Genomic DNA, 71,234 nt, shown 5'->3' on the forward strand with positions numbered 1-71,234 from the left:
CTCCAAGGTGAGAGCCTGCCTTCTCCAGACTGGTAAATGCCGTGGAACATAGGGCTATGACATCCTCGTCTGGGTCTTTCTCCCCTGCCCAGGGCCTGGATTGCCCTTGGTCCTGGCATCTTTTCTGTGCTCTCAACATAATTTTGAAGACTATGTTACTCACAGCTTATATATTCCCAATTCCCAGAGCAGGAGTTGATCTGAACACCTAGCATGCTGTTACTGCACACACAGCTGGGGCTCATATTTTATTGGGTGGTATGTATGTGCGTGTATGTGTGTGTCCGTGTGTGTCCGTGTGTGTGTCCGTGTGTGTGTGTGTGTGTGTGTGTGTGTATGTGTGTGTGTGTTTGTGTGTGGTATATGCATACATGTTCATGTGGAGGCCAGAAGTTGAGCTTGGAAAACACTCTATTGACCCCCATGGAGGGCTCACCCTCCCTGGGGAAATGAGGGGATAGTGGGGGGTTTGGGGGGGAGGGCACAGGAGGAGGGGAGGGAAAGGGAGAGGGACCTGGAACTGACTTGTGAAGCAACCTTGTTTCTAATCTAAATTTAAACTTATAAATAAATAAAAAAAGAAAGCACTCTATTGTTCTCCATCTTACTTTTTGAGACAAGGTCTCGCACTGAACCTAGAGCTCACAGAGTCAGGTAGGCTGACTGGCTGGCAAGCACGGGGGGACCTATCTTTCTCCACTTCTCCCACCAGGACTGAGGTCACAACCTTGTGTAGCCATATCTAACTTTTGTGTGGGTGTTGGAGTTCCAAACTCAGGTCCTTATGCGTGTGCAGTGGGTACCCTACTGACTGAGCCATTCCCCAGCCTCTGGGGCCCTTATTTAAGTCACGAGTATCACTGACTCCATGTGCCACATGTTAAGTAACTGGTTAAGTAACCTGTCCTTGCACATGTGATCCATGACTTCCCTAGTACAGGAAGGTAGTCACCAGGCAGAGACTTGACCACAGTTCTGAAGGATGTCACTGATCCAGAAGAAAGAGGGTCAAACAGCCCAGAGCTAACCCCCTAGCTTCACTGCTCAGAGAGGCAACCGATGATACCTCCAGGTACTGAATATCCTGAGGGGGCCTCCAGTGGCTGCTCCTCTGCCTACTCCCAGGGGTGGAAACTGAGGCAGGAAGGCTTAAAGGAATGCAGGCCTGACCCAGATGCATGGAGCCCTGCTCACAGGTCCTCATTTTTTCAACTGTTCTCCATGCTCCCTCCTAGGCTCTGTGACCTTGGTCTCCTGGCAGCCTGTTCCTAGTTGTAAGACGAGAGGCTAGGTTAGCAGATCAGGACCGCCCTGCCAGCCTGGGATCCTGTGTGGTATCTGGGGGTGTGACAGTGACAGGTCCCGGAAGGAGATTGCCAGGGAGGTGTGTCCTGACTGGGGGGAGAGGAGGCAACCATGTGACCTTCCAGACTGTCTTGTGCTCTGTGCTTTGGAAATACACTCAGGACTAGTCCAGGCCTAGAACTAACCCCAAGCCCATGGCTCTGGGGACTTGATTCCTTTCAGTGAATCCAGCAAGTTCAGAGCAGGCCAGTTGAAGGTCACCACCCAAGCCCATCTCTCTGGGACCTCCTCTCTGTGTTTCTACCTTCCTGAACAGATGGCTGTCCCAGTTCCTCTCTGAGCCCTGCCACTGTCCCATGCTGTGGCTTTGGTCTGTAAATGAACAGAGACACGTCCTGCTGGGAGCAGGAAGAAATGCCAGGGGCAGCTTGCTCTGGCAAATTCTCAAAATAGCAGGCCCAAAGCCTTGTAGGCTTCACTTTTCAGTCCAGGGTGGGGATGCTCAGTCCTCAAGGGAAGAGAAGCGAAGGCAAGAGTTGTACCTCTTTGCCTGGTCACCCTTGCCTCCTTGGGAGGGAGCCCAACAAGTTGGCTATGACAGAGGGAGAGGGAAAAAACAGAAAGAGAACAGACCTGGCAGGACCCAAGGTCACCGAGAACTCTCTGAACTGGGTGGGCGGGCCCCATGGAATATGCTCGGGTCTGGGGAGGTCCAGGCTCCAGCAGAAAGGCCCCTCCACTGAAGGAAGGCTCTCTCTCTCTCAAAACCCATGTGATCTGAGTCTGAGTGCTAATCCACACTTGCTCATCAGGGTGACTTTGGTCTCACCTCTTTGGGACTTGGTTTTCTGTTTCTTTGTTTTGGTTTGGTTTTCTTGTTGTTAGTGTTTTTTGAGACAGGGTTTCTCCGTGTAGTCCTGGAACTCACTCTATAGACCAAGCTGGCCTCAAACTCACAAAGCCTGCCTCTGCCTCCTGAGCGCTGGGATTAAAGGCAGGTGCCTCCACCGGTTTTGGGGAGGGGGCCCTTAGAGGAGCTTCAGGAGGGCAGAGGTGATGAAGGGCGAGCATGGAGACTTTCCCTCCACCTTGTGACCCCGTCCGCTCATGTCCCACCTGACTGATTCTATAGGCTGTCTCTGTGTACAGGCCTACGCCATGGCAGCCAGCAGTCCTGGGCAGGGCCCTGTGACCCAACACCAGGGATCGGCACAGTCACATCTCACCTCTCTCCAGACACTGACTGAGTTGGGCTAACCCCTGCTCATCTTTCCCTCTATAGGGCATCTCTGTCGTCCATGTCTGCTTTTCCCTTAAAGTCTCGCTTCAGGCACCAGCTCCTCCAGGAAGGCCTCCCTGATTGTGCCTCCCTGTGTCCTGGTATGTGCCGCCTCCACCCCTGGGGCTCCCACTGTCGCCGTTGTACTTTACTGCGCTGTCCACGTCCTAGCTGTCTTTCTCACTAGACTAGAAACTCCTTGGGAATTAAAATCTCTTCTGAGATTAATGGTAAAACAATAAAATGGAATGCAAAGATCATTTTAACCATTGTGACAACGGAATCGGGCAAAAATTACCCACGGGTGCTAGAATAAGTGGGTGAAATTTTAACCCAGTATTTATGGCCTCCAAGTATCTCCTTGTGAGGCCACAAGGACACGTAGGTAGTAATGAAGTGTGGCAAGGCAGCAAGTACGGAAGGAAAACAGGAACTTTTGAGAGCGTTCAGCTGACTCCACGCTTCTGCTGGGATTTCTGGCTTGGGATGCATGGCTCTCCTGCTAGGGAGTGGGTAGCTTGGGTCTATATCGTGACAGACATCCTAGCAAATCAGGGAGTTGTGTCCCTCGAGCTCACCAGTGGCATGAATAACCACACACATGAGTAGAGGAGCCATTCCAGATGGAAAAAAAAAGTATGCGTGTACATGTATGTGTGAGCATGCATTCATACTTTCACAGACACGGACAGGTTTGCTGGCGTGCCCCTGTGTGACTGCCTCTGTGTGAGCTTGAGCTTGGAGGCCTGCACACACTTAAGCTTCTTGTTTGCTCTCTCCAGTAATTAGGAGTACAGGAGACAGCTGAGAACAGTGACTGTCCTGAACTTAGTCCCATGACCCACATTCTCCTCACAGCCAGGAAGGCCTTGAAATCTTGAACTCCACAAAACCAAGGTTGGTAGGTACGGGCAGCCTTCGTCTTTGGACAATTGCTGACAACAGTTTGACGTTGACCTTCTCCTTTGCCTGTTTCTCCCACTCCACAGCAAGTAGCATCTTTTGATTGAAGGTCATTCAGCTGAGATGCCCTGTACTTGCTCCCTCTCCTGGCTGGTGCCCCTGTAACGGTGGGGGCGCAGCCCGGCCTGGACCTTCTATTTAAGGCTCCACAGAAATTTGAAGGGCTGTCCGTTTCTCCAGCATTGCTTCATTAGAGGAACAAAGGTAGAATTGTAATAGTTTATGGGAAAGGGTTACAAAGAATTTATTTCTTCTTTTCCTGATTTGAGCCTGAGAATTCAGACAGCTTCTGGAAGTGAGGCAGGCAGTATGGATGGCCGTTTGTGCAGAGCACCCCGAAGGTGTCTAGTTTACACTGTGTTGTTCACATTTGGCCCATGTGTGTGCTTGGAACAATCTTTTTTTTCTGAAATAGGTTTCTCTGTGTAGCCCTGGCTGTCCTGGAACTTGCTCTGTAGACCAGGCTGGCCTCGAACTCAGAGATCTGCCTGCCTCTGCCTCCCGAGTGCTGGGATTAAAGGTGTGCACCACTGCCCCTGGGTTGCTTAGAACAAACTTAACCTCTCCCTCCCCCACATCAGGACCTCCAGCCCTCCTACTCCAGGCTCCACACTGGTGTTCCTGGTTTCTGCTGTCTCCCCAGTCTCCCTGTGTTCTTCCCAGGGCCTTCCAGATGAGAACAGAGATAGAGAGAGCCCTGTGTTCAGGATTGATAAGAACAAACGTCTTCAGTCTCCATGCTGAACCTATGGCATGGTACAATAATCTCTGCTCTGAAGACAAAACTGAGGCCCACAAACCAATGAGCCAGGATGGGGACCAAACTCTTCCTTTGACCTGGGTGATATGGGGCAGAGGAGTAGACAGGGCACAGGTAAACAGAGGGACAGAGATGTCCAGACTGGACCAGGTTCTTGGCCTTGAGCTCTGACATGAGCTATAGGATCTTTGCCCTGGAAGAAGGACAGATATCTGTTGTAAATAAACTAACAGAGGCCCAACCACAGGAAAGTCAGGGAGGCAGAAGCCAAGCTGGTGCTCACAGAGGCCCCAAGATCCCAAAGGACCCTCTGTGGCATGTTATCTGGACCCTTGTGGTCATACTGCCTTTGGGGGAGGAAGCCTGAACTTATTGCTAAGTGAGAACCATGACTACCTGTAGACCAAGCAATTAGACACCTCGGCCAACTCCCCAGTGATCCTATAAGGCCAGCTACACTAGAAAGAACAAAGATGGGGGGGTACCCACAGCCACTTATCCCCTGAGTCATGGCCACTTTAGAGAGGTGACAGTGTTGCCAGGCTTGCCAGAAGCCCCAGGTCACCTCTCTCTGATTCCAGGGGCTAATGTATCCTGGGACTGGCTCATTCAAGCATGGGAGGAAATCATATCCTGTTCATCTCTGTCCTGAGCTCGGCCTAGAAGTTGAAGACCTGACTTCCATCTTGGATGTCTATCCATGATATGACCTTTGCCTGGTCTTTGGACTCTTGGAGCCATGTCACACTAAGTGTTTCTGTTGCTGTGATGAAACACCATGACCACAAAGCAAGTTGGGGAGGAAAGGGTTGATCTGGCTTACACTACCTTCTTATAGAACCCAAGACCAGCAGCCCAGGGATGGTATCACTCACCATGGGCTGGGCCCTACCCCATTGATCACTAGATGAGAAAATGCCTTACAGCTGGATCTCATGGAGGCGCTTCCACACCTGAGGCTCCTTCCTCTGATGACTTTATAGCTTGTTTCAAGTTGACACAGAAAACCACCCAGTACAACTGACCCTTTATCAACTTGACACACAGATGTAACACTATTCAGCCACAATCCTTCCTTTCTTACTCATCCATGATCTTAAATCACTTTAAAAATCCCAGTCTTTACAAATTCAAACACATTATAAAATTTCAGTTCCTTTAAAATAGTCAACTTCTTTAAAAATCCAAGTCTTTTAAAATTCTAGTCTCTCAACTATGAGCCTCAGCACTGTCACTGTCAAATCAAAGAAAACCAGAATTCTAGCCATCATTATCTGGGATCCACTCTCGATCCTCTGGCCTCCTCCAAGGGCCTGGTCACTTCTCTGCCCTCTGCAGCACACACAGCTCATCTTCTAGGCTCCGGCTGGCTCCACCCCACTGCTGCTGCTGTCCTTGGCCTCATCCCATGGTCCTGGCGTCTCTAAAATGTTGGTGTCTTCTTCTGCAACTGAACTTTCACCAGTAGCCTCTCATAGGCTCTCCTCATGGCGCCAAGTCTCAATTTCTTTGCATGATCCCTTCAGGCCTGGGCCTTCAACTGCCACTGAGACCACACCTTCACCAAGGGCCTCTCACAGTGCCAAGCCTCAGCTGCTCTCCAGGACCCCTTCATGCCCTCAAAACCAGAACCGCCTGGGTGACTCTTGAACATCACCAAGACCAGCTTCCAGCCTGAGGAGCAACCTTGGCTGCCTCTGGAACACAGCTTCTCTGTGCTGTCAGGAAACACTTTCCAGAAGATTTCACCTCAGTGATGCTGGTCTCTTTTTTGTTGTTTTTGGTTTTTTGAGACAGGGTTTCTCTGTATTGTTTTGGAGGCTGTCCTGGAACTCGCTTTGTAGACCAGGCTGGTCTCGAACTCACAGAAATCCACCTGCCTTTGCCTCCTGAGTACTGGGATTAAAGGTGAGCGCCACCAACGCCAGGCTTGCTGGTCTCTTCTTAATCACTGCTAATTCCTTAGCTCTAGTCAACCAGCATCAAATTATCCCACAAACATGAAGGTTTCACTTGAGTAGTTCTGGTACCTTGTTTTTTTGTTTTGTTTTGTTTTTCGAGACAAGATTTCTCTGTATTGTTTTGGAGGCTGTCCTGGAACTCGCTCTGTAGACCAGGCTGGCTTTGAACTCACAGAGATCCGCCTGCCTCTGCCTCCCGAGTGCTGGGATTAAACGTGTGCGCCACCAACGCCTGACTGTTCTGGTACCTTGTTAATCACAGCTGATTCTTCAGCCACAGCTGACCAGAACTCAGGATCTTAAAATAACAAATGTCCCTGATAGAGTCTTTAATCTTCCCTCCAAAACTTCACAAGTCAGGCCTCCGTCTTCTACACTGCTCTCAACATCCTAATCTTCCAAGCTCCCACAGAACACCCCACTGAGCTCTCAAACTCAATGACTTTCCTATCCCAAAGTTCCAAAGTCCCTCCACAATCCTCCTAAAAACATGGTAAGGTCTGTCACAGCAATACCACACTACACGTCTTGGGGTTCCATGACCAAAAAGCAAGTTGGGGAGAAAAGGGTTTATTTGGTTTACACTTCCATTTTGCATGTCATTATTGAAAGAAGTCAGGACAGGAACTTAAATGGGGCAGGAACCTGGAGGCAGGAGCTGATGCAGAGGCCATGGAGCTGCTTAATGGCTTGCTTCCCCTGGCTTGCTCAGCCTGCTTTATTGTAGAACCCAGGACCACCAGCCCAGGGGTGGCACCACCCACCATGGGCTGGGCCCTACCCCACTGATCACTAAATGAGAAAATGCCTTACATCTGTATCTCAAGGAGGCATTTCCTCAGTTGAGGCTCCATCCTCTCTGATGACTCTAGCTTGTGTCAAGCTGAAACAGAAACCACTGCTGTGAAGAGACACCATGACCACAGCAACTCTTACAAAGGAATATATTTAATGGAGTGGCTTATAGTTTCAGAAGTTTGTTCCATTATCATCATGTCATGATTTGGCAGCATGCAGGCAGACTGGTGCTGGAGAAGGAGCTGAGAGTCCTACATCTTGATCCACAGACAACAGGGAGTGAACTGAGACACTGAACTAAGCTTGAACATAGGATACCTTAAAGCCCACCCCCACAGTGACACACTTCCTCTAACAAGGCCACAACTCCTAATAGTGCCACTCCCTTTGGGGTCCATTTTCTTTCAAGCCACCACACTCCACTCCTTAGCCCCTCAAGGTTTGTAGCCATATCATAGTGAAAAAAATTCATTCAGTCCAACTTCCAAAGTCCCAATAATCACAAACTTATTTAAAAGTCTAAAGTTCAAAGTCTCCTCTGAGATTCATGGCAATCTCTTAACTGCAGTCTCCTGTAAAATCAAAATCAAGCTGGAAAACCAGCATAGGACTAATCCAGACCCCCTGAATTTGGGTGTCAGTTAGGAGACCTGGGCAATCTAAGGGGCTTCCAGTAGTGGATCAGTATTTATCCCTAGTACATGAATGGACTTTGGGAGCCCACTCCACATAGAGGGATGTTCTCTCAGCTTAGATACATGGGGGGGTGGGTCTAGGCCCTGCTCCAGAAGATATGACAGATTTTTATGATCCCCCATGGAAGGCCTCACCCTCCCTGGGGAGCAGAAAGGGGATGGGATAGGGGTTCAGTAGGAGGCAGGGGAGGAAGAGGGAACTGGGATTGATATGTAAAACAAGCTTGTTTCTAATTTAAATTAAAAAAGGGAAAAATAAAAAAGCAGATCACATACTTCCATCATACAATAGCACAGTATATACATTCCCTACCAAAAGGTAGGGAAGGGAGCATAGTGAGGAAATACTGGATCAAAGCAAGACCTAAAAACAGCTGGGCAAACTCCAAACTCTGAATCTTCGTGTCTGATGTCAAAATGCTCTTCAGATCTTCCAACTCCCTTGTGCTTTGTTGACTGCAACACACTTCCTTCTCTTGGGCTGGTTCCACTTTCTGTTAGCAGCTCTCCTCAGCAGGCATCCCATGGCTCTGTCATCTTCAATATCTTGGGTTCTCCAAGGCAATCCAGGCTTCAACTCCACAGCTTCACACAGTGGCCTCTCTAGGCCTCTATTAAGGGACATCCCTGACATGTGCCTTGGTTTTTTTGAGACAGGGTTTCTCTGTATAATAGCCCTGATTGTCCTGAAACTCACTTTGTAGACCAGACTGGCCTCAAACTCACAGAGATGTGGCTGTCTATAGATGGAGGTTCTGTTCCACCTGGTTCCACAGCCATTTAGCTCCAAATAAACACACTGGGGCTTATATTAATTATAAACCGTTTGTTGGCTTAGGCTTCTTACTGGCTACCTCTCTCTTAATTATTAACCCATAACTACTAATCTATGTATTCCTACAGGGCCTTATCTTACCAGAGAATGCCCGGTCCTCCTATCTTCCCAGCAGCTGCATGGCATCCCTCTGGCAGCTCACTCTCCTTGTCCTCTCCCCAGAATTCTCCTTGTCTGGTAGCCCTGCCTACACTTTCTGCCTGGCTACTGACCAATCAGTGTTTTATCCATCAACCAACAAAAGAAACATATATACAGAAGGAAATCGTCCATCACCTGTCTCTGCCTCCCAAGTGCTGGGATTAAAGGGAAGGAGTGAACCACCCATGCCCAGCTAGAGACTTTTTTTAGTTGCTCCTTGGCTCTAAAGCCAAAATCATGTGGTCAAAGCTGCCAAGTTCTGCTACCTAACTGGGGCTGGAACATGGCTCCCTTGTTCAATTACATCTTCACCAGCTTTCTGTTTTCCATGGTTTCCTTCACTGCCTAAGCTTGTCTGTTCTGGAACTTGCTCTGTAGATCAAGTTGGCCTCAAACTCAGAGATCCACCAGCCTCTGCCTTCCCAGTGCTGGAATTAAAGGTGTGCACCATCACCTGGCTCTAAGCTTTTCTTTGATTCCTTTTCACAAGTTAGAAACTTAGCTGGGTGGGATCTTGCTGTCAGGTCACCACCCCATTAATTCCATTTCTTAATCCATTTATCTCTTTGGACACAGGACTCAGCTCCTGGTGCTCCTTTTCTCCTCAGTTTGCACATTTTATATTTTTATTTGCTCAGCTTGATCCTTTTTATTATAAATCTTCATTAGAGTTAACACTAACAACCACACAACAGAATCTATATATTTTCCTCTGCCAATGGAATTAATCCAAAACTCTTCAATTTAGCCACAGGTAGACTGTTTGGACGAGGGCAAAAGCAGTCACATTCTTTCCCAAAATATCACAAGACCAGTCTCTAGGCATCTTATTAAAATTCTTCTCCTTTTAAACCTTTTGAGCCAGCTCCCCACAGTTCATCAACTCACACTCAGCACCACCATCTTTCCATGCTCCTACTAGGATGGCCCATTAAGCAGCACTTAAGTATTCAACTGCATTTCTAATCCACAGTTCCAAGGTCCGCATTCCTTCAAATAAAAGTATGGTCAGGCCTATCACATCAACACCCCACTCCTGGTACCAGCTTCTGCCTTAGTTATGGTTTCTATTGCTGTGAAGAGACACCATGACCAAGGCAACTCTTATAAAGGAAAACATTTATTTGGGGGTGGCTTACAGTTTCAAGGGTCTAGTCCATTATCGTCTTGGTGAGACATAGCAGTGTGCAGGCAGACACGGTGCTGGAAGAGGAGCTAAGAGTTCTACATCTTGATCTTCAGGCAACAGGAAGTGGACTATGGCACTGGTTGTAACTTGAGCACAGAAGCCCTCAAAGCCCACTCCCAGAGTAACATGTTTCCTCAACAAGGCCACACCTCCTAATAGTGCAACTCCCTTTGGGGGCCATTTTCTTTCAACCCATCACAAGGCCCTTCCACCTACTGGCTCCTAGGACACCCATGCTTATCACCCCCATTCCCTGTCATTGCTTACTCCCAGTATCCCCAGACCACCAAAGGGAAGAGCTACCCTGTGCTGCAAGGCAGAGGGCCACCATCCAACCCCAGGGTGATTGTATCCATGGCTGAGCCAGGACAGTACTGTGTAGCCCACAGTGGCTTTCCACTTCTAGGACTTTCATATACCAAAAGTATCCTCCCAGATGCAGCAAACCCGACATCTGGTGTCATGGCAGGACACACAGACGCTGCCCAGGTATGTTAGGAAGAAAGATGGAGGACAGAGGATGGAGAGAAAGGATTTCACCCTAGCAGGGCGGGTAAGGGTGGGGGAAATGGCAAGATGCCCAGACTTCCAACAAGATGAGAGACAAGTGGAGGGAGGGGTCAGTTAGAGGGAGGTGCAGGGAGTGGCCAGAGCACCCTGAGGAAGGATGACAGGGCTAGGTCAGGGAGGCAGGAGATGCTCTGGGGTATGTAGTCAGATTTTTCTTTGGGCCATCAGCTCACAGATAATGACACAGAGACTTACGATATCTCTATCTTAGCTTAGGCTTGTCCCACTAGCTCTTATAGCTTAAATTAACCCATCTCTATTGACCTATGTGCTGTCTCGTGGCTCGTTACCTCACCTCTCCATGCTACCCATGCTGCTTCCTCCATGTCTGCTGGTGACTCCCCCTTCTTCTTCCCAGAATTCTCTCTCTCTCTCTCTATCCAGAAGCCCCGCTTAGACCTCCTGCATAGCCACTGGCCATTCAGTTTTTTGTTACCACACCGATCACAGCAATACATTTTCACACGGTGTACAAGTATCCCACAACAGGGGTACTGGACAATGCCAGTGGCCAGATGTGGCCAAGGTCTGGAGGAGACAGGGGCGTGGTAACTCAGCAGAGCCCCTCACAGAAGCCGTGCATCCATGGAAATGAATGACCATTTTTTCTTACAGTGGACCCTGTTGGGGAGAGTCCTGAGGGGAAGAAAAGGCTAGGAGATGAGCCAGGCTGCTGCGCTGGGGCGGGTGGGATGGGCCTTATCCTCGCAGCTGCAGGCGTGGCTGTGTCTGTTGGGCTGGGGTGGGTGGGATGGGCCTTATCCTCGCAGCTGCAGGCGTGGTTGTGTAAGTGTAAGGAGCCCTAGCCTCCATCCCGACGCTGGCCTCAGTGCAGAGATGGGGAATCCCCATCTGGCACAGTCCAGGGTTGCTCGGAGCGGGGCGGGGGGCGGTGGCTCCATCATTCTGGGCATCATTATTCTTTTCTGTCTAATAAACGTTGTCCACCTGGCCGAGAGAAGTGGGAACGGGGTGGGAAGTTCTGCAATGCTCAGGGTGGCAGAGGCTGAGGAAGCCGGGACAGACCACTGAAGAGAGAGCAGAGACAGGGTATAGACAGAGCGGCTCTGGACAGCCCAGGACCCCGTCTCCCCTCCCTGGTAGAGCAGCCTCCACCCCTCAACCCATCCCACGTGTCCTTGTTACCACTCATACAGTAGCTCCTGTCCTCACTCAGGCCTTTGCTTCTTCTGTGCCCTCAACACAAAACAGGCCTCTCTTTCTCCTCCACGAACTCCTATTCATCCCTTAGAGCCCAGACTGAGATGCACCTCCATGTCAACTCTATGCTAAGTGGGGGTTGGGGCACAGCAGTAGGAGGGGGCCATGAAGAAGAGTTCCAGACAGTCCCTACTTTAGGCACACACACCCCACTCCCCACAGCATGAGTCTCTCCTTAGCTCTTGGCACCTATGTCCTTGTGGGTCAGACCTCTTTCTGAGACTGCATGCCACATGTCTTGTGACAACACTGGGTCAACTCAGAAGGTGGGGGAGGGGAGAGCTGGAGCAGATAGGGGCTCTTGGTACCAGGCCCGGGCCTCCCTGAGAAGGTGGTACCCATCACCTTTCTCCTGGGGTGGTGGCGAGGGCATATGGCTGCACCCTCACCCTGTGGGTGACAGACATGTCTCCTGCCTGTGGCAGGCTGCCCTCTGTCCCAGTAACCCACAAGCATCCTAAGTGCCAGAGCTTTGTGGACATCTGGGTATGAGAGCTGGGGCACAGAGGCGGGATGGAGCCCAGGAAAAGCTCCCTGGGGACGATAAGTTGCCCAGGGCAGGTGGTGAGGAAGCCAAGGTTTATGTAACGCGAGACCACGAGGCCTTTTGACAGGCACCTTCTAAGCTGTAGACCTTGGGGGAGGTCTTGCCCACCCCAGCGCCTCAGGGTTCTCCCCCTTAAGCTGGAAGAGAGTAAACACCAGGACGTGGAAACAGATGCAAGACCCAAGAGCTCCCCAACAGGCAGGTGCTAGTGCTCCCAGAGGCTGGGGGTGGAGGCCAGGGAAATCCGACCAGAGAAGAGCCTGATGTGAGCGGCGGCTGTACACTCGTGCTCTTGTGGGGCAAGCAGGCCCCTGTGGTGGGAGCGGTTGGAGGGAGAGGGTCACACTGGGCTCGGGAGCGAGCACTTTAACGGGAGAGCTTGAACTGAGCTAGGAAGGGGTGGGGACACACCAAAGTGTTGCTCTCTCCAGCCTTAGCTGCCTCCCTGGGCATCAGAGCCTGTCTTCTTCAGAGCATCACCCCCAGCTCGGGTACCCTGGCTGAAATTTGCCCCAGCCACCAGGGTCTGGGACCTGGTCCTGTACCCACCATGTTCCTTCAGTGCTGGGCCGGCAGCTCCTTTGTCCACACCTATGGGGAGAACCCACCTGCTGACCACCAACCCCTCAGTGAGACACGGGCCAGCCAGGTTGCATAAGCTGTGGGACATCCTGTCTGTGTTACACGGCTGTCCCTGAATTGCCTCCCCTCCCCCACCACAGCATCCCTGTGGGTCCAGCTCTTTGGAGCCTGCCTTGGGGCCTAGGGACTCTCTTGGAGATCAGTACCCCTGAGGCTCTCATGATGACATATCCAGGGTTACTCGGTGGTGATTAGTCATGTTGACAGCCACAACTCCCAAGATCAGAGATCGTCAAAAGGACACCTCTATGTGACCCTGGAAGTGACGCTGGCTTCTCTGCCTTGATGGCCTCATCTGGGAAAAGCAGATGAGAGCCAGCCTCTCCCTCTGTCCTGGGGTCACCTCCCGCCCACCACTGCCGTGGTTCTCAGCCTTCCCAATGCTGCGACCCTTGAATACGGCTCCTCATGCTGTGGTGACCCCCAGCCATAAAATAATTTTCGTTGCTGCTGCATAACTGTAACTTGGCTGCAGTTCTGAGTCATCGTGTGTTTTCCGATGGTCACAGACGACCCCTGTGACCAGTGATCAGCAGAGTTGCCCATTTTCTTACTGTTTCACCTCCTGCTGAGTGTGACCTTGGGCCACATGACCTGTAGACAGCCTAACCCAGGCAGCACCCTTCGCTTTGCAGGACACCCTATCTGCCAGGGGCCGGCATAGTGGGAGAGCAGGGGCATAGCGGGAGAGCTGGGGAGGAGATGGTGCCGGCTGGAGGGATTAGGCAGGCTTTGTGTGTGTGGCAGGGGAGGAGGGGGAGGGCAATGGCCAGTTTTATTGAACCAGGGAGGAGTGAGGATATCTATTTACAGATGGGGAAACTGAAATTCAAAGAGGCAGAGCGCTACAGCAAACCCCGTGGATGTGGGGTGGGAGTCCTGTGAACCTCCAGAAGACATTTGGAGTCAGGGGTCTATGTGGGTTGGAGACTGAGGGTTTTCCTTCAGGCACTGAGGCTTTTCAGTTCAAGCCTCCATCTCCATACTCTTTTCAGGGGCTGCCACACCTGGAGACAGTACAAGAACCATTAGGTCTCTCTAAAGGGGAGTGAGGTGGCCAAGAACAGCACACAAACAGCCTGCCTTTTACTATGGGCATATTTGCCAGTGCAGGGCGCCACCAGGTGGACAGTCTAGAAACTGCCTAGATGGGAGCCACAGATCCTATTTATCCGCCAGGAGGAAACCTCAATTGAAAAAAATGCCTCCTCCTTCAGACTGGTCTGTAGACAAATCTGTAGGGCATTTTCTTGGTTAATGATTAGCATGGGAGGGTCCAGCACACTAGGAATAATGCCACCTCTGGACAGGTGTTGTGGGTTGTACAAGAAAACAGGCTGAGCAAGCCATAGGGAACAAGCCAGTAAGGAGCGCTCCTCCATGGCCCCTGCATCAGTTCCGGCCTCCAGGCTCCTGCCTTGGCCTCCCTATGTGATGAACTGTTACCGGAAGCATAAGATGAGAGAATCCGTTTTTTCTCATCCACAGACGGCTTTTGGTCATATTGTTGATCACAGCAATAGAAGGCAACGCCGTGACACTTTGTTGTGCACGTGGGGAGACTGAAGCCGTTAGAGGGGCTGGGAGCTTCCAAACTCCTTAAATTCATGATGTCCTTCCAGATCATGCTTGGCTGGGCAACCAGGCTAAAGGGGCTTGAGAATAGAGGGGCCACTGGCCCAGTCACACAAGGACTGCAGATCCCCATCTCTGGCCCGCTCAGTCTTGCCTTGTTGCACAAATAACAACAACAACAACTCAGAGTCAGCTATCAGGGGTTAAAGCGGAAAGATCAAGAGGCAAAGTGGCCAACCACTAGAGAGTTCTACCTCTACCAATGCTCAGGCCAAAGGGGAGATGCTGTCCTCAGACTGCATCCTCAGACTGCTCTGCTCCTCAGACTGCTGCCTCAGACTGCCCTGAGCCCGTCTCCTCCCGCCTGATACTCCTCTCTCCGCCCAGTCATATCACTCCTGCCTTCACCTCCATAGTGCTGGGATGGATTAAAGGCGTGTGATCCCAAATGCTGAGATCACCTTTGTGTGAGCTCTGTTTCTCTTTTAAACAGATTCAATCTCGTGTAGCCCAGGGAGACCTTGAACTCACAGAGATCTGTCTGCCTCTGTGTCCTGAGTGATGGGATTAAAGGTGTGTGCCACCACTGCCTGGCCTCTGTGGCTAACTAGTGTGGCTAGCTCTGCACTCTGATCTTCCGGCAAGCTTTGTTAGATCATAAACAAAATATCACCAATTTGTCTCCCAGTTCTGACCAAACAGTAGCTTAGAAACCCACTATTCTCAGCACCCTTCGCAAAGCCAGCCAGAAGAACCAGGGGCAGATGGGCACACCTGGGCCTCACACTCAGAGCCAGACTCTGCACTCCCGAAGCCCTGTGCACAGGAAAACAGGGCAGCATTGATGGTCAAGAGCCTTGCCTGGAACTGGAAGTGCCTAGGACCACACCTTACTTTCCATCTCTCCAGTTCCTGCCTTGTTCGAGCCTTGGGGCCTAACTTGGGACACTTTGTGCCCCCTGGCTCTGAGCCCACCCCAATGCCCTGTTGGCCCAGGTGTGCATGTATCCAGCTGCCCTTCCCTCTGCTGCTCCTGAGCTAGCCTTCCTGAGGCTGGATTTCTACAGGATAGGTACCTCCAAGGGCCAGGCAGCCTGAGACGCTCCCTGGATGGCCAAGTAGGGTGGGGTGGTGAGGGCTGCAGCCCCACTGATCGTGTATAGTTTCTCACTGGTGGGCCACTCTGCCACGCTTTGTGTGGATCCACTTTGATCTGAGGCCCAATGACGGCCACCTCCCAAGACTGGAAACTTCTGTGGACTAAAGCCCTGACGTGGCTCCTGCTCTGTGGGACAGCCACTAACATGGGCGAACCAATCATGTTGGCCTGCTTCCTCCTTTACGGACCTTGTCAGAGCCTTCAGTGGGTCACTACTGCATGACTCCAAGTGAGGCTACGGGGGCAGGGGTGTAGACCTTAGGAAGGGCTTCCCACTTCCCTACACCACCAAGAATCCTCACAATACAAGAGCGTATCACAGCCATTACAAGACACAGATGTCACCCTCTCGACCAGTCCCAGGTTCCCACCAACCTGCAGCAGCCTCTCTCGGATTCTCTGCTGACTCTGGGTTCATTTGGCTCCTGGCACATTCACCTTAATATATTCACTTTAACACACACACACACACACACACACACACACACACACACACACACACACACGCACGAGGTTTCTAGTTTGGCTTCTAGAAATAAAACGTTGAACAGCTAACGTGTGGAGGATAAAGCTTGTTTTTATCCTTACAGGGTAGAGTCCATCATTGGGAGAAGCCAGGGCTGGAGCCCAAGGCAGTAATCTGGAAGCAGGAAGCGAAGCAGAGACCGTGGGGGACACTAGCTTGCTTTCCAAGGCTTGTTCAGACTGTTTTCCTACACAACCCAGGCCCACTGCCCACAAGTGGCACTACCCTCAGTAGGCGGGGCCTTCTCCCATCAATCATTTATCAAGGAGATGCCTCCACAGTTTGCCCACAGGCATCCTCTCGGTTGAGGTTCCCTCTTCCCAGATGACTGTTTTGTATTAAGTTGGCAAAAACTATCACTTATTGACTTAATAATATACTGTGAATGCCAAACAGTGGGACAGGCATGAAAGACCACAGTCCCTGGGGCTTTCGGGGACTACTGGAAGCGGCCACATACTAGGGGCACAGGACAAACTGGAATGGGCATAGGAGGACAGAGAAAGAGGAGGCGTTGCCGTAGCTGGGTGTGGCTGGACGATAGGCTAGCCTGTGTGTCCACTTAAAACCCTAGCAAGACTTCGCTGAGACTTCAGTGGGTCAGGACAAGTTCGGCATGAACACAGACAACAGCATGAACAATGTCTATGCCTTGGAATGCTTCCCGACTCCTGAGCAGCTAGCAGGATGACTACAACTGCTTCACCAGTCACATCTGGGCCTCACCCTGGGCAGCTGGCCCCTCAAAGCCCACCTCCCAGGGGGCTGCTCTGAGCAGAACCGTCCTTCCTCAGACCCCTCCCATGCCTGCCCTTCTGATACCCTCACGGGGCCACATGGGTTCCTAAGCTAGAGGACTTTGCCAGTACCATTCGGAGAGTGTGCTCAGGGGCTGTTGGTCTGGAGGACTATGTCATTTGTGGGAACCACCAGCAGGGGATCCCCTGCTGAGCAGAATGTGTTTGCCTCTCTTTGGCTGGGTCGGTACCTATGAGGCAACTGTACAGGGATGGCTGAGCACCAGAAGAAACAGGTTGTCTTTCCTAAGGAGAAACAGCAGGGAGAGGGGGAGAGACCCACCCTGTGTGAAATTCTGATGCCACTGTTTCTGCCACACCCGGGGCACACGGTGGATATCCACAGCTCTGGGGTGCAATGCCTGTGGGCCTGAGAGGCTGCTGGCAGGCTTCCTGTGGCTGAGGCACATGGGCCTCAAGGCAGGGCACCTGTCAGGGTTGGCTACAGCTTACCTTGGCTCCCCTAGAAGACTATCAAGTACCCACTTACTTGCCAGGGCAGCGGACACTGATTAGGCCTTCAGGGCTACTGGGCTCTACCGGGAACACTTTGGTCCCAGCATTGGTCTTGCTCATTTCTGTAGCTGGTCGATCCCTGGTCCCTGTTTAGCACCCCATATGCTCAGAGTGCATCCAGACACAGCACAGGGGCTCTGTCAACTCCACTTGACCCTTCAAAGGTTCCTCCACATTCACTGGACACCTCCCTCGGGGCCTCCTCCGCTACCACCCTGTCCTCCATCCAGGGCTGTTTGCTGTCTTTTCTCTTCCTGGGGCCTCTGTGGCTGCTCCTGTCTTCAAACCCACATGACCTCATTCCTTCCTCCTGTGAGGGCCCTTCCCAGGCTTCAGGGCCCCACACACTCCCCAATACTCCCCGCACCCAACCTCCAACGTCTTCACACCCCACAACCCTGCTCAGCGGCAAGGCAGCCGACTGCGGTTTAGCAGACACAGAAAGAGTGTCTCCTGAGAAGGCCCAGGTCTTGCTGGGACCCCGAACCCAGGCCAAGCTGACCCAGACAAGGAGCAGAACCAAGAGAGAGAGGATGCCCGGGGTAGATGTGGTGGGTGAGGCCAAGTGGGGGCAGGAGAAGAAGAGAAGGGAGAAGGAGAGAAGGGAGAAGGAGAGGGGAGGAGAGGGGAGGGGAGGGGAGGGGAGGGGAGGGGAAGGCAGGACACACTTCACTTTGGCTTCCAGGGACGGGAGAAGGCAGTGTCTCACCCTCACGCTCCAGCCTGCTGAATCCCCTTGGCCCCTAAAGAGCACTCTGCCCCTTCAGCCTCCCCCATGGTACCCTGGGGCCAGCCCAGGATCCACTTCTTAGACTGGCCAGCAGGTGGCATCAGGTACCTGACCAGGGACCAGGACCTTCCTGTGGACTTTCCCCCTAGCAAGATCATCTAGGACATCCTGGAATCGTGACTCCACCCTCTCAAGTGGGGCCGTTTTGTTCCCACAGTAGGATGTGGAAGTGGGGGAGTACGAACAGGGTCTCCCGAGGTGCAGGACTCTAGAACTTCCATTCTGCAGAGGGCTGGGTAGCTCCTACTCTGACACCCCCCCGCACATGCATCCCTGTCTCTAGTGACAGACGCAGGACAGGGCAGATGCCATCTCTCAGGGAGCTACCCTGGCTACAGGGCTCTTCAGGGCTCTCAGGTGCCCCTGGGGCTACCTCCACAGGTGGCCACTGTGTGTCCTTGTCTGTATCTGGAGTACTAGAGCCCTGCAGGGCCCAGGCCGCCTCCCACTGCAGTGTAGGGGTCAGTAGGTGGGTGTGACTTGCCCGCACGTCAGTCTGCTTACACAGTATTTGATCTTTGGGAGTGGCAGGCTAGGTTCAGGAGGCCCAGTAGCCAAGGATGGACGTAGATGGGTATTAAGGTTGCCGGTCTGCCCAGGTGTAACTATGCAGGTGTGTGGGTCCCCAGAGCTGAGGCAGGTCAGGCAGGACTCAGGATGGAAGCTGGGACAAATGGCATTTACCATGGGAGAAGGCCAGGACACCATGGCCAAGGTATCAACCCAGCCATCCCAACACCCACCCGGGCATCTGGTCAGGTAAGAAAGAACAGACTAGCTGAGGACTTACCTCTACAGCTGCCCGAACGAAGGATTAGGACCCCTGGTAGAAAGGTACATGACCATTGGCCTAAGGATGGAAAGTTACATTCAGGGCCACCCCAATACTGTCCCGAGAGAGGCAGGCATGAAGGGACAGGATTTCCTTGGATCTGGTCAGGGCCGTGGGCTGAAGTCAGCCTGGAGTCACAGGGTCTGTTGCTCCACTGGTGTCGAGGCCAAGTGCCCCGTGCAGGGCTTGGGTGGCAGGGGGGCAAGTGCAATATGAGAGAGGGGCAATAGTCACTACCCCGAGCAGCTCTTACTGGCAATGCTTCGTTCACACAAACATGCCAACGGTGCGTGTGGTCGGCGCTCTCATGCCCTCAGTCACTAGTCGTCTATTTCCGAATGACCAAGGACCAGTTGCAAATTCATGTCAGAACAGCCTTTATTTTTATCCAGGCCCCACATTGCAGCTCCCACCCAATCTGTGGCACAGGCTCTCCACGTGGCTCGCTGAGCAGGGGCCTCCAAGTAGATGCGCCGCTGGGCCCCTCAGGGAAGGCAGTAGGTTGTATAGTTATCTTCTAAGGGGCAACATCACTGCCCTGAAACCACACAACCTACTACCTCACCCTGCGGTGTCCACATTCTGGAGGAGGCCCAGCCGCTCCCCACCCACCCTGGCCACAGGCCACCAGAGCCAGAGGGCACAGCTGGCACAGGGCAGGTGGGGAAGCAGAGACAGTGGCTCAGCAAGAAAGGCCCGTACCCACCAGATGGATCAGGGAGGTCTCCAGGGTCTGAACCCATCACCCCAGGGACAGTGGCCTACACTGGCCAGCTGCAGGCTGTGCCCATGGGGTACCCAGGCATGCTAAGGACCTTCCTCTCACATCTTTCCTGTAAAAGATGCCCTGACTCTATGGAGATGGACATGCTGCCATTCATCAGAAGCCTGACTTTGAGTTGGAAAGTCTGGATATATGCCAGGCCTGGAGTATGTCACCGCTCTGGAACAGAGCTGAAGGTCCAGTCCGAACCCTTTCCTTAGGGAGGCCTGTGAGCCCAGGCCGAATATGATGGGGTCCCCTTCGGTGTAGTAAAGGGAAAGGAGGTGCCCTGGAAATGCCACATGTCTGCTTTTACACCCACACCCCAGAGAGGTCAAGGGACTGTCCAAGGTCCCTGTCCAAAGTTCTTGTTGCATGGCAGCTACTGCTCCCTGTACTTCCCTCGGCCTCCCCAGACAGGGCTGGCGTTGTGTCCTCTGCAGATATTGCGGCCACTTCAGGAAAGACAGTAGATTGTATAGTTACCGCAGAGCGGGGCAGAGCCCAAAACCATACAACCTACTACCTCACCCCAAAGGCCGTCAGTCAGTCTTGGTGTAGAGCTGGAGGTTATGGCTTCTTGAGATGCCTCCTAGAGGAAGAAGGACAGCTGGGAACAAGGTGAGGGGCCCAACATGGCCAGCTTGGTGCTAAGGGTATCAGCCAGCAGTGGGCTGGGGCTCCCCCAAAGTGGGCCAGACACTTAGACAAAATCACCGAGCAGAGACAATGAGGGAAGTGGGGGGGGGGGAGTAGAGAGGAAAAGGTGACAAGTCACTAGGCAGGAATGGCCACAATGAGGGAAGGGAGTCACTTGTCAAAGGCCAGCCAGGTCCAGGGAGCTCCCAGTGTCCGCCTGGCTGAGACCCAGGCTCTGTGCAGTCAACTCTAGCATAAGTAGAGTTGGAGGCACCAGGACTCCTGCTAGGCAGTGGCCTTGGGCAAGCATCCTCCTCCTCTTACACAGGAAAAGCCCCTCCTTGAGGGTTTAGTCCCTGCCTCCCCTCAGAGTGGCCCGAGCTGACCTCGCTGGGGGAGGCTCAAAATCATTTTTTTTTCCTTGTGGGAGGCAGCCTAGCTCCCCATGGTGGCCAGCTGGGCGGAAGTGCAGACCCTGGCTGGACACTGATGTCCAGTCTGTCCTTGGCGACGAGCCCTTCCTGAAGCCAGCAAGGGCTCCGTGCTTGGCTCTAAGCTTGGGGCTCCCAGAGCCTTGGACAGAACCCAGCAGGGAGGATGCCCTAGTAAGGACAGACGGCCTGGTGTGGATGATGATACTCACTGTGCGGGACAGGTAAGGCCCACTCTGGGAATCGGTCAGGCTATAAGCACTGTTCACAGCCGCTAGCTGGGGAATATTGGGCAAACGTATTGTAAGCCCATCTTATAAGCAAGGCCTACGGCCTCCCAGCTGAGCAGTAGCACTGTGTGGAGTACTCTGCCCACCTTGTAAGAAGCTTCTGTAGCTCTCTGCTCCCTGGTACCAACACAGGCTTGGAGACTCCACCGCAGGCCTCTCTCCAGTTCTCCTGGGCAGCCATCAGGCTGGGCGCATCTAACCCTCCAGTTGTGAGGCCGATCACTGTGAAGAAACTGAGGCCCAGAAGGCTCAGAGTCTCTAGTCCCACGTGACTTTGCTATCAGAAGGGAAGGGGTTGTGTCTTTCAGGCCTCAGAAAGGTTTGCCCAGCAATGCAGAGGGAGGTTCTGTGCCCAGGCCCAGGAAGCCAGGCAGCTTTTGCTCTGGGCATGAACCCCAGCACCTGATGCCACACCTGCCTACCTGCCTGCCTGCCTCCCTCCCTGCCTCCCAGTATGCTGGTACTGTCTAGCCCCCGAAGGACTTCTATGAGAGCCACTGGGGTGCTATTCCCTGCCTCAAGCCTGGACCCTTTCATGAACAGAAAGGACAAATATCCCCAAGGATGGTCCAAGCAGGGCCAGCAAGGCAGGAAGACGCATTGGAAGAAAGTGGCTCAGGGTCCCCTGATGTTCCCATCTATGATGAGTGGACCAGGTGGGAAGATGGAGGTATCACTGACTGGCCATGGTTAACCGTGTCAGTTCCCAGGATGCACCTGGGTGTGGAAGAATGACTAGTGGCTACTTTGGCTGTCTCCATCTGCACCCCTCAGAAGCTCCTTGAACAAGGAGAGAGGGCACACTTCGACACAGGCCTCTCAATGCTTTGGGTTCTGTGCCTGGCTGACAGGATACAGTATCGTGAGCAGGACTGCCTGGAAGGCCTGGGCTGCCTCCTCAATGGGTAAATCTTGGCACACTTGCATTTCTGTGGGGTCCCTTTAGCTGACCGTTGGGGATTCTCAGCAGCTCCTTGGCCACTCTAGTGAGCAATCAGCAGGAGGCTAGTGTATGCTACTGTGACATCCAAAAGTGCCTGTCTTGCATCTGCCCCTGCTTACCCTCCCCGAGTTCGGGCTTCGTTGCATCACAAGCCATGCAGGGTTCAAGCTGTAGGAGAAAAATAACGGGAGACAAGCATCCTGGTCCCTCCTTGACCATGGCCGCCACCCTCTGAGCCTTAGCCCAACCTGGGAACAGATGCGATTGCTTCCCTCACCTGGCCTTTCTTCTCCCTCCAGACACGACTCCCCTGGCAGGTCCTCCATCAATGCCAGGTGACATGGGGGTATTAGGATCATACTGGGGGAGTGAGTGATGGCCATGGGGGACAGAGAGAAAAGAGAGCTGCCTGTGAGGTTTCCAGAGAGCTCTCAGGGCTGGGTGACCTGAAGGGTGTGAGCCTGTAGACAGTGTAGACTCAGGGTAGAGGGGCCGTGCCTCTTCCACTCAGAACCAATAACAAACAGAACTGCAGCTCCGTTAAACCACGTCCAGCCTGGGTAGGCTGATATGCGTTCAAAGATCACCGTATCACAGTGCATCATGGGTAGATGAGATGAACCTTCTGGGGGCAGTCTCCAGGTGGGAGGCACAGTCCTGGGGGGAGGGAGCACAGGCCTCCAGGTAAAGGCATCTAAGCTGGGGCCCTGGAGCAGTGGCAGAGATGTGGTTTGGACCCTAGTCTTTCCCACTCTGATGTCTCCCATGGCTCCCAGCTCTCCCAAGGAAGGCCAGTGGGGCCCCACTCACCACGGGGGTATCAACTTCGCGCAGAAGCTCCTGCTTGCATCACTTCCTGACCTGCTTGGGTTTAGAAACAAAAGCAACAATCAACCGCTTCCAAAAGGAGAAAGCCTGGTCCCTGATGCCTCCCCTGGCTGCACCCTGCTAGCCCACAGCACAGTGACATTTTCATCTGTCTGTCTACTGCCTGGTGCCACTCTGCATGAGAAGCCTTGGATGGGATGGCCTCTGAAACCAGGCCTGTGCTGGACATGCTGGCCAGAGACTAGGACTCAAACTTCATCCATGGTGGCAGGCAAGTCTATGTGGGTGGCCAGTAGCCCACCTAGCCACTGGCTGTGGGACCCCAGGGAGGAAGCACCACGAGGGGACAGGCTCACACTGGCCCTCATGCACACTGTGTTAATTAACTGGACCCTGGAGAGAGGGTTAATCCTCTCTAGAGGTTGTCATCAAGATGCAGCTTCCCTGGGACATAGGGCAAGACGTGCCTGAACACACACACACACACACACACACACACACACACACACACTCTCTCTCTCTCTCTCTCTCTCTCTCTCTCTCTCTCTCTCTCTCTCTCTCTCTCTCTCTCTCTCTCTCTCTCTCTCTCTCGGCAGAACTAGCAGAAAGATGGAGGACCAAGCAGAGACATGGTAGCCGTGAGGGAGCAGTGTGGCCAGCTGATGGTCTCTGGAGCGGAGCCTGGGGTGTGGAATACAGAGACAGCCCTGCTCGGGATCTGCCTAGTTCTGTCCATCAAGCCAGAGTGGTTTGTTACAAGCCTTGTTTCCCACACAGCTCAAGGAAAGGAAGATGAGGCCATTGGCTATTGAGGGTCTGGTGAGGACACAAGGGAGGGACAGCCCCCTCCCTCCCTGCCTGCCAGCCCTGCCTGCACCCCCAAGATGGCCAAGCTATCCATCACATTGACACCCTTTCTCTGGTCCTTCCCATTGTGCCTATCAGCCCTGCCCCCAACCCATAAAGCAGCAAAGTGCCCTGGGCAAGCCTCCTCTGCCCTCCTTGGCCATCTCCCAGGTCCTCCCTGCCTCCTGGCTTTTGCCCTGAACTGCCCCTCTGCCAGGAACTGCTGACCCGTTTTTCCTGTTTCTTTCCACAAGGCTCCTGCTCTCCAGGGGGCCTCTCTCTGCCCAGGGCTTGGGTCTAGTGAGGCTGACCCACAGGTACCTGCCATGAACCCATTTCCCTCAGGTGTCTCTCCATGCTGTGGTTGCGGGAGTGGCTGCCAAGGTCTCCTCAGTTCTTAGGCAGCTCTGCCCTACCCAGAGGGCTTACGCTGGTTCCACAAGACTTCAGGAAGGGTCACCCTTTCCTGGTTTGTGGCCATCTCCAGAGATACTTGTGAATGAGTGAGGAAGAGTCCCAGATCCATGCTTGGGGAGTGTTTAGATGTCCCAGGCCTACCTGTGTGACAGTCAGGCCTTGGCCACTGACCTCAGCCCCGGGGGTTGGGACCCACAAAAATGCTTCCTTTCCCAAGGGCTAACAGGAAAGGGGTCCTAAAACAAACCAAAGGGGCCCAGCGGTGCCAGGCTGGAGGAGGGCCAGTGGCAGGGAGGGCAGTGACATGAATTGGTCATCCTCAACAGGTCGCCAGGGAGTGAGCAGTCAGCAGACGCCCTGCCACCTGCCAGCTGCCACCTCCCAACCTTGTCCCAGTCCTGCGGTGTCTACCCATGGGCAGGGTGCCTGGGGGAGGAGCCAGGCTGGCTAGGACAGGTGCACTGAAGGCCTAGGCAGGCAGGTGGCCTTTTCAGGGCTAGGCGGATGTCTGGAGGGAGAGAGGCAGACAGACGGCGTCACCCTGAAGTCACCTCAGGCTTGGCTTGGGGCCACCAAGAGCCAGACCCCCCCCATGGCAGCCCCCCTCTCCTGGCCTCCCTGATTAGGTTTCTCCCATAAAGCGACCAGTGTCTCTGCTCAGTAGGCCGTGCCAACAGCGAGTCTGGGAACGATGGGAGGGGTGGCATCCGGCTGGGCAGAAGGCGGGCCTCCTTGTGAACAGGGCCCATAAAGTTAACAAGATGCATGCTAGCTGACTGGGTCTGGGTTGGTGTGCCCAGAGGCAGGCCATGCCTACTGAGGACCATTGTGGGTCTGGCTAACACAGGCATGCTAGGGGTGACCAAGACAAGTAACGCCTTTGTGTGACGTTTAGAGAAATGACTAATGCAAACGCCCCCGAGACAATACAAGATCATTTGTGAGCGAAGATGATCCAGGTTTGCTCAGTATCCCTGGGCTTCAGCCTGGGTTCTGGCAGGTCTGTGGGGGAAGTGCACCATAGGCTTGAATACCCTCTTCCAAAAGTGTATCGCAGATATGCACGGTCAGTCCTGGAGCTGGCATCTAAATGCCTTGGACCTGGCTTTCTCTGGCTCTGCCACCGAATGCTGATCCCAGGATGGGTCTGACCCGCGCTGGGCTCTGGGTGGACTTTGTAGTACCCTGGGAGCATGCTCACTCCTAGAACAGAGGTAATGAACACTGTGACCCATAGCAAAACTCGAGAGTGAAAAGCGGGAATTCGGGGTCTTGGGCTGGCTGGAGAGGCCCAGACCTGAGCCTAGCTCCCTCCATCTGGAAACAGAGTCTGAGACAAAGTCAGTTGGCTCTGTGCCCCCTCTGGAGAGCTAGGGAGATAGCTGTCTGGTATGGACAGTAGTGAGAGTCATGAGGAAGCCGCTGGCTTATACCTAGGGCAAAGCACAGATGGCCTGTTGTACACTGTGCAGTGCATTCTGCTCCCTAGACTCAGCTTGGGGCTGGACATTTAGGCTATGGGTTACCAGCTTTGACCAGCGAGGTGTGTACTCATCTGCAGATACCCTCCACCCAAGCATCACCCAGGTCATGGGAAATGACTACAGATGTCACATTGCGGGGCATGGACTCTGCCTGCTCTTTGACAGCCCCCTCTGTCACCTCCCTCTAGGCATGGCCCTTCCTTGGGAGATTTTTCCTGTTCTAGGTTCTCCCCTCCAGGACCCCAGGAAGATCCATCCTGGCCTGGCACATTGAGAAGGCATTGGTCTGGGTAGTTGGGCTTTGGACATTTTTGGGGGTCTCCCTGGAAGAGGGGCATGGCCTGGGCAAGCCTCACTGCAGAGCCACAGACTGTTTTTCCCAGGAGTTGTGGGAAAGAGGTCTGGGGCCGGCATTCAGCTAGCTTCCTAAATGGGGCAGCTGGGCCCTTCGGTCTATACACAGCTTCTTGCTATCCTGGCAGAGAGCATGGAGCCAGGCAGGGCCATGGAGCAACCCCCATGCTACCCAGGAAGATTCAAAGACATTGTAATCCACATCCTTCCCTACTGCGCGGGGAACTACCTTCCAGCTTCTTTTAAGGGTCGCCCCCTTTTCTCTTACCTTGGGAAGCCAGAATGGCTGTCAGTAGGATAATGAGCCAGGGCTGCTGGGGTTCTGTGGACCTGGATGGCATCATAAGGCATCACTCTGGGATGTGCTGCTTCTGACCTCTGGGAAGGCAGATGAACAGTGTGATGGGGAGGGGGGCTTCCTGTTCCTCTGAGCCTCAGTGGCCTGGTAGGTGGTTTTGCTCTTGGAGCAAAGGAAGCACCTGAACTACTTGACATCATAGGCTACCCAGGTCAGCAGATGGACTGGCCACTGTGACACCCTGGCTGGCATTCTATATCACACTCAGCCAGGGAGCCCCAAGGTATGAGGGGCATCTGGAGGCCAGGGGCTTTCCTTTCCGGGGGACCTAATGTAAATCTATGCTTGTTGATGGCTCTACTCAGGAACCTGGTACCACAGTGCAGATATCATCTGTAGAACCATCGTGCTGGCCCCACCCCTGCCAAGGACTCCCTCTAAAAGTATAGTGTTAGTGGTGGACTTTCTGGATTCCGGGGTGCAGCCTCTTCTCGGTTTGCTTGGTGGGCAGCAAGGAATAAGCGGAGCTGGCTAAGGGGCCAGGACTCTCAGGCTGCCTTGCCAAGCATCTGGCTGTGCCAAGTCCGGGGCAGCCATGGCCAAAGCCAAGCAGGGTGGGGGCTGGTCCTGGGCTCTGTCCAGGCCACTCAGGGCAGGCGGGAAGCAGGGGTCTCCTCCTCTCCAAGGCTACTGCTTGTTTCTGTTACAAAATGGCGGAGGGCTGTGTCGGCCATTTTGTGGCATCCTTGGAGGACAAAGGCTGTGAAAGCCTGAGGGTGGGACCAGGGGAGGCCTGGCAGGGAGGAGGGGGAGCAACCTAACGAAACAAGGCTCTGCCCCGTGCCGAGGCCCGACACCGTCTGGTCAGAGAACGTGGGTCAAGCAGCCTCCTTCCAGAGACTTCCTCCTGCCCAAGCTACAAGCACGCTCAGGGCTTCTAGGGACTACCATACTTCCTTTCGAGGGGTTCCGGGTGGCCCATGGTGAGGCTTCCCGGGCCCGAGCTTTTCTGGGTTACAATTCTCTGCTCTAGAATCTCTGCAAGACACGTCCTTGTCTGTCCCAGCTGGGAAGGCCTTAAGCCGGGGGCTCAGGTACCACCTCGTACTCCAGTAACTAGTGGGCTAGATAGCTCCTTCTGTCTGGGCCAACAGGTCAAGGGATCAGTTGCCAAGGCAGCCATCACAGGACTTTCTTCAGGACCCTAAGGCTGCATCCCACTCCCAGTTTCTACGGCTCTAGCTAGGATGGCTCTTGTTTTCTCATCTTGTTCCAGCTGCTTCTTAAACAAGTGACCAGCATCTATTCACACCCCCTTTCTGGCCTCTGCCCAGGGGTCCCGCGGCCCCCTCACCATGGCTGGTCTCCAAGCATCTCTAGGCACTCAGTGACTAACGGCGGAGCCCCACAGAGGGTGGATCCAGGTGTTGTAGGGTTCCTTTGTGCCCATCCCCACCCTATGCTGTGTCTTATTCAGGATCCAGTTACAAACTAGAGGCAGAGGACAGCTCTAAGGGGATACAGGTCCCACCTCAGGCTGCCTCCTTTTGACCTGTGCAGATAAAAAAAAAATGTGCTGAGAACAGCCCACTTCACAGGTATTTAGTCTGAAGCCCAGGGGGGCAGGGACGCTACAGTCACAGAAGCCACCTTGCAGGGTGGCTGGGTCATAGAAGAGATACAACTTACACAGCCAAGGGCTCAGGCCTCTGTCGGGTCCACATGAATCCAGGGCAGGGCCTGTGACAAAACAAAAACAAGATTGGAACTGAGAGGAGTCCATATCATCCTTACAGTGTACACTGCCATGGTGACATCAGTCATCACTTGTACAATCATAGTCCTGAGAACTCTAGAGTGTTAACGGCACGGGGGCCTCTTTTAATCACTAACGGCTTCTCCTCAGTAGGAAGCCACATGGTTCTGGCTTCAAATCCCCATCCACTCGAGAGTGCTGTAAACTCACGAGCCAGAGTGGGATGCACACTAATGACCCATAGGCATGGACACAGTTTGGGGAGCTGGTACGGGGGGGCTGAACCCAAGCCTCTACCACTAAGTGACATCTCTAACCCTTCAAAAAATTTTATTTTGAGGGTTTTGCTAAGTTTCCTGAGCTGACCTTGAGTTCACTCTATACAGCTTGGGCTGGCCTCAAACTTTCAAATCTTCCCAAGTAACAAGGATCACAGGCCTTTGCCACCAGGCCCAGGAAATGGGAGCATTTTGTATCTTCAATGTGCCAGGCACTGGTAAGTCCCTCACAACCAGGGTTTACTTTGTCCTGGTGGCAATGGGATCCTTGGCTAAAGGGTGGAGCACAGAGAGGTTGTGACTCTGCCCCCCCCCCCAGTCACCAGAGTTTTCATCCTCCCAAGTTCGAGGAATGAGGGACTAGAAAACGGTAGGAACATTGTGACAGGTCACAAAGTCGTTCAGAGGGTCCGCGCCTCTCTGAGAGCTCCACGAAGCTCCATGTCACGGAGGGCCAACCGTGCCTTCCACAGGGCCTTCTAACTTCCCTGGGAACATGTCTTTCGAATCATCTTCACTCAGCCTGGCTGGAAGGGGGTCCTTGGGAGCTGGAGGCTGGAGTACCACATGGAGACAGAGCTGATGCCAGAATAAATCTGGGACTGTGTGGGTTATCAATTGCACTGGGCCAACGACCCAACGCAAGGTATTTGTAAGACTAAATACAGAGTATTCTGGGGCTGGAGCAATGGCTCAGCAGTTAAGAGCCCCTTGTGGTCTTTTGGAGGACCTTCCCAGATACATGTGGTGGTTCACGACAATCTGTAACTCCAGTTCCAGGAGACACACATGGAGGCAAAACACTGATGCACATTAATTTGTTTTTCCAGACAGGGTTTCTCTGTATTGTTTTGGAGGCTGTCCTGGAACTTGCTCTGTAGACCAGGCTGGCCTCGAACTCAGAGATCCGCCAGCCTCTGCCTCCCTAATGCTGGGATTAAAAATGTGTACCACCACCACCTGGCTAAAAATCCTTGAAAAATATTTCAGGAGATCTGGAGCCAGAGCTCAGACCTGCCTATCAAGCCTCAAACCCTGGGTTCGATCCCCAGCACTATATAAACTGGGTGGGGTGGCTCACACCCATAATCCAAGCACTCAAAAGGTGAAGGCAGGAGGATCAAGAGTTCAAGGTCAGCCTAGGCTAGAGACCTTATCTAAAAAACACAACAGTTTCTGGCTATTAGATAAATCTGGGTTCTTCCTCACCTTCCATAGGGCCCTGGGGCAGCTGGTCTCTAGGTTAGGAGTGACAGACCTTGGGAATCTGGAAGTCCAGCCCACTGTCCCTGAGCCTCAGTTTCCCTTAGAGACTGTGCAAGGCCATGTGGCCACCTCTTGCTGGGCTGGTGGTTGGCTGTGGTTGGCTACTTGCTGGGGCCAACACTATAAGCATGGTGGATGTGGGTCATGGCTGGATAGTGGGGAGGGGAGGGCACAAGGCCAGGGACTTGCCTGTGCTCAGATCCCCCAGGCCAAGAGCCAGTCGGGCAAATTTCATGGGCTACAATTCCAACCTTGCCAACTGAACCCTAGAGCCCCAACCTTTCCATGGCCCCCCAGTCTAGGCTGGTATCTCAACAACCTCATAGCCTGGTGTCCCCAGGCCACGAGTGAGATGGGGCTAGCTCTCTCTACATAGAGGTCTCTGGAAAGGAGAATGGGTGGGGTGTCCGAAACTCACCCTCACTAACACTAGCACTGAGTAAGCGCCTACTGTATATACCCAGTGCATCTTGTGTGTGTGGTGCTAAGTAGGAGCTGGGTCATGGACCGGGACTGGCCACTCTTCCCAACCCAGCCTGTCCTCTTCTGTTCTGGACCCTTCCTCTTATGTCTTGGCTCAGGACCCCTCTGGAACCCCCACCTTTGCTCCTGGAGCCCTGCACCTGCAGGCTCCCACAAACATCATCACTCAGGACTCAGGGGTACATTCCCAGCCTGAGCCCTTTTAAAAGGTATACTACTGGACTCTAGATGTTCATCTGTGCCCGTGGGGCACTGGGAGGATTGCATGTGCTGGAGGTTGCCTGTGGCTGAGACAGGGTACCACATGCAGGTCTGGCTTAGGGTAGGTACCCAGGAAAGTCCAGGATCTATGAATCAGAGCCATTTGGCCAAGAGCTACTAGGTGTCCAGGGATACCTGGGCCAACTGCACTCTTGAGGATTGCCCAGGTATTCCTCTAAGTCTCTCCTGCTCTGTCCTGTCCCATTTACCAAGCCCTAGAGTACCCCCAACCCCGCCCCACCATCTGTTTGCCCTACTCTCAGACACTGGCTAACATCCCTGACTCTAGGTGCAGACACAGAGACCAGGGTAGTATGTGTGGGAGCAGAAGGCCCAAATACAGGTTGCTCTGGCTTATACAAGATGGTGTGGGGCTCTGCCTGCAGCCCAGGAGATGAGACTGTCCCTAACCATGGCCACACCAGTTCCCTGGATCTAGATTCATCTAGGTGGGTCCAGAGATGTACTTGGCTTCTGGCTCCTCGTGGGCAGGGACAAGTGTGAACAGAGCTCCCAGGCTGGCTGCCACCTCTGAGTACAAGAGGCCCCGAGTGCACAGGTTCCCAGTTATAACTGCAAGTTATCCGTGGCAGTGGAAGCAAGGACCTTTACCACTGAGCGCTGAGTATTAATTACTAGGGGTAGTGCAAATATCCTGGGGTCATCTCATTGTTCTCCCATCTCCCTCTTGATGGCTGGGACAGAAAGATGGCCCAGTCTAGTGTCCTGGGTACCTGGATATGCCCAGACGTCCTAGAGTCTCAGAAAGAAGCTGGCAGGGGTTGAGACTGCTCAACCAAGACGCAGCATATGCAAACCTCAAGGCCTACACGAACCCGCAGCAGTACCCAGGAGAGTTGGGGTAGGCCCTGGGTTCCATAAACCAGAATGCTGAACTGACCTGGGTTGGGCATGGCCCTTGAGCTTCAGGGGTCACCTGGTAGAATTGTCAAGAAGCGGCTGAAGCCTAGAAGGAAAGAGACATTAGTTAGGTGTTGAATTACATCCACGAGCACTCTTAGCATTTATGTTTCCTACCAACACCAACCCACAAGGGCCCCCCTCCCCCAAAGGCCTTGGCACAGCTTAGGAGCCACCTGGAACTCGGGATAGCTCATGGCCAGGAGGCTATCCATGTGGACTCACGGGCAAATGTTGGTGCTCAAATCTCATAAAGTCCTGGGCCTACCCCCCTCCTACAAGGACCTAGAGGCTGCAAGAATGAGCCACACACAGAAGCAGTCCCTGGAGGTAATGACACTGCCAGAGAACCTCAGAGCTCTGGCCAAACTGCTGCTACTGGACCTCTGATGGATGGCACACAGAGCCTGGCAAGGACAGAGTGGGTTCCCTGCCCTACCCAAGTGATGCATAACAGGTTCAGGCCGCCAAGTGGTCATCCCAATTGACGAGGCCCCTTGCACACCCTCCTCAAAACTAACTTGAAGCCATGGAATCCTGCAGGTCTAGGCTCCCAGATACAGGGCCTTTCTCAGTCATACCATAAGAGATGCCAGCACAGCTTCCCCCACTGGACAGAGGCAGACACAGTGACTCGACCCACCCTCCCGAGCAGCACCAGCAAGCACAGACTCCAAGTGAATGGCTCTGAGTAATGGAGAGCTGATTCTGTGCCTGCTGAGGCTGGCTGAGGGGAGAGAGCTGGGACCACACTCTGGTTCCAGTATATTACACAGTCTACCACCTACAGGCACTTACAGTTTCCAAAGACTGTCTAGCTCCCTGGGTCTTTCCCCTGAGCTACAGGTATTCAGAGGTCACTGTATAGCCCCTGATTCCCACCAGCAGGTATCCCTGCCCATTTTGTGGACCAATACACTGAGACTGAAGCGCTGATGGAGACTGTCCAGATGGAAGACAGGTAGCAAGGAGGCTGGAGGAGAGGGCCAGGTGTGCCTACTGCAAGACTGGGCGCAAAGGGCTGTCTCAGAGCTAATTCTGCCCTCCACCACCGGCAATCTGCCCCTGCCGGATTCCATCTGCTTCAAGAGGACAAGTCAGGCCATCACAGCCTGCAGGGCAGAAGGCAGGGCTGAAGCAGGGACCCGGAATCCTTGGCACTGTCTCCTGGCCTGGCCGGGGCAAGGATCTGTCCTGCTGGTTGGAGGCCAGGCTGAGACCCTGAGGGGTTGGGAGCAGGGCAGGCCTGGCACCAGGTAGAGCCTCTGAGGAGAGGACTGGTCCTGGCTTCTCTGAAAGAACAACTGTGGACTCTTGTCTGCCAACACACTATCCTCTCCAGGACTATTTCTAATGGGGCAGACAGCTACCTGTGTATGAGGTCCTATGTGGTCTTCTGGTACATGTGACAGGCTTTCACTTTCCTGGGAGGCTCTAGAGCAGTCATGTTCTGTAAGACATAAGGAAATCAAAACAAAGGTGTCAGCATGGCAGGACATGTGGCTTGGACACAGAGAAGGGTCCCAGGTAATGTGGCCTTCCCTTCCCTTCCTTGGCTATTCCCACAGTCACCCCAGGTAAGAAGACCCACACACACCATTCCCTGTGGCCTTGGCACCGGAGCCCTGAAGTTTCAGATCACAAAAGACAGAACAGCCCAGAGAGCCATGTCTGGCTTTAACCAGTTCCAGCCAGCCAGGAACCACATTCCAAACCAGCTCCCTGCCCTGGCTCCTAGGCAGTCAAATCACAAAGAAGACCTAACCCTTACCCTAGAGTCCTCTGGGACTATAGAGGAAGAACCCATGGGGCTTGGCTGCCAGTGCCTGGCTAAGATCCTCCCTTCACTCCAGCCCCACTGTGGTTCCCATAATTCCCTGTGGCCAGAATGTTCTACCACCATAGATGACCCACAGTTCAGACACCATAGATCAGCCCTGCCTGCATTGTCAGACAGCACTAACACTGGGGGTCCTGTCCCTGCCCCCACTCACCTCACAATGCCTGTATTGCCCCTGTAGACTTGGGATCTTTGAGACAAGGATGTCCTTCAACTAGCATATATCCCTGGCATCCACAAGTGTCCCACCACTTGCCTTACTCTGGGAATGACACTTGATATCTGGGGTTTATGAGGTACAAACAGGACCTTGGGACATTATCAAGAGGTAACTTTGGTAGTCATTATGAGCCAGGAAAGGGGACAGGCCAGGACTGACAACAGGACACCAAGACCAGGAGTCAGCCCTGGCCAGGATGGCTCCCAGGCTCTCTCTTCCCTATGTAGCTTGAGTGTTTGGGTTGTGGGCAGAGAATTGCCTGCTTCTTTCCTGCCCTTCTGAAGCCAGCATGGTTCAGGCACCCACACTTCCATGAACTCTGGGTTGTAAGAAGGTTTGGGGTATTCTCTTTTGTATTGTGGCCTTTTCCAGGATTTGTTGTCATAGGACCAGGGACTACTCTCCCATGGACAAGCCAAAAGCAGTGACAGCATTCTCTCCAGAGAGTGACTTTTCATCGAACTCTCGAGACCTAGAGACTAGAGGGACTTGCTGAGGGCTCCTTACTAATGTGTCGTCACTGAGACCCACTAAGGACCTCCCTCCATCTCCAGAGGCTGCTGGTATCCACAGGTGGATCTGGGAGCCCACAAGAGCTTCATGCTGTTCATCATCCACACAGGGCTGTGAAGGTCCCAGAGAAGCTAGTGGGCAAGAGGGAAGAGGAGAGCCCAGGGCTAGGGCTGCTAAGTGTGAGCCTCTGACCCTATCTCTTGAGAAGGGACTGTCCCGTGGTCATTCCAATCCTTACCTGACAGTTAGATCCCACCCATCCCTTCTTTTGGCCTGGACCAAAAGTAAAACCCCCTCCACTTTGTGGCCCATGGTGTAGATTGCCCAATTTAATGATCTCGGGACGGCTGCCTGCTGCTTACAGACACTGCAGCCCGGACAGGCAAGTAAAGCTTTGCACCTGTTTGGGTTCCAAGAAGGGAACTTCCACATGGTGGGGTGTCCAGAGAGCCAGCAGGAGAGCACCCACTTTCTAAACAGCACAACTTCGTCTCTAAACAAGGTCACAGGTGCAGGGCCACGTGACACAGGATGAAGAAGTTCAGCCATGGGAAACAGGGATGTTGACCAGACTCTTGATGGGGCTGAGCATGGTCCTATGGGGTCAATGGCTGAGGCTACACAAGTTACTCCAGGCCCACTCTGGACACAGGAAGGCCTACGATTCCCATGCTGACAGTATAGAGCTCCTGCCTGCAGTCCCTAAGTGGTTCTGAGGACCCTGGTTCCACCCTTAGTAACACAGGAGAGCTCCTGGCTGTGCGTTGCTGGCAAGCTCTGATGGGGGCTCATGGGGCCTCTGGCTGTAGAGGGCTTTGCCACGCCCCCTCTCAATTCAGACGTGGCCCTGTGTTTGCTTTTTCTCACCCGCTCTGCCCATGGCAGTAATGAAACAGCAAAGCTGAGTGACCTCCAGGGACCTGGACGGGGGACCCCACCGGGATCCAAGGGTAGACAGATACTACATTATCTGTCCTATGAACCTGTGGATAAACCACAGAGATGTGCTCCCTCTCAGGCTGATGAGCCTCCCAAAGCTGTCCTTCTGTCTCTAAGAGCTGCTCCATGCTATAGTTACTGGTGTGACAGGACTTCTCTAGGCCATCTTCATGGTTCATGACCCATTAAGGTAGAACTGAATTTTTCAGACCAAACACCAGGCAGCCCAGCCCTACCCCCGCCTCATTCCTACCCAGACTTACAACCATACAATTAGGTCTATCTGCAGGGTCCAGTGGGGCCATAGCATCCATCTAGATTGGCAGAATGGTTGTCCCTAGGAGAAGTTCAGCTCTAGCCAAAGCCAAGTAGCCAAACACGATCTCCCAGGCTGCATGGCCTTCAGGAACCTGTTTGCTCCAAGCCACACTTATGTATCTAAGAGCAGCCACTTATACCTACTATATACCCATGGATTTCATAGGGGAGTGAGAAAGCAACCAGGTGTGAGCTTCCTATCCATCCACCAGGCACTCTCAGGGGAGTCTCCCACAAGCAACCACCAGCTCCCACTAATGTCCAGTTGACGCTGAAAAATCAAGCCACCACCAGACACAAGGCCATCTGCACTCCCACCTAGAATGCTAAGGAATGTCTCACAAATGATGCCAGTGTCTGTGATGCCAGCATAACAGGGAAATCAAGTCCTGGTTTCTTTTCAGATTTTTTTTCAGATAAAAGACTCAGAACATTCTAGAACACAAGGGTCCTACCCTAAAGTGACTCCACTGCTGTGGTCATTAGCTATCTGGACAAGGGGGTTACTGGCCTTGTAGAGCTCCTGTGGTATCTGCTTCTGTTAGGAGCCTTGCACATGCTGGCGGATAGTGCTAACCGCTTCCACATCACACACATTTTGGGAATGTCTCTGTTTTAGGGGACAAACACATAGTGGTAACTTAGGCAAGGTCAGTTTCTCTCTGGACAGATGGCTAACTTTGCATTCATGAACCAAAGCCTAGGACACAAAGGAAAAGAGAGCAGAGGCCATATCTGACCTGGCATACACAACCCACCTTCGTGTGTGTGTGTGTGTGTGTGTGTGTGTGTGTGTGCTGCGCATGCGCTGCATGCTGCAGCGTGCACGTGCGTACACCTGCCCCATAGTGGTCCCCATGTGTCAGGAAACTGATGGGCTGGGCTGGGCACTGCACGAGTGCCCTCCAGGTGACAGCGTCCTAGCATCTGGGCTGGGAAAGTAGGTGGTTGCTCCTAGTGTCTTATCTATACAATAGACACATGCAGCTTTGTGGGTCAATCCTCCTGGTCTCTAGGGAGACTTCAGATGTAGGGGCTCAGGTTGAAGCCCAGGAATGCTTTCAAGACAGCTGCTTCTAATCGGGACTCTAGAACCTTCCAATTACCCACCAATATCAGGACTAAAGTGAGACAGATGGGTCACTAAGGCCAAGGCTGATGAGAAATGGGTCCCTGGCTACACAGCTCCTACCCCCCAGTCCACAATGAACTCCAGTGCACACTTGTTATACAGCTAGAATCAAGCTACAGTACACCAGCTTCGCTAGACAAAGACACAGTGTATGTGTTGATCACAGAACCCGGAAGGTGAATGACAAACAGGAAGACGGCAGACAAGACAGCTGCAGTTCCACACAGGTAGATCAGCCCTCGAGGGCACTGGGTTTCATGGCACCGGAGAAAGTCCTGGGAGAGGCCCCAGTCAAGTGCCTCACGTGGAGGCATGGAGACCTTCCTTCCAGAAAGTTGCCCCCAAACACACCTGAGTCAGGCTGTAAGACCATGAGTGGTGATAGCTGTCCTTCCCGAGGAGCTCCCAGCGTAGACACGGGTGAGAGGACCACAGGAGCTGTATGTCCACAGTATAGGTGGTGAGCACAAGGTTTGGAGGGCTTCTACATAGTGACATGGGGTCCTAATAAAATAAAAAAGAGTTGTGGAGACACAAGGCTTGTCAAGAGTTCCTCCAAGACCTGGGCATGGCGCACACACCTTTAATCCCAGTACTCCAGGAGCAGAAGCAGGTGGATCTCTGTGGGTTCAAGGCCCACCTGGTCTACACAGCAAGTTCCAAACTAGATAAGGCTACACTGTGAGACCCTGTCTCAAAACAAACCACAATAAATGTTCCATTCAGGAGATTGGTCTTCAACTGAGAATGGATGGGAGCCTTCTTTCAGGTGGGAGGGACAGGCAGTCTTTTTAGCTGTCTACTACGGTCCCTGCAACATTCTAGCACAGGCTAGTGTGTTGACTGTGAGGGCCTGATCTCATAGCCCCCTTTCCTCAGTCTACAGAATGGGGTTGGGTCAGGTCCGAGTTCTCTGAAGCCACCCGGATACCAGATGTCTGAGCCCAGCACAGAGTGAAGCTTGGTCCCCTTCATAGTGCCTCCTGTGAGAGCTGACTTTGAGCCCAACTCCAGGAGACAATGTGAGGCTGGGTGTGGGGCAGTGTCCATGGCCTCTCTGCCTTCCCCATGGCTGGTCTCTAGGGCATGGGGGGCCCAGAAAGATGGGTAGTGGAGGCAGTTAGAGGAGCCAGGCTGCCTGGCAGTAAATCATCAGGCCATGCTTTGTAATTATCCAGGCACTTAAGCTCCTCTATCTTGTCTCTCCCTTCCCTGGGGAAATTTCCTTCATTTCCTACGCTTTTCTAGTCTCCTGAATGTCTAAATCAGTCCAGGCCAGGCTCAACATGCTGCTTTCTCCAGCTCTTTTGGCCTGCAGCTGCGAGGCTGTATGCTTGCAGGCTGGACTGTAGCCACCAGAGGCCACCGTCCCCACCTAAGTTTCCTCCCTGCCCAGGGCAGAAGAATGAAAATGCCATCACCCCATTCCTTGGAGGTATAAAGTCAGCATCCTCACGAGCTACTTTCCCTGACACAGGGATGGGCCAGTAACCCCAGGTGGCCTAGGGATGGGAGGCTGGGGTGGCACCTGAATGGGAATGAAACAGAGACAATATCAAGGCAGGGTTCCGAGTACACGGGGAGTAGCAACTGGAACGTGTGGCCTGTTCTCTCCGTCCTAAGGACCCTGCACTGATACCATTTAGATACTGCCTGCTGCCGTTTATCCAGCCCTAACCCCTCCTCTCATCTAGCTCTCACACAGAGTCCCAGTCACTGTGTCTATTTTGCAGATGAAAACACTGAGGCGCAGGAGGCAATGCAAGTGGCTTGGATGACTTAAATGGCCTGGTGCCAGCGGTTCTCATCATTGGGGTGGGATCAACATGGGTAGAACTCAGTAGCCTCAGTAGTACCAGCACCCTCGATGGTCCCTCACAAGCGGACAGGAGCCAATCTTCCCATGTGGAGGCTGCCCCCAAAGTTCCCCAGAGCCGGTGCCCCAAGCACTATGCCCATACTCTAATGCAGCTTCCCGATTCCATGAAGGAGGGTAGCATGCTACCGTGCCACTGGTATAAAGGCCAGCCAGGCTGAGCTACCATAGATACATACAGCCCCTGAGTGAATTTTACAAAGCCAGTGTGTATCCCCTTTGCAGGCCTCCCCACCTTCCTAGGGATGAACCCACCGAGGTTTTAAAAGCTGGATCTCATTTTCAGCCTACATTTCGGATCTCTGGAAACCTCTCCAGTCATTTGCAGAACCCGCTGGCAGGACTGAAGCCTCCTGTTGCTGCATTCATAGCCAGGTCACTGGGTGCCAAACAGATGCTGAGGGCTCCGGCTGGCCCGGGGCCTCTCCAACCACCATCTCTGTTACATTCCATGACCAAGTTTCCTTAAAAACCTTTTCTGAAAGGAAGCAAAACCCGGGCCTGGGAACCTAGAGGAGCCAGCACTGACGTGGCTCCGCTTTCTCTTTCTTTTCTTCCTTTCCCTCCTTCCCTTTTTCCTTCTTTTTAAAGTCTATCTACAAGGCACTCAGGCAAAGCTGCTGACCCTCTCATGTTGTGGATGGGGCAGCCAAGGCCCAAAGATAGGAAAGGGGGTCCAACGACCCCTAGGTTCTATGGCTGGGTGGGAGCTCTGGAATCCAGGCAGGACTCAGTCAGGCACACAGGTTTCTGGGCTATAAAAATCTCTGAAGTGATAGTCTTCGGTGAGGAAGCACCAAGTCCTAATACCGTAACTTGCCAAGACCCAAAGCATCCCCAGAGTTTGGCAGGGCCCTGAACCCACCTGATACTCCCCTGATGTAAGTCGGCCAGTGTAGGCAATGCTGGGACCCTTGGGCTCGCTGGCATAGACTAAGTGGTGCTCAGCAAATGCAGGAAGAAGTCTCTGGGGAGGCCTTGAAGCTCAGGGGCAGGGCTCCAGAAAAGCAGGCTGCTCTAATGGAAACCAGTCAGTGGCTAACCCCCCCCCCTTGGTTTCCATGGGGACAGGATAGGAGGTGGAGCTCTGGCGTGGCTGCTGCAGCAGATGTGGCCTGTACAGGGCTGGGGTGGGGTGGCGCCTGGCAGGGAGCCCTGGGACGTGGCAGGAGTAGGGTTGGGCGCGGGGCCCTGCAGTCATAGCCCTGGCGGTCAGCTTTAGGGAAGAGACCGGGGCTGTGGGTCCACCACCTCCAGGAAGTCTCCTGAATTCCTCAGATGCTCCAAACCTATAACCTGAGTCTCCTCGGAAGGGATTGGGCCCATGGCATCTAAGTAGGAGCCTGGGTTTCCCGAGGATATCTGCATTTGCCATGCCAGCCATGTTGGTGCTCTGTGTGCCTCAGGCCTGCTGGTATGGGTAGAATGGGGGGAGGCAGACCTCTAGAACACTAGATGGTCCTCTCCATCGTACTCTGGATGGGGCTATTGGGTCTCCTCCCAAAGCACACTTGGCCTGGTGTGCTGTGGGGCCTAAAACCTATGTGATGTGACCCTGAAGGATGGAGGGAGCTTGGCACTACTCTTGATATGCAAGAGACTCTGTGGGCTTGGGGACTCAAGCCCCCAGGGTGGGCCACACCAACCAATGGCCTGCTGGGATTCATAGAAGGCTCCCTTGCTCTCTATGCTAACACATTCCCGATTCACCATCAAGAACTGGCCTTTTATGAGTCTACCAGGACCTTAGACCCAGCATCTAGGCCCACAGTCCCAAGTAGCTCAGTAGCTCCCTGCCTCAGGGCCATGGAGAACAACAGTATGATCCCTGAGTGTGGTTCACAGCACATTAGACCATGACAGTATGGAGACCATGAGTTAGGGCAATACCCCAGACCCTTTAGACCTGCAGGCACCAGCATAGGGGCGATAGTAGTTCTGTCAGGGAGAGATTTTCAGCACCCTCAAACATACATGGCCTGGAGCTCCAGGACAACTCCTTTCTGTAGCAGAACTCCGGGCCAAAGGTAAGATTCTTGCTGGTGTTGGGTGTCTAGGGAGAACCAGCCAAGGCCAGCCTCCAACAGGCAGAAAATAAACAGGAGTCCAATGCCAGGTCATTTGGCACAGCCATGGGGAAGATCAGGGTTAGGGTTCTGGTACCCAAGCTATGTGACTATGGGAAAGTTCCTTGGCCTCTCTGCACCTCTATTCTCTTGTAAAGAAAAGCTGACATCCACCCCTCACTAGACTGGGACTTCTTCCACTAAGGCAGGGACTGAGTTTTGTTTATTTTACATTCTGACTAGTTCAGCATGGGCCCTGGTCAGATGTTGAGATGAAAACGGATTGGATAGATTCAAGTTAAAAATGGACATGGTTTTTAAAAATTCATGAAATGTCCCAGCCTGAGCCTAGCACATAGTGGGTATTCTGCAAAATGAGGTCTCTCAGGCACACAGAGTAAGACATGTTTGTGATAACCTACCTGCACTAGTGCTCTCTGGGAAACTCCTACTGTGGCCAAGCCCTCACCTGGGCCAAGGCAGGGGCTTTCAGCTGTGGAGGTCTCTAACCAGGCCTGCCTACCTGGTCTTATCTCCTCTCTTGGCAGCTGGACACTGACTATAGTGGCCACTCTTTTGCTGCCTTGGCACCTAGCTGAGGTCTCAGTTGCAAGCTTGGCCTTGGGAGTGCCCACTTTCAGGTGCCTGGCATTGGCCCCTGAGCTGGATGGCCCACGAATGACCACATCTGAGGGGCAGAGCTTTCCCAGGATGCCAGAGCACTCTGGATACAGGCCTGAGATCCCCATGCCCCAGTCCTCAGGTGCTGAGTCTCCCGATATACTGGCATTGGGTGACTCACTCTACGTCCGCAGAAAAAGCCTAGGCTGGATGGAGTGCCTCCCTGACACCGAGACCTCTGATAGCAGCCATGTTGGACCCTGCAGGGGTCTATCAGAAGGTCAAACGTGCTAGCACCTGGCAGAAACACTAGGCTACTAACAGGGACTTTGAAAGCCCAGGCCCAGGTGAGGTTCATCCCATGAGTCCTGGCAGGGAGAGAGCAGGCAGGATCCCACGCCTAAGCCAGAAGCATAGGCACACCCACCCCAGGAATCTCGCTCAGGGCTGGGCGCCCAGGAAACTGGGCCAGAGGTTCCCGTACATACTAGTATGTCCAGGCTACCTCCTGAGCACCCCAGCTCCAGCCTGCATCCCCTACCCAAACTCAAAGCCTAGAGAGTCACAAGGCCCAATGTCAAGGACTCTTTCCCGTGGTCCACCCACAACTGCTACCCATCAACAGCCCTGCATCAGGCCAAATGTCCCATCACTTCACAGATATTTAATTTCTTCACAAGAAGCCCTTGTGCCTCATGCCCTCCCATTTTGAGGCGGAGCACTGAGGCTGAGGTGAACAAGTAACTCACTTAAAAGTTCAGGCTTCCTAGATCTACCTACTAGGACACAACGAGGTTAATAAAGACAACAAACAATTCATGGGCTTCCTCCACAGTCTGAGCCAGGTGCTGTAACCCTCTTTTTAAAAATCAAGCTCCAAGACCTGTCAGAAGGTGTGCCGGGCTTCTGTCTCATCTAACCCCTCTGCTGTATGTACAGTGTTCCTAACGGGCAAGCCCTGCCCTGGGCCCAGCATGCCTGTAGGCATACACAGACCTGCCTGGGAAGGCCCAGCCCTGTGGGTGGCTCCTTGGAAGAAGGCCCCTAGCAGCTGACCAGCAGCAATAGCAGGACTTCCGGGCAGCTCCCCGCCCTCGGCCCGCCTTCCTAGATTCCCCGCTCTGGGCCGCCATTTCCTCTGCTGGGCCCAGAGGCTCACTCTCATTCCTCCAGGTCTGCAAATGGCCGGCGCCTGGAACCGTCCATCCACATAGGGAGAACGCAGTCTGGGCCTTCCCTGGGCCTGATGACTACGTCTGACTATCTTTGCTCTGGAACTGATTGTACCCCCACCCCACCCTCACCTCAACTTCCCAGCCTAGGGAAGGGGGCTCATCTCAGACCCCTAGGGACAGTGATGGGCTGTCTACCACAGTTGTTGCAAGGATGTAAAAAGGGCTCCATGGTTCACTTAAAGAAGAAGAGAGACAATATCTAAAAGGCACTGCCCACCTTGGTAGAAAATGCCCGTCTATTACGGGTACCTGGGCCGGGTCTGAATACTAGCCACTGGGAAAATAGACACCCATGTTTGTGTGTGCATGTCACACACACATGCCTCTATGCACGTTTCCCTGCAAAGACCTCATTGCACATCCATGTTCTAACCTGTACACGGAGGGGGCACACACAAGTGAAAAACTTTAGCTGACCTGTAGGAACTTTGGAGGAAACGGGGCCTCATTCTTGACCTAACTGCTGGCTGTATCTCTCTGATTTCCCCACCTCTCCAGGTGCTTTGGGAAACGTTCTGAGGCTCCAAAGTACAGCGAGGAAGCAATGACTGGGCAAGGATGTGCTCCATTAACTGAGTCTTCTGGTGTTGGATAGATCTCTGCTTCCTGTTCCCATTCTACAGACAGGGGAACTGAGGCTCGGAAAGTGTAACTGACTTATAGACAGAATACAGAGCCAGAGCAACTCTTTGTCTCTCTCCCCTACATACGCGATCTTCCGAAAGTGAAAGGCCACTGTATCCCTGGCCCAAACAGTACCGAAGCCATGCCCATGACTGACACAACACTGTCGCCACCCCCTGGCTTCGAGTTCGTTGACTTCAGTTTCCCCTGACTCTGAGGCAGTGGCTGACAGACCTGCAGACCCACAGGAAAAGTGTGAAGGGGGTAGATACTCAGACTCACCACTCCCAGCCACCTGTGGAGGAGTTCGTCAATGTTCCATTTCCACTGTTCGCTAACATCTCCACCAACAGGTACAAGCCTTCAAATAAACAAGCCACGACAAAGCATTTCTATTAACAAACGGGTGTGGGGGCTGGAGCTCCCGGGGATGGGGGCGCTGGGGCAGTGTGCAGAAGGCCTTTCCCTCCTCCCTCCCAGTGCAGGAGCCTCAAATGCTCTCTACAGACCAGGGGCACAGCTTTGGACTCCAGAAGTACAGAGGTCAGTGCTGAACACATGGGGAAGGGGGCGAAAGTGCAGTTTACGGCTGATTACATCATCGCACGTACACAATTCCCAAAATAAGCAATTTTCACCATCTGCAAATTGTGGCTGTAAGAGTGCTCTGGCCTCTAGTGTGTTGATACAGCCCCCACATATATGTATTTTCTTACCTTGCTGAGACTTTTTTTTAAATTTATACCTATTCTATGCAATTGACTCACTTAAAACCATTTGAAATATTTATTATTTGTTTTTTCCGTGTGCAGGTCTCAAAATAATTACATGCATGCTAACCCAAAATATCAGGAGGCTGAACCTCCTTATAGTTAAGGAGATATACTAATAATTCCACATCCCACAAGTTGGAACTGGAGATAAAAATTGGTAATTAATTAAAATAAGGAAGGACCTCTGACACAGGGCATTTGGAGTCTTACAAGATGGGGACAGGATTGGTGAGCCAGCTCTCAGGTAACAGTATGTGTCTGTGAAGCCTGACAATCCGAGCTCAGTTTCTGGAAGTCACACAGTGCAGGGAGAGAGCTGACTCCTGTGAGTTGCGCTCCGACCTTCACGTGCGTGCCCATGGTGTGAAAATGCCTACACACACACACACACACACACACACACACACACACACACACACACAGCACACATGCATGAGTACCCAGAGACAAAAAAAAATCTAACACGGCAGTGGTACTCTGTCAGCCCTTCCAGAAGATCATGGAACAAGTTTGCTTCTCGACACAAATGCGGCTTGTTTATTTTGACCTCAGTTCTTCGAAATTGTTGACTCCACAATTAAAATATGCCGTGTGTTCCAACAAGTACCAGGCAGTGGTAATGACAGACCAGCCCATCTGTGCCTCAAGAATGTATAATTTCTGTCTATAGTGGAATTTATATAGAAGCAGTGATGTGGAAACTGCTTTGCGTGGTTCTTTCTTTTTTTAAAAAATACTGTCAAAAAGCAATGGGTGCCATGGAAAGAGCTGAGATTTTGCCCATTTTTTTTTAAAAAGAGGATGACATTTTACATTTGGGGGCCGGGGGTCTGATGATAAAGGAATTCAAAACGTAAGGTGGCAAGTGGATACTCAAATCTTCCCACACGTGTAAAGACGGTGTGATAGACAAACATTAAAAGCAATGGGTAAATTTACTCAGAGTGGAAGGTACTAATTTAACAGTGAAGATATTTACATGGATTATTTTTCCATACTTTCCCCTTGTTCAAAAGGAAGATGAATTAGCGCTCAAGAAATTCTACCACACATCCACCCAGAACTTAAAATTGGAGCTATATTCACCTACATTAACTATTAAAAACAACAGGTGAAGGGTGGGCAGTTGTTAAAATGCAGTTTCTTTCAAGCTGTTAACCTCCCTTTTCTTCCTTGCCTAATTCTCTTTGCCATGCTTTTGCCTTTGAAATATATTACGCTGCTTTTCCCCCTATTACTTTTATTTTGCCACTAGTGTTTTATCCGATGCTTGCTAAATATTTGGGTGGAATGAATCCTCCAGCTTGCAGCAGCAGAATGTGGCTGTCATAATCGTGAAAATGTTTTAATTATCTCAGCTATATATGCCTGTCTCCGCAGCCCCAAACCCTTCCGTATCGACTGCTGCCTAGCATAAGAACAAAAGCAGCCGGGCTGGGTTCCGTTTTCATATCTAGCGAAGTCTGCTCCGGGTGGCTGCTGTGGCTGAGTCCCCGGACACATAGAGCCCATGTGCGTCTGGACTAGGGAAACAAAGATGTCTGTACTTGGGAATTTTCCTCTTCCTGTGCAGTGGAACTTTCTGTGTAGGATTTTCCAGTTCCCATAAATCAAGACCCCAGCTACCCTCAAACACAAGGACCCGGGCTGTGGTCGAGGGCGCTTTTGTCAGCGTGCCAGAAGGGTGGAGGTGATCAGGCGGCTGGGCTCTGCAAAGGGTCTCTTTTTATAAAGGATGGGGCCTGCGACTGAACTCAGATAGCACTAACTCGGCTCACAGCAGCATGGGCATGGCGGGTTACACAAAGGTCTTCAGGGGCTCCTTAGCCTCATCAGCCACAGTTTAGGCCCTATGTGGCCTAGCACAACTCTGCTGGTGAGGAACCAGTATGGGACAGGGTCTAGACAGGCCTGGAAACCACTTGGTGTGCTCTTCCAGAGGCCTGCTTGGTCGCAGGTCTCGCCCAGCCTGGCAACGTGGTTACAAGCTGGGCACATTACTGTGATGTTAGATTCTCCCCTCAAAATGAAAAAAGAAAAAGAAAAACCTTAAAAGCAAATGCTTTAAAAGCAGAGTGTAGAACCCCGGATTTTCCCCACGCTGAGCCAAGAAAAGCTTTCTTCTTTTTAAAAAATAAATAAAACAAAATGAAACGAAAGGCAGAAGGAACTAAATCCCTAAACCGTGGAAATGGTGGCATTAGGGATGCGGGACAGAATAAAACCACCTCTGTTTCTGAACACGAAAGTCCTCCCTCTTGTGTTTGGCTGGCCTTGCCTGTGCCCTTTGCTGGAGAACCATACGATGGTTCTGCGTTTTCCCCCTCTGCTATTCCCGGTACTGCCAAAGTTAAAAAAAATGCTAATGAAATAATAAGACCCCCTTCAACAACAAAGCAACACAGGCAAGGAAGAGTGGCTTTGCCGACTGGTGCCTCCTCCAGCCCTCAGCTCCTCACTGAACACGCAGCCACTGTGAAATACCAAACGTGTGTTTTCATTATCATTTCGAAAGCCATAGCTTTGGATCTTAAAAATAAATGGCTTGGTTTCTCTCTCTTCCCTGCAGTTTTTGGCAGTGCCTGCTTCACTCAAGACTGGGGGGGGGCTCTGGAATAGAATTTGGGGTTTGGGTTAAGCCAATTAGAGGGAAGGAGACTTAACAGGCACGGAGCACAAGATGGCAGGGCCCTCTGCTCGTCCCCAGCAGGCGAAAGGGAGAAGGTCACTTACCAAGGAACTGAAGGACAGGGTCACTTTCTCAAAAGCCAGGAAGTGAAAACGATGTCCCCTGCCCTGGCTGGGTAAGAGGGCTCCCACCAGCCTAAAGGCTGTCCCCAGGTGCCAGTCTCTGCCGGAGAGGCCCTGGGCTCTGGCGTCCATCAGTCCGTGCATCCTGGCCTGGGCCTTGGCTACTCTGGCGTCCGGGGTTAGGACTGCCAGGAGCAAGTGGCGCTGGGGGAAGGCCCTGCTGCCAGCCTAGGAGGACGAGGAAAATGCTACTTTTGTCTCCTGCTCTCTCTCATCTGGCACTGGCTCCCGGGGAGGGGGGGGGCAGAGGCGGCCGCTACAGCTCGGCCCCGCCCACCGGGAATTTTCGAAAGATGCTCGTGGGTGCTTGGAGGATGGCAGACGTGGCAGAGGCGGGTGGGCCGGGCCCCGAAACCCACCACCAAAAAAAAAAAAAAAAGGCGGGGGCTGGACGACAGGGAGAGGAGGGAGGATACCACAGTGCCTGACCACTCAGCAGCTAGCCTGAGAACGCCTGGAACACCAGCTCAGCCCCAGCCCTGGCAACAGCCAGCCCTGTAGATGGGCAGGGTGGCCCTGGCGCCATGTTGCGACTGCCTGGCCAGCCAAGCCGTTCTGAGGGGCCTGGAGTCCAGGCTGCCCGAACTGCTCCAGATAGAGGCCGCATTGTTCCTATGCTGGGTTCTACAGAGTAGCAGGAGGTGGCCGGCACTCGGCTGTTCTCCTTCGGGAGAGCCAGGGCTCCCATTCCAGCTACCCCCTGACCAAGACTCTTAGCGTGACCCATCCTAATCATGGAGGCGAGAGCTGCCTCAGCCAGGAGTCTGGACTATGGGTTTGAATTTGGCTAAGAATCCGCAAAACTGCTCTCAGCCTCGGTTTTCTCACCGAAATTAACGAGGGGGGTTATGTCTCCGACCTGTAGTTGATGGGAGGTGGACATTATGCCTGGCACTGGGCAGTGTGCTCAGTACCCAATGTCTGGGAGAGCCAAGAGGATCCCAGAGCCACCAAGCAGCCAAGAACGAGGAGTGCCAGGGTAGAGCTGAAACACACCACCTCTGTTCTCCCAGACCCTTCAGTGAAACTAAAGCCACTCCTTGTCACTGCCTTGGGGACATAATCCTATGATGGAGCCATCAGAAACAGCTAGAGGAGCTAAGGGCCTGACAGGGGCGACTTTGCTGAAATGATCAGACTCAGCCACCTGCCCCTGCCAGATCCTCTCAGCTCCATGTCACTTTGGGCCCTTTATATGACATCAGAGGTACTCATGGAGAAACGCAATGAATCTACAGTATGGGGGAGCAGCATATACTACCTCTTCCCAGATACCTAGGCACCACAGAGCCAGCTCGGCCACCGGGGATGGTGGAGGAACCACTGACCAACTAACTCCTCATCATGTGGGCCATGGTAAGGGACTTTCTGTCCATGACGACTCAGGTAAAGGGTGGTCAGGCAAACCACACAGATCTGGCCTTCCCTGGGCAGCCTACTAGTTTTATTCTGCTTTCTGCCTGCTCAGACAGTCATGCTGAAAGCCAAGAAAAGGATAGGCAGAGCGAGCTAAGAGGAAGCTGTCCGGGAGGCGTCTCTGGTCTCTAGCTCTGGCCTCACGCATACGGCCACGTGACTGCTTGCCAGCTGACGCCAGAGACAAAGCAGGTAGCATTCCGATGCCATGCGCTCGACCAAGAACGCCGGGAATCCATGCCAGCAATGGCTTGGCGTGGCTGCCAAGAGCCTGGCCCTGGGAGGAGAAGGGTCCCTATGCTGTGTGAAATGGGACCTGTTCTGTCAGTCTACAATGCAGAGAAGTCATTGAAGCCCTACCGGTAGCTATTTGGGGGTCCTGCTGAGACAAGGGAACCTGGATCACACGGCCATAAGAGGAGGTACCCCCCATACACCCAGTGTTGCCACAATCAGAAGTGACTACGGCTTGTCATGCAAGAAACAGAAGCCTCGGTACAACTATAGCAGGCCATTGAGGCCTTGGGACACAGAAGCACCACAGAGGGCAGAGGGTCCTTATCAGATGCAGCCGCATGCCACAGCCCTGGCTAGGATCCCCATCAACAAGCACTTCTGTAGGTGGGAGGGTCAGCAGTTGGCATGCATGGACTGTGATACTCTTACGAGTCCCTCCAGGTCAGAACCAACCCTGTCAGGTCTGAGTGCTGTGCAGTCCAGGGTAGGACTGCCCGAAGGTATGGGGAAAGGGGGCTGCACTGCTGGTATGGTTTATAATAATCTAAGTTGTAATTATAAAAGCTTGAATTCGATGTAGATACATTTCTTAAATATATCAAAGGAAATTCTAAATTTAAGATATTCCTGCTGAGTGCTACTCTGGCCAGAAATAGTAAAAAAAAAAAAAAAAAAAAAAAAAAAAGGGTGGGGGGAGGTTCATAGAAAAAGTCAGCCCAGTATCAGAAAACCAGAGTACCTGGGCAGCATTCCTCTTTAATCTGAAGGGAAAAATTACCCAGCCTCAAAAAAATATACAATGAGGCTGTCTGCCTTCTGTGTACATGTTACAACGACAACGACAACCTACCCCAGCCTGATGGCCATCACCGCTCACAACCCCTTCCCACCATTGCCTGGACAGTGAATCCCAGATACCTGTGCACACACCTCTGCATTATAAGCAGGCTCCAGATCCCAAACTCCAACTAGAAGATGCCAAAATCTGATGGCTAGACTACACTGCATTTTGTGCCCGCTTCCTCCAGTAAGTGAATATAACTCATGTTTTCAGGGTTTCGTCTTTGCTTTCTGCCCAGGATACACAATTTCATTCTTTCCCGTGATTACAGCTTTTCCACACCTGCACTCACAGGCTTAGAGGATGTCTGAACGTCCGTAAAAGATTCTTGGCTTGGCATTTTGGTGGCACAGATTAATATAAGCAAAATGAACAAAAGCAATTTTAAAAAATAAAACCTTACTCTGAAGACAAATATTATTTACCAAAAAATTAAAAATTCCTTTGAGTAATGAGTAGGTGTTCCCTGCCTGGACCTGTCTCTTGTCTGTCCTCCTCCAGAAGTGTCTTGACTAAGGGTCACTTGAAGTAACAGGTGTCCTCTGACTAAGGGTCCCCCTTGGAACTCCAAGGATTGCACAAGGCTGACCCTCTCTGCACTCTATACAATCCCTGGCCACAGCAAGGCCACTCTGAATCTCCAAGGTGAGACTCAGCCACTGGCCTCATTTTTAATGTGGCTCACCACCAAGCAAAGCTTGGGCCAGATCAGTCCTTAGATGGTAGGCTGGGAATACTCTCCTTGGTATTGAGGCCTCGAGGCTAAATACAGTGCATTCAACTAATTCAGAAGACAGTCTTCATGATTCCACACACTGGGTTTGTTTATCACGAGTCACAAAATACTTTGGATAGATGGAAATATAAAGGAGGGCCGGTGTGGGCTTCTCCACTCCAGTTATCCCACAACCTACAGGCCACTCCCAAGTTCATCTGGGTACAGGAGGTGAGGAGGAGGAGGAGGAGGGGATGACATTGGAAAACCACAAATGTGTGCCCACACTGTCTGATGGAGCCCCTGGGAAGTGATTCTGCCTCTTCGAGTCCATTTTATTCATTTTCATTCTGAAACACAGCTAGACTGACTAGATTTGGCCTAAAGGAAACTTCAGCAGTCCCATAACCCCAAACTTGGCCACCTTTTCAAGGACTGCCGATGTACCCCCGGTGGCCTTTGGAAAGAAATCACAGACAGAGAAAAATAAATTAGTGAAGTTTAAACTGCATTCTACAAAGAAACTGGGCATACCCATTGAAATTTCCCATGAACCACAACTCATGGGACTTTCGTCCGTCTGTCCATCCCACCCCCCATAAACCTCTGCCCTTGACTATTAGGCCAGGGCCTGCAATACTTGAATGCTTGAACTCTAATGACTATCCCAGCCAATGGAACACTGGTCAGTCCTCAAAATAAATATCCCATATAAAAGATCCATTGTCTTTGCCTGGAGACAATTGTTGCTTTTTCTCACACATCATTCTGATAACATCAGAAAGTGTGGCTGGTGCTCTTACAGTTTCTTTTTGTTCCAACAACGTGCTTTGAGAAAAGACAATCTTTATGAACAAACAGCCAGGAGAAAATTTCTCTAAAACAAGTTATTTGGTAAATGTACCCTTCATTTGCCAGAGTGGCAAAACTCTATCATATCCCTAGCTGCATTACTAGCAAGGATACTGGAAGTTGACATGGCCACTCTGGACCACTATCGAGAACAGAGTTCAGACCCGGACCAGCACCCTGAAGTCATTTTCCGGTAAGATCCCATACTGCCCTGTGAAGGTGTAGCACATTCTGAGTCCCCAAGTGTCTCATTTCCTGTACCCAAGGCAAGATCCACAATGCATATAGTAGTCACATTTCAGACAAAGTCCCCTGGGATATGGAAGGTTCTGGATCTGCAAGTTCCCACCAGCCTACCCTAAGGTGCTGGCTGGGAAGTCAACTTCTTGGTGTCCTTTCTGGATAAACCAGAAGTGGGATCTGTTACCTAGAATATATCATATATAATACAATCATAGGGTATTACATGATAAATATATAAGTAATTATAGTGATTTCATTTACAATAATGACCATAGCACAGTCATTGAGTGCTCCCAGACAACATGCCAGCAATAGCACCTTGTAAAAATAATGCTGTCTGCATCCTCTGAGATTGGCATCTGTATTCCTCTTTGGAATGCTCAGGGTACAGGCTTGGGGAGGCAACAGGAACTTTGCCTGGGTCACATGGTGAGCTGAAGACAGGGACAAATTAGAACCTGGAATGTTACAACTCCAGGCCCCAGTGTGAGCTTGGGCACTCCAGCATCCAGAGTTCTATATCAGTATTCTTCCTTCACTCCACACATGCAAATACAACCATGAAAATCCAACCGTAGCAATAAAAAATGACGCATGGAAGTTACAAGATGTTTCTTGTCTGGCCCAGAAGGCCTGGCCCTTCCCTGAGCTCTGTTCCTCTTTCAAGGACCATAAGCAGTTCTCCTGGACAGAAAGGAGTACCCACCCAGTGGGGTGCCTATCTGGATGGGCAAGGTCCTCCATACCCATCTCCTCCTGCCTTCCAGTCGGACCTTGTCTATGATGAGCTGGGGCAGTCCTTCTGGTGACTAGATAAAGGCAGAAAGACAGGTTTCCACAAAGGTCACCAGCCAGATGCAAGCCATACTGCTACAAAGCCTGGAGCATGCTACCACAGTAGAAGACATGAAGGCCTTGTTGCCACACATGACTGGTGCTTAACCCAGCCTGCATGCTCAAGTGATCTTGCCCTGGAGATCACTTGCCTAGGACAGTGTGAGGCATGGTAAGGCTCTACTGTGGCCACCCTCGACTTGGCCCTAATTTAATAGCAGAAACAGAGCCTCATGCCTCCAGGGAGTCCACACAGCTGTCTGTTCCACCAGAACCCTGCTTACCTGTTCCTTATATTAAATCCAACAGGGAGAAAACAGACCAAGTGTTTCCTCTTTTGTGTATGTGTATTCCCCTCCCCCCCCAAAAAATGTTGCCCAAACAAGCTATTTGAGCATGGGAAGATGTCCTGGACGGCCTCCCTGGAAACAAACACGCTTAATCCTGTTGTTTCCCAATTATCAGGGGACATTCTGGCAATATATAGGACCCTGATACTTGTCAAAATAGTGCCCTTGGTTCAAGGCCCTGGAAGCACCTCCTCTGACACGCTGTTCTTTCCTGCTTGCCTTGGGTTCCACACAATGGCCTGGAGAGTAGCTGTAGAGATGAGATGTCCACTTGTTTGGGTGTCTGCTGTCGTCCTAAGCGACGAAGAACCTCAACTAATCACGTAATCTCTGCCCTTCCAACCCTGTGCATGGGTCTTCTGTGGACAAGGGAAAACACTGCCAGCATTTTTCTGGCAAGGAGAGTGAGCTTCTGCTAAGTACCCCACGATGGCCAGTGCTAAACCAAGCAGCTCTGGGTGGCATACCTTCCACAGATGCACGTCTACAGCCGAGATGGCTCCCAAATGTCTCACCCAGGGTTTTCTGTCTGCTAAATGCCTCTGATTAAGTAATGAACAAAAGCTTAAAACAGGGGCGGTGAGCGACGTAAAGCAGACTAGTAAAGAAAAAAAACACATAAATAAAAAAATGGTCAAGGTTAGTATTTGGTTCAGACTCCGCTAAAAAAGACTCCCCCCTCTTTGAGGCTCTTACCCTGGACCAACTAGAGCACAGTCCATGAAGGCAGGTATAAAGCATGCCTGGACTCCTCTGGCCTCATGCACATTCCCGGAAACAAGGCCTCAAGTGCCAGCTCATGGTACTGGGATATTACAGAAACAGCCCCCCCCCCACTGTACGTGATGTGAGGTGAATGGCCCAACAAGGCTATCCAAACCACATCTGAAATGTGGAGAGAGGGTCAGCATATTCACACCTGCGGCACAACTATATGAAAGCAGGCTTAATCCCCACGGCGGTAGTTTAGTTTTAACCCAGGCTAGGTACACACATATAGGGACACAGTTTTATTTCCCAGGTAGCCAGAATCTATGTGCTCAAATAAAATGACTCTATTGCTGACCTGGAGAGAACATCTAGGCTTCTGAAACCCAACTTTGAAGAAATTAATCTAGTGTTACCTAAAACCCCATGATTATGGCAAAGACAAATTCTTTCACCCCTTTTTTTGGGTCCCCATAAGCCTCCTCAGGCCTGCTGTGGGCTGTGTAAGCCACCTATAGATGCACTTATTACACGAGGTTATGAACTGGGTTTTTTGTTTTGTTTTGCTTTATTTAACTGCCCCCCCTAAGCAAGAACTTCCACTGCACCCTGGATCTTGGCTGCTACACTTAGAGCAGCTCTCTGAAAACATCCATCCTGCATTAAATAAAATTTTTAAAGAAGTAAGGGTTTAATAATAACAGTTCAAATTTTCAAGAAAGGACTTTAGCTTCCTAATAACATTTTCAAACAACCCCCCACAGATATTTTCTCTTTTCTTTTGTTTAAAATACCCGTTATAATATTTTATATGCTCAATAAAATTTCTACATGGCTAGTAGCCCCCACACCTGAGGTCGGAAGCTGTGTTTTATAAAATCCCAAGTTCTGGATAAAGGACGGCCTGGCGTTCTTTGCAAGCTGGCTGGCTTCGGGTTCAAGAGCAACCCACCTCGGGCACATCCCTGGCTGTGAAAGGCAGAAGGACCCCTCTTAGAAATCTGTCCATTAAATATTTAAAAGCCAAGAAGCTAAAGTGAAAAAAAAACCCAAACTCTTACCTCTCCAAGCTTGATCATGGCCACAGCCCTGCCAGACCACCTCTTGGCCACGGCTAGCGCTACGCTGGCGTGCCCGAGACCGCTGGCTGGAGTCCGGGGGTGACTTGCGCTGGGTTCGTTGCGCTCAGGAACAGCCGAGAGCAGCGCAGAGCAGCTCCAGCAACTCTTCCCAGGGTGGAACGGCCACCGGCAAGCGCACGGCGAGGCCCATGCCCTAAGACCCACCACCGCTCCTGCTCTCCGGGCTTCTGCAGTCCTCCATCCAACGACCCACCACGCAAAAGAGTGGCCAGAAGGACCGAGTCACGCGTCCACGACTGGCGCCACTGGAGACCTTTGTCCCGGACGCAAACGAAAGCGTGCGGCCCCGCGTGCGCCCACGCCCTGCCGCGGAGGACCCGGCCGGTGTGCCCCGTGACTTTCTCCAAGTTCACGTGCATCCCGGAACGGCCAGGCGGGCGCAGCGGGCCCGGACGCTCAGAGAGCCTGGCCGTCGGGCGGACTCGGGACCCAGCGGCTAAGGGTGCGCGCGGGGCCACAGTACGGGCCATGGGGGAGGCCGGAGGGCATCAGGACAGTGCGGGCCACTGGTCTGGAGCTGCCCCGGCTCCGAATGTAGCGCCGGCTTGGCACAGACGCGCCGCGCGCCCGGTGCATGCTAATGGCCGGCGGGCGCGCTATGAATTATTCAGCAGCGGCGCGGAGAGGACGAGCGCAGCACGGAGGGCGGCCTGGGCCGCGCGTCCCCCGCCGCTGCCGAGCGGCCGCACCGACTTCCCAAACTTTCCCCGGCCCGCACCGATGATGCGGCCCCCGCGGCGCCGCGGTCCCCGCCCGAGCGCGCTGGCCGCGCTTCCCCCCGTTGCCGCCTATTTTATGTCTTTTGTCTCGGAGTTGGCACCTGTCCCAGAGAGCGCGTTTCCCTGCCCACCCCTTCGCCGCCGGATCGGGGCGGGGGAGGGGGCACATGGGACCGGGGAGGAGGGGACGGGGGAAGCGAGGCGCCCTCTGCGTCCTGGGGAGACCGCCCGGGGGCGGCGACGGCCGTGCCCAAGCACCCGGGCACCCCTGCTCCGCGCGGAGGTCAGGGCTGCGAACGCGCCCGGAATACCAACGAGGCCGCCGTGCCCGCTGCGGGCCGGTGCGTCCGGGCGCCGCCCCTCCCGGGCAGCCCCCACCCGGACGGGCGCGCTCGGGCTGGGCGGGCGGCGGGAGCTGCGGATTCGCCGCCCCGGCCCTGCTCCTGGCCCCGCAGCTCCGCGTGCGCGCCCCCCGCGGGCACGCCGCCCCGGGCGCTCCCCGCTTGCGCGCGCCCGCCCCGCGGCCCCGCCCGTCGCCCTCGCGCATCCACCCCACAGGGCACTGCACAGCGGAGACCCACCCGTAGAGCCCCGAAGCCAACGCAGCGGGGAGGGCCGAACAGGAGCGCGTCCCCTGACCGCGCCGCCCGCGCCGCCTTGGCACGGAGGAGGCTGCCGAGGCGCGCTCCGCGGCTGCGCTCCAAGGCGCCGGCTGCCATGATTGCGGGCAGCACCGGGACGCGCGCGCACGCTCGGGGCCGATTGGGACCCTCCGCAGACAGCAGTCTCCTCTGCCCGCCCGCAGTCCAGTGCGCGTTAAGGACAGCCGCCAGGGTCGCCGAGATCTAGGTTGGGTACTGAGACAGCGTGGTGGGCCAGACAGTGGCAATGTCTTCCCGAAGGAAGGGGCGCGCGCACGGGCGACCCCGCCAGTCCAACAGAGCAAGGGGCGCGGTGCCCAGCGGGAGCAGCAGGGAGGGCACACTGAACCTCGCGAGTGGGTGTGGGGAGTAGTGCACAGAACTGAGCATGCTAAGGGGGTGCGCAAGGTGTCTGGGGGAGGCATGGGATTCGCATGGGCATGGTGCCCAGAGCCGGTACCCAGCTCTAGGCTCGCCCCCTTCACGCTAGAAACTACTTCCTGCTACAAGACTAGGGCACAGGAGCTGCGGGGGTAGTTCAAGGCCATGGCTTTGCTCTCAGCCCGATGGTGACACTGCTGGCTTTAGGCCACACCGGGCCCCTAAAAGGGGGAATGGGACGGCTGGGCTCCAGGGCCTGGTTACTGGTTAGAATACCAAGGAGGCCGCAGCGGCTTCCAGATCGCTTCACTGGCGCGCCCAAGCGTTTTCCAAACAGAGGCCAGCCTGGGCCTCGGGCTCTCAGCGACACATGTGAACACAGGGTCCCTAGACTTGGATTCCCTCCTCCTGTCCAGACATGCTCTGGATCACAGCCACTTGGGCCTGCCTGGTTATGGAGGTGCATGATAGCCCTTTGACGACCAGGGCCAGGGAGAACAAGGCCTCCAGGGCCCATCCCACAGTCTCCCTCCTCCCCCACCCCACTGGCCTTGGCATTCTAACCAGTGTCCTTTGACGTCATATCTCGCCATTTCTGTCAACCAATTGAAACTTGCCCGTTGTAATAAAAAATATAATTTTTTATGCCATTGGTAAATTCAAAAGTTCCTTGTGTGTCCCGCTTCCCAGGAAACTTCATTCCACGTTGTACTGGACTGCCACGAGGGAGGTGCTAGACACACTGGGTGAAGCTAGCCTGAGTTGGCCAGCTCTGCCAGGGCCTTTAACTACCAGTGATTTGATTTATAAGTTCGGTAGACCACCATGACCCTGACCTAGGCTAGTGCTAAGGCACACAACATACTAGGGCAGGCAACCCCATAAGATACATTTCAGGGGAAAGGAAACCAACCAGGACATGTCCTGTTCTAATCAACTTTCATTTTCTACGACTGCCAGTAACTGAAGATAGACAACCACAAACAGTGAGTTTCACTCTTCCTGGGGAAAGAGCATTGTGGCCCCAGCTCCCAGGGCCAGAATGGCAGAGGCCCTCGTGCTTTATACTCGTGTGGCTATAAGGAGTCCCAGACACAGGGCAGGTGGAACCTGTCTTTTCTGGCACTGTATGGTCCTTTATAATTCTTTACTATCAAAGTTCCCAGCCTTGATCAGGGAGTGTGGGACAGGGTGACCCTATGCTGGGCAGCCTGCTACACGACATAGGAACCTGTGGCAGCCACAGTAGGACAGCCTCAACCCTGAGGTATCCCAGCACCTCTCCTTGCTGTATGGTTCAGAAAACACCAAAGACGTTTTGTGGTCTAGCAAGTTTTGAGGCACGAGGAGGACAGAAACTCTAGGACTGTGCTGGCCACAGAGATCTTGCATTCTGCACACCAGGTTCTTCTAAATGCCGAATCTGGGTTTTGCAAAATAACAGGCAAGCTCAGGAACGACCAAACGGGGACTTTGAACACAAATATCTGGTGCTTATTTTCACATAAAACTGCTCTCAAGTGCAAATTCAAAAATGGCTGCGTACCTTTGAGATATGCTCGCGAGAGAGACAGAAAACTGCATCCAACCACAACATTATAATCTATGTCGAATCATGTTCCTAAACACTATAAATATTATAAGTAATGTGATATATGTTTTGTGATTAAATGGGTGGATTAAAACATTGAATTTTTAAAAAACCACAAAGAGAAAGAGATTATCTTCCATTATGCCATTTACAAGTTTTGTCCCAGTGGCACAAATACAAATTTGACAAGTGTATCATTACGGAGCATGACGATTAAATGCCAGGATATTAGCTTTGTAATTTTCACCTGAAATCATTGTGTAATCACGCTGAGTTGCTACCCTTCTTTTTATTAACTGACTTTTTTCCTTACCTTCACATTGTAATAAATTAATTTAATGTCTTCTCCCCCTTCCCAGTTTTTATTTGGTAACTTAAGAAATTGGGTGAGTCAGAGCTTTATTCAAGAACACATACTTTTTAAAATTCTCCCTGTACTTGGCAAGGATTTATATGTAATTTGGTTGCAAATTCAGAAATCAAATTCTGCCTAATTTAGGGGAAATAATGGCCTTTAGGTAATTCTACCGGGCATTATTCCGTTTGGCTAGCTTTGTTGTTGTTTTTGTTGTGGGTGTATATGTTTTGTTTTTATTTTTATCTACTTGCTATTATATTATTCAAAGGAAAAATTAAACTACGCTAAAATAATCAAAAAGGGAACCTGAAAGTTTTTAAATTGTTGATAAGCATTTTTGCTAGACAAGTTTGTGGGTAAACCCGAGGCTGTCCCTCTGGGCCACAGCCATGCCTGGGGTCAGCTGTTTGAAAATAAGCCCTAGGAAGCCTGTTCCTGGACCAGGATGTTTATAATATTGGCCTTATATAGTTATTTTTTCCTGATTTCTCCCAAGATCTGCTTGATGGGAATTCAGCCAGCAACTTCCTGCCATGCCCTTTCTTGAGCCCCGGCTTTCTCTGCTCGGTCCCTGGCCCATAGTCCAGCCTCAGAAAGCCGTGGAGCTCTAGTTTCGATTCGCTTCTCTCCACAAAGACATGTTTAATGGTGTTAAATTTTCAGTATCCAGGGCATTATGAGGACTTAGTAAACAGATGCACTTAATCTAGTTAAAGCAAGATGAGTGTGAGGGGGAAATCAGATTTTCACTCGGTTCTGATCGTTCAACTCACATGTCCAAGAATAATGGTGTTTAGAAAGCCGGCCGGGAGCCCTGGCAGTGCGAGTCTGCAGCCCCTCCTGGGTAAGATGCCACTTCAATCATTGCTGACAATGTGCCCTTCAGAGGAGCTGTGAGCCAGCTTTGAGTATTCTGTGAAAAGGCAAACCAGGCTTAGAATTTCTTTCTTTCTTTCTTTTTTTCTTTCGCCTTTGTCTTGAAGTAGAGTGCAGGTTTGAGAGCCCATTTTACTACGCCTGTATCATACGAACTTGTGCTTCTATCTTGGGAAGGCGACCTTCTTACTAGATTATTTATACATAAAACCTATCAGCACCCATGTCCCTTGAGTGTATATTATAATGTATATTATAATATATAGATAGATATGTGTATATATTGATTATGAAGGAAACCGAGAAAGGAAAGAAGCCCACTGATTCGCATACGGACAAAACAGTGAAAGAAAACTCTAAGCTGTTAGACCAAATGCAAGCAAGCAATCATAGAAAGGATTCTTTCCTTCCAGACATAATGAAGCCATTTTCAGAATCGTTTGCTCCGGCTCCCTCCGTTTCATGTCAAACTTGGCGTTCATTTGTTACCAACAGTAATGAAATGCTGGCTGTAGCATGAGCCTGTTTGAGGACAAAAGCAGATGCAGAACAACCACCACCACCTCCACCAAGGCAGCATGCTGATCCCTCACTACTCTTTCCAGCCCTCTCCATTTTTAATATAAAGACCACGCTGAAGTGTGTCCGCAGCTGACGGTGATGAGGCAGGCTCTCCACTCCCATAGCTGGTGGGTGCTTAACTCTCTATCCATGCAATCAGTTGGTGCTTAGAGAACCTCTCCGAGCCACTATGTAGCATCTTTAATTCACTTTGGAAGCTCACCCACTCTCTTTTTCAGTTAAACCGTGTACTGTCATCAGAGAGTGTAACCACCCCAAAACCATCCTTAAGTGGTTATTATCTCTCAAATAGAAGGGGAGCATAACAACTGGGAATCTGTGATAAATATGCTTGACCATAAATATATGTATTTTATATGTAATATATGCATACTAGGGTGAAGATTTTGCCTTGATTCAGATGATGAATTATAATTGACATTTTTCAACCCAAAGTAGTAACAACAAAAATTAAAAAGTATGAATTAGGATAAAGGAGCATTGTCCCTGATAATCAATGCCATGACTAGATTTTTTTTTTTGCTTTATGTGGAATAAGAAAAGGCATGGCTCAAGTTAATACAATTTTTAAAAAATAAAAACTACCTTTCAAAGGGAAGTGGGTGCTGAGTTCATTTTAGTTGCTCAATTCTATAATTTCTAAAATGGAACCATCATAAACTGGGAAGCTAACATTCTCCTAAAGAATTCACTGTGCTCCTCAGAGCATTTTATCAGCAATTCAAGATGTATTAGAATTGATAATTTTACAGAATCTGGTAGGTGGCACAAATTTCCAAGAAAATGAAAATGCATTCCAAAGTTTGGAAAGTATTTCCCTCTCACAAAAGGCCGAAAGGCTGCCTTCCTTCTTCACCGAGATATCTCGATTTCTCGGGAGCATTTTTGCACCATGTTCATCCTTTACGGGGGTCTTAAGAAGCCACCACTCTGCTGGCCACGCATTCTCTTAGCAGCACATGTAGGCAGAACCCAGCTGTGTGGGTCTAAAATTCAGAAACTGCCGAGCATTTATGTTTGTCCCCCAGATTTCAAAGTAATGCTGACACGATAATAAAGTCAGTTGAAAATGTGTCTCTCCCACAGCTGAAAAGAACCCAGGAGCACTTCTATGCTGTACAGTTGAGGCAAGTTAGAAGCTCTCTGGAGTAAAGATTTTAAAGTAAAAGGGGGTTTGAAGCTGATGTAGAACTTAAATGGCTTATTGTTAAATTGCAAGTGATTGCAGGAACTGTTTCAAAACTCAAGACTTAACAGACTTTTTTTAAAGGGTTGGGACAGGACTTAGCTGTCTGCAAATCATGCACACCCTGAACATGGAAATTCTGGGGGAGGGAGTTAGTTACAAGGTGCTTGGATTTTGACCACTGGTCTTATTTATTGAAATATTCTTATTATTTTCCAAGTCAAATATGATTTCACAAATTGAAGTTTACCCTATGGCTTCATTTCCCTAATTATATCCAATGTTAACTTCAGACTTAAAAATCCAGTTCTTCACACATATCCTTCGTGCAAGAAGTGAGGAAATACCTTAACTAAGACTCCCACCTCAAGGAAAGAACACTGAACTGCTTGGAAAGAAAGCTTCCAAAGGAGGAAAAACACCGATGCTTTCGTTTTGCTTCTGGATATTTACAGAACAACTTTCAACGAGATTGCTGATTTCAAAAGAATATGAAGTTTGTTTTCTTTAGCCAAAACAAAGTTGTGTAGGCCACTGGACAAGAAGAGAAACTGACCTTGCAGAGGGAAGGTGTGTGTGTGTGTGTGTGTGTGTGTGTGTGTGTGTGTGTGTATGTGTGTGTGCGTGTGTGTATGTGTGTGTGTACAATACACACACATATATATGTATATATATACACAATTTTAATGAAAAATACAGATTTTGAAAATGTATTTTGAAATAACCAGAAACACAAGCAGGCTATACTTGTTGTATGGAGGCGAGGAATTAAGTTCGCATAGAAAGAATTTTCACCTTTGTGAATGCATAACCCATGAACCAGTTTTTCAACTCAGTATTCTAAATTTGGCAACAAAGTTCTGCCTCCCAAGTATAACCGAGTCCCGAGTATTTTCTGTCTCGGGGAGGAGGTGGACACAGGTACTGCCGGCTCCTTCTCCCCCAATCAAAATTTCAAACTTAGAAATCTGGCCTGTGTTGAGCACCGAATTTACAGCAGGACCCCAAGGTTCAGAAGGGAACTTGATGAGCTGGGAAAAGCCTGTCGGTATGCTTGGGGCCACAGATTCAGAGAAATTAACTGGCTGTAGCCAAAACCAAAGCACTCAGCCCCCAAAAACAGTCTGCAAGAAACATAGAGTTCTTTGATGTGACAAGAAGAATTATAAATAAAATTGCTCCAAGGCAGACAGGCTGAGAGAGATTTTTAAGACAGCCTGTTGGTGCCTCAAACTTTAATACTGAGAACACGAAGTGTTAGATTTATAAAGGTAACATTTTGGTGTGTGTGTGTGTGTGTGCGCACATGCGTGCATGGGTGCACGTGCCTGTGCATGTGCAGCAGTAACAGTTCTGTTTCCTCTGTGACCCACGGGCCAATCTGAAGTCCCTCTGGAGGGCCCTCGGCCAGGTGCAGGGTAGGCCCTATCTGTGGTCTCCTGAGCTATACTATACCTTTCCTCATTACACCTGTGCCAACACCCAAAAGCCAGAAAAATGTGACCGAGATAACAGACAGATCTCTGATACAGTAGAGCTATCCTCGCAATAAAAGCCATGCTTTATGAATGAGAGGAGGGTTCCTGGCCCAGTCACTCTGAAAACTCAAGGGCCACAAGGCCACACTGATAGAGCCAAAGGGGTAGACCAGGCTGAGGCTCCGTCAAAGACAATACTCTTCTGCCAGGCTAGACAGACAAATGAGCTAGCTGGTACCTAGAGGACCACCAACTCCAGTCTCCTAAATTGGGGCCATCTTGTTATCATGTTTAAAGGAAAAGGTTAAGATTCTATCTGTCCCACATTTGGTCCACACATTTATTGCTGCCAGTGCAGAGGGGTGTGATATGGTTCAAGTCAACAACAACGTTGGTATCCCTTAAGCACCAAGAATATATCAGCTGCCTAAGCATTTTAATAATAAATGATTGCCTCTTTGTAGCGGGGGCTTTGGAAGGCAGAAGGGAGAGCATCACACATGTATACAGTAAGTGCTTCACAACTTACACATGCTTCCAACACGTCTCATATGACCCTCCCAATCTGAGAGGAACAACAAAATGATCGTACCTCCTGAAAGACTAAGGCCCAGCAGGTGGAGAATAGCAACTTGGCTTGATATTACACAGACCCAAGCCCCCAACCCTCTCTACAACATGGGCACTTTTTTTTTTTTTAAGGAAAACATAACCATTCATTTCTTCCCAGAGAGGCTTACTTCACAGGTAAAAGCAATTTCCAGAAAAAAAAAAAAAAAAGCAGAGCTCCTTTGAGATCTCAGGCCAGAACTGCCTTAAACTGGTTCAGTTCAGGCAACCTCCCCATCCGAGCCCCGAAACCAGCTTTGGTCATCTGAGGTTTGCACTCTTCTCTGAAACATGCACCCCGGCCACCTCTTCAAAACCAGATGTGAAGCATAAAAATCACAAACACACGCTCCCCCACTGTGTCTGTGAGAGTCTGTGGCATAAGGAAGCCACCAAGCCTGAATGAAGAATCCAGGGGTCTGCCCTCATTTTCCAGGTGCCGGCACCCTGAAACTGGAGCCTTCTTGGTCAGGCAACCAGAGCGGTTCCCAAGCCGATGCCCGCTTACAGTCACTCTGGGACGATGGCACATACTTGCCCCATGGACTCAGTATTAAAATCGGAGCAGTTGGTGAAAATGGCTGGGAAAATCTGAAGGTCCCCTCTGACCAGCATGGTGGCACATTACTCGTTCCTGAGGTTTCCTCCTCAGGGAAGTTATTCGGGGTCCTCAGCATCCCACCAAGGCAATGGACTACTGCAAATCACTATCTCAGAAAACAGAAAGGGTGGAACTAAGGCGTGGGGAAGGCCCGGGAAAAAGAATAATTTGGCAAGTCAGCTAACTGATGGGAGACCCAAATGCAAGAGCTATCTCCATTCACTGGTGCGTCCAAGCCACAGTGCACACAGCGTTACGATGCAGCTGCCTCCTCCACTCCTGGTTGCTGTAGGACCCTGCCCCAGAGCCATCCTTACGATGCTGATGCATGCCCTGGCAACCCCAGAGTGCCAGGCCTTCCCCGAGGCAGTTGCTACCCTGCAAACAACACGTTCAGAAGCAAACCCCACATCTTGAAAGTCTTCCTGGCAAAGCCTGGCAATAGTTAAAGCTAGCAACAAAATGAAATAGCTGAGAATCAGGCCAGAGGACCTTGCCCAGAAGGGCCAGGGGCTGAAGGCCTCTCTGCCGTCTTCAAAGGCAAAGGCTTCTAAGAGTCCTTTGCTTGTTCCCTTTCTGCACCTAATTACAAGAAAGTGCCTTTTATAAAAAATAGATAAAACCCATTTTCAAAACGGGAGAAGTTAAGTTTTAAAAGCTTCTTGGGATTAAAAAATTATAGCCTTGTCCAATACGGGTGGAAGAACAAAGATGAATTCAGCGCCTGTTGCGTGCCCGGCGTCCAATGCTAGCGTGCCCGGCATTACCCTTCACTGGAGATATCATCTGGAGGGGAAAGAAGGGCCTGAGGACTCCCCTTTTTGGATAGAGGATTCTGTCTTCTCCTACTATGTGAACAGACTTCCAAGCAGCGGTGAAGAGCAGAAAGGGGCCAACAAAACACTCTGAGGTCCTTAATGATTCCTGGGCAAGTGACAAACCTAGTAGGATCAACGTCCCACCTGGCCACAAGGCCTACTTGGGACCCTTATGCTGAACACGGGAGCACCCACCCATTGAATGGAAAGAATTTGGCCTGGCGCGCCTCCTGCAGGCAGCCCCATGGCTCGCAGCGCAGGGAAGACCGCTTCTTCCCAGCAGAGCCATGAGCCAAGCGGCAAGGCACCAGGTCCTGGGCACTGAATCCCGAGGCAGCCCAGTGTATAACCTACGGTCAGACTAGGAACTGCTTGGATGCTGGGACTGCGTATCAGACGAGTGGCCGGGCATTCGTGTGTCTGTCCGGCAGGAACCAGGTCTAAGTCTGTGGCCCTGATCTGGGTCTGGGTCTGAATTCCGTGTCTGTGTGACTGTTGTGGATGGAGTCAGCGGTCCCGACTGGGTCTGTGTCAACGTTCAGGTCAGATGTCCGCCCTGGACACGGTTCAGGGTCCAGGTTGGGATCCGCGTCCAGGAGTGTCCGGAGCTGAGGCCAGAGTGAGGCCAGGGTCAGTGCCAGGGTCTCGGTCTTATCTTCGCTTTCCACAAGCTCCAGGGTCCGCGTGGGTGCCCGGAGCTGGGTGCCTGTCTGTGCCCAGTGTGAGTGTCCAGGTTGGGGTCTCCAACTGTGACCAGGTCCAGGCCAGTCGCGCAAGAGCACGGGCGGTGAAGGCTGCACGCGCCCCAATTAGCCGCGGGCCAGGCGGCGGGCGGCCCCATTGAGGGTGAACAAAGGGCGCGACCCCGGGGTCAGGAGTCGCGGGCCGCCGGGCGCTGCTTTGTTCCAGTGTTTGCTCCGCCAAGCAGAGCGCACACTATATTGACTAAAGCGGATTAGAGGGTCGCGCCCTGGAGGTGGCGCAGACCGCAGACCGGCGGCTGGGACCTCCCAGGGGCACTGGCCCTTCTCAGGCCTCAGCTCTCTCGCTGTGCGCATCGGGGAAACTGAGGCTGGCTCTGCTCCCCCAGAGCTCAGGACCGCGAGCCCGCAGCCCTGGTGTGGCCGCCCGTGCACTGGTCACTCCTGAGAACTTCACCAAACTTTTGACGCAAAAGGAACACTGACACTTCCCTGACTCGGCATGTGACTGAATTTTGCCGTTCTTTCATCCAGCAGGACCTGTGCTTTTTTTTAAGGAAGACCCTGACTGAAGGCTAAGAAAATCTTTAGTTAGAAACATTGGCAGATTTCCTCCATATCACAAAATCAGCTCTGCAACATTACTGACAAAAAAAAAACAAAAAACAAAAAAAACAAACAAACAAATTTAGGCCTCTTGTCTTGAAACCAGCCGTGTGACTGACTCAGTTGTAAATCAAAGCGGGCTTATACGTGAAAGAAAAATTTTGAGATTTAGAAGTTCTTGAAAACATAAGCTGAAAATATGTTTTTAAAGGAGATGATGATTATAAACTACCCAAAGACCACCATTTCTCATTTGATATAATGAATCCAGGATTTATTTACTTCTCCACTACCCAAAAATTTCTGCACCTTTAAATTGACTTTAAACACAAAACAGAGCCACAGTGAAGCACTATCCAAGAGCCCAAGAAGGAATGCTCCTTTACTCTACATGCTAAACTTTAGGGGACACCAATCACTTCTCCTTAAGTCCACATAAAATTTTAATTGAGATTTTTACACTCTGGTTATGTAAACACCTGTGTTTGGCTAGGGACCCCATGAAGTATTTGATTGATAACCTATCAATGCGAGACTCTTCTACAGAAGAACAAATAATATTTACTCACTGTAGGGTATATGTTGGCCTAACGAATATTTCTGCTGCCTGCCATCTATTCCCAACAACTAAAGGAAAACATGTCAATTGTCTATATTTCTATTCCTATGCCTTTAAAAATAATCATCCTGATTATGAAAATATCACGTGTTTAAGGAATGCAGGAAAAAATTTTGAAGTCTAAACAACTTGAGAATAAAGTATAAACCCGTTAGGATATAGATAATTTAAGTAGAAAGTAAAAAATAATATGTGCAGAGCTAAATACAAAATATGCAGAAAAAGAAAATCTGGGTAAATGTCCTAATATTCAGGGTACTTCCTCCTCCACTAGTGTTCAGGGAACACAGGCACACAATTACATAATATACATATGTCCTTACTGTTAGGGAACTATCACATTTTGTACTTCCCCAAGCCACTACAAACACTTTGTCTACACCATTTTAAGGGTGACACACAATGTCACTATTTTTGTTCTGCAATAGTTTACTGCCATGTCCTTTATATTGCAAATTTTTATCTTCTTGCTATTTTTCCCCTGTAATAAATATTGCAACCCATGATCCTTACTGTAAAGTTTGTGGGCAATGCGAGCTACTAAGGAATCTCTATCGGATGAGAGGTGGTTCCGAGGTTCAGGGCATGAGTTGCTCTTGCAGAAGACTCAGGTTTGATGCCTGCCACCCGCCTGGTGGCTCACAACCATCTTAACTTCAGCTCTAGGAGATCTGATGCCTTCTTCTGACCTCCAAGAACACTAGGAATGCAAGTGGTGTACATTCATACACATAAAACAAAATAAAAAAATCTTTTTTAAGTTAAAAAAGAAAGCAAGAAATCTCTGCTTCGTGACAATTAACAATTAATAATTCTGAAATTTCTTTTGAATCTCAGTGACTCCGGTCTGTTGGTTTTCCTCCTAGAGACCTGGTTCTGTAGAACTATTTTCTCATTTGTAGGACCAGTTGAGGTACATGCTAGATTGTGACAAGGCATTTGGAGACTGTATCCTTACAGTGACCATTCTGGTGTATCCCTGCCTTACAGGCCTCTGACATCCTTAGCCATCTACCACTTGGTGAATTTAAGTCAAGGCTATAAAGTAGACACTTTGGAAACAACTATCTCAACAGCTCTGATGAACACTGCATACCTAACAAGAGGCCTGTTTCATTTGGCCCAAGTGCCTTACTTTGCCCAGGATCCAAACACCAATACTGATGTCTACTGTATCACTACAGGGAAGGTCCCTGTGCTGGCAGCCATGTTCCCTGCCCATCCCCACCGACACCCCAGGAAAAGCCTCACCTGCCCTTCTCCACCTTCATGGCAGGGTTCTGGGCCCCTTGGTACACATGCACCCAGAGCTTGCCTAAACCGTTGGTTTTGTAGTTTGGCTGTATTCGGTAGTACTGACTATGGTCTGGCTGCCAGAGCTGGGCTCCCAAAACCACGGGAGGGAGCAGGGAGCCCGTGACCTTGTCCCTGAACACCTAGGGCCGGAGCAGGCCACTTGGAGGAGACAGCTCAGGTTCACCTGGGAGGAAGAAGCCTCTGGAACAGAAGGGCAAGGGAAGCAGGACAACGGAGCAGCAAGGCAGCGTGGCATGATCCGAAAACAGATACTGCAAGGGTCAACAAGAAGGAAGCCTAGGGAAATGTGAACAGAGCTTGTCTCCTCACGGAAAGCACAAGCCAGCTTCCCTCACATTCATTTCCATACCTTCTAAATTGTCAACAATGTGCCTTTAATGTATTCGGGATCTATGTCTATTGTTACATCAAAAAGATATAATTCATGTGAAGAACGATATGTGTGATTGCTGCTATTTATGAGTTTTATATGAACATTGATTATCACACGGTGCTTAAAAAATGTTAGTTTTCTGATGGGGATTCATGTATCTCTAGTACTTCACCCTGTAGAGAAACCTTCTCTAACAGAAACTGAAACTAAGGGATCTGCCAATGCTGGCTGCTGGTGTCACTGTCCTGCAGCAGTCCGGGCCGGACGGTGAGCAGGCTCCAGCTTACACCAGAAGTGAAGAGCCTCAAGGCTTCAGGAAGTCTTTCCTCTCCCACATCCCCGTAGCAGCTTCCAGGCCATTTTCCTTGGAGATGCAATGTGTTTCCTACTGTTCCCAGCCCCTCTTGCTTGTCTGTCTGCTGTTTTCCCATTGTCAGAAGCAGCGCCTGAAGCTAGGGTAGAACCACAATGAACAAAGACCGTCTAGGTTCCCCTTAAAGTAATGGTATTTGCACCGGTCCCTTCATCACTTGAGGGGCATGTTCTGGCTTGTGGGTCACGCTGGCGAGTGGCCCTGTGGAGCGTGACTGTGTCTCGGCTGGGTGGGGATTCTCCCACGTGATAACAATACAGCTTTAGCAGAAGAACCGTGCACAGGACTGGGACTCAGTGTATACCTGAGGATGCTCCCACCCTGGGACCCCTGAGTGAGTCTGATGTGTTTTTACTTGTTAGTAACAGTGGGCTGTTTCTAGATTCCAGCTGAAGGGACAGGTCTCCAGATCCAATGAGGATGGCTTAAATATATTCCTTTAAAAGTGGGTTAAAAGGCGTGCCTGGGTGCTGTTTTCTACTCTAAAAGGCAATTCCTAAATTTGGATTGAAAAAAAAAATGTACTTGAGCTTGAAAAACCCAATGGTTCTCAGAATGTGAGTGAGATCCGCCACTCTTCGTGCTAAAAGCATCTTAACTGGCCTAAAATAAATCAGAACAAAATGCTGTGTGCCGAGCATATGTCTTCCATCACTGGCTTTCTAAAGGCAAGTTGGAGCTGCCACACACGGATATGTGCTGACCTAGGAGCTGAGGGCCCAGACTTGGGCCAAGACCTGTGAGGCACCAACCTCTCACAGACCACGCAGTCCTGGCCCTGCTATATGCCAAAGACAGTCTTGGTGCTCAGTGACGAGTGGACTATAAAATAAGTAACTCCAAAAATCCAATCAACAGGTGAGTTGCACAAACTACACACATATATTTCCTCCGAGTGATGGGGTGGGGTGTCTGGTCCTTGGAATTTTTAAGCTGTGAATGGATGGGTACACATTCAAAAGACTTGTTTTCTTCCTCTCCTCACACTGGGCATAGCAAAAAAAAATCCCTGCTTTCTAAAACAAAAACACATGCCATTTTAATTTAGCAAACAAAAACCAGGATGCAAAATTCTCTGCCGAGATGATTTTTAAATTAAAAGGCAGGAAGGGGCTATTAGTGTGCTTTATACCTTTTGGGGAGAATTACCTTCTGCAATCATCAATAATTTAACTATCAAATCACAGCAAAATGCCAATTCCATCTGAGACTCTGGGACCAAGGCCTAGGGGAGATTTCACTTGTAACTGCCAACTAGTCAATGCCAAGGCTAGCAGCGAAAGTGCTTTCGGGAGTCTCCAGACAGGGTGGGGTCATAATTAATTTATTTTATCTTATCCATCTATCTACACACAGGATTAAAATATTCACATCAGTCTGCTCACTTTGAAACACACACCCACTCCGGGGTGACTCCCCCTCATCTTTCATAGTCCTGGTGTCCCTCCTTTCTTATCCTTGGACAATACCTGCTTTCCAATTTGGCTGGGGTATTTTTTAAGTTGGGAGCCCTGCACACCGTGTTCTCCAACATGAAAATCCAGTGACAGTGAGAGCACAGTGACAGAGCCCTGCCAACGGTTTTCTCCAGAGAGGCCAGTGACATCTTACAGGTCTGAACCCGGCTTCTAGAAAGACTGCTATTTGGCCAAAGTAGCTGATGGCAACCAAAGCTTGGCAAGGATGTGCCATCAGAGGCTTGCCAGGTAGGCAATGGGTAGCAGAGGGTTAACTTGGGGAGCAGGCTGGGGGTGCAAACAAAGCGCACAGGCAGAGATAGGATGGAACACAGGCAGGGGATCAGGAGCTACAGGGCCCAGCCTGACAGCCACAGACACAGGGGGCTCTGTCTGCCTGCCTACTCCCCTGGCACAGTGACTAACCGCCCTACCATTGTAAGCCTGAAGCCAGTGGTTTGTGTGGTCCCCTGGTGTCTGGGAGCATTGTGGAAGAGTCCTTTCCAGCAGTTCGCCTTTGCCCTGGAAACCTGCGGCCCAAGTCCCCCTTTATCCATTCTCAGGGTTGCTGGGGACCTAACAATCCAATAGAGGAGTCCCCTGCCCTAGCCAGGAAGGGACAGCGGCAAGAGAAAGGTCCCGACTCTGAGGTTGGACGCAGAAACCAGTTCAACCTGCCTTGCCTCCCACAGCAGGCTGCCGACCCTCTTGGCCCCCAAGGCCTTGGGATTGGGAGAATCCAAATTTGGACCTTTGTATAAAATATGTTTAGAGTGTTGAGGACTTTGTGGTGGGGCGGGGGAAGGTGGACAATACTAATTCTGTGTGCCTTGTTGGGATGACTATTTGGGATCTTTGTTAGAGCAAATGGATTTTATCTCTGTCAAAGTGGCTTCCCTTGCCTCTGCTTTTGCTTTTTTCAAAGCATGGCTGTGAGAATCTGCGAGGATTGATCATAGGCCTGTAACTGGGGCTCACACTGTTTCTATTGGATGGGGCTGGGCCAGAAGAAGGTCTGGGGTCCAGGCAGAGGCCTTGAAGACTGTTTTCTCTTAGGGAGACAGACAAAGGCTCCCCAAGCCCAGAATGACTCCTCACTTAGGTTCAGGAAAACCAGGAGCAGATGGCCACACTGTCCCTTGTCTCAGCTTGGTATTTCCCTGTATTGGGGACTGGAATTATTACCTTCAGGTGTTGGGGAACCCTTTGTGAAACACATATGGGTAAACAGGAGCATACCTACACACACACACACACACACACACACACACACACACACACGCAGCACAGCCACCAGGCCATGGCTCTTCTCCATGACAGAGTCACCCTGTCTTGCCAACCATCAGAGAAGCCAAATTCACAGAGACCCAGATGGCTCCCAAAGTACCCCCAGAGCCAGACATCAGACCCTCAGACTGAGGAAAAATAAGACCAGGTCAGGACCAGGTCAGTTTTTCCTGATCCAATCCCTGTTGCCTTTCAGGAGACATAAATACTGAAAATTCTATTTTTATGGCTGTACCGGAGATGGACATACCACAGGCTGGGTTCAATACTACATGTTCATTATTTAACCCTCATTTTTTCTTTGCATTATAGAAAGGAGTCTAAATTAAAACACGTTGGGGGCCTTTGATGGGGCAGCTGTCCATCACAGGGAACCAAGCCATTCTGAGAGCTCCCACACATACAGCTGGATCCTTTCAGCTTGCTAGCCAGGCATAAACCTCCTCTGACCACTGTCCTCTAGAATTCATTCCCTTTCTCCCTAGACAGACAGTGGGAGAGGCCCCCACCAGTCATCAGAAAGCATTCCAGAAGATATTGAAAACACAAAAATCAGCTAGGAGAAAAACTCAGGATCCCACTGAGGGCCCAAGTCAGTAGCAGTTGAGACCCCCGATTCCAATGAGGTTTCCATCCAGTTGCCAAGAGGGCCTGGTCAACACCTTCAACCCCAAGAGCAAAGCCCAGGCATAGCAATAACAGGTTCAATAACTGGCACCCTGCCACCACCCATGATGCACCAGGCCTGTGCAGGAACCAGACACTATGCCCCCAAGCTGGCACCCCAGTGGCTGCTTCTGACCCTGGCTCTGGAAGGGGTGCTGAGGAAGCCTTCATTTCCCAGTATCTCACAAAAAAGGCAACTGGACTCCAGACATCCCCTTTCCTGTGGTGCCACTGCATAGCTCGGGCAAACTTTGCAGGCGAAGGCCTGGTTGATGCAGGAGATGGTTAAAATTCTGCATCCGTTTGCATCCGCCTCCAGAGGAAGCACTG

General features: G+C 51.5%; 2 long non-coding RNA genes across 11 annotated transcripts; one reads left to right on the forward strand and one right to left on the reverse strand.

The window, feature by feature from the left end:
- Positions 1 to 19,461: 19,461 nt before the first annotated feature.
- On the reverse strand, positions 19,462 to 48,649 carry LOC106020897. Of its 10 annotated transcripts, XR_005880071.1 has the most exons (7): positions 46,250 to 48,643; positions 43,026 to 43,104; positions 36,673 to 36,825; positions 32,730 to 32,809; positions 31,340 to 31,405; positions 28,084 to 28,134; positions 19,462 to 26,474 (listed from the first exon to the last, which is right to left on the reverse strand). It is a non-coding gene; the product is annotated as an uncharacterized LOC106020897 (long non-coding RNA). The 10 variants fall into 10 exon arrangements; XR_005880069.1 differs by having other exon boundaries at positions 36,673 to 43,104; positions 46,250 to 48,649; XR_005880077.1 differs by having other exon boundaries at positions 19,462 to 22,824; positions 22,978 to 26,474; positions 36,673 to 48,649.
- Positions 48,650 to 56,252: 7,603 nt separating this feature from the next.
- LOC121142916 lies at positions 56,253 to 61,187 on the forward strand. Its single transcript, XR_005880078.1, has 2 exons — positions 56,253 to 56,392; positions 58,645 to 61,187. It is a non-coding gene; the product is annotated as an uncharacterized LOC121142916 (long non-coding RNA).
- The last annotated feature ends 10,047 nt before the right edge of the window (positions 61,188 to 71,234 follow it).

The sequence above is a fragment of the Mesocricetus auratus genome, unplaced genomic scaffold, assembly GCF_017639785.1.
Source record: "Mesocricetus auratus isolate SY011 unplaced genomic scaffold, BCM_Maur_2.0 Super-Scaffold_100010, whole genome shotgun sequence".
NCBI lineage: Eukaryota > Metazoa > Chordata > Mammalia > Rodentia > Cricetidae > Mesocricetus > Mesocricetus auratus.